Here is a 71007-nt window from a genome sequence, read left to right as displayed (position 1 = left end):
TGTACAAACCGAGCTTCAGGAAAAAGTTACTGCGCTCCCCGGGTCTCTGTTTTACTACTCAATTGTAGTCACAACAAAATCCACTTGAGGTTAGGGGGTGGGAGTGGGGGGGTGGCGGGGAGGGGGGTCTTGGGGGTGATTTTACAGCCCTCTCCACCTCCATGTCCCTCTCTTTCTTGTGGGTTTGGGGTGCCGAGACACCATTTTAACTGTCCTAATTAACACGCAGACATAATGTGCCCTGTTATTTTTCCATGCACGTAATCTGCTGTTACAGTTTCGTTTACAGTTTTTTTGTGTCCTTCAGACAAAGTGTCTGGGGGCAGTTTATGGGCAGATGTTTGAAGTCTCTTAAAACCTTGAAAGCAGCTTTTGGACCACATTGTTTGTGCTTTTTAATAAAATAAATGGTGGGTCCTTGAGAAAGCTTTACCTTACGTCCGATTATAGAAGTGGAAACAACAATAGGCGTCTCTCTGTGAGATGTTAAGATTTGCAGTGAGTTACTCCAGGTCTCGACTGTCCTCACTGCTGGGTCAAACTTTTTTATAGCTTTGTGGACATCCTGTATAAATATCGTGCGCCATCAAATCAAAATTTAGTGGACTACCGACAACATAAATCACTGAGAAGCTGAGAGAGACTCTTGGAAACTGTGAGTCTGATGTAAATTTTTTTAAAGTCTGGGTAGGATGTCTGAGGACAATCCTGGACATTATTCCACTGTGTCAGTGGGCAGAGTGAATCTATTTCTCTGTAGCGCCCACTGGAAGACTCCCACCAGCTTCAACTCTCCTGACTCACTGTTCTTGCAGACGGTAAAAAAAAAAAATAACCTATGGTTTTGGACACCTTTGTCTGTGTTTTCAGTATCCATGTCTCCAAAAAAGTAAAGTCAACTCAAGCCATACGCCAGTAACAGCTGTGCATATTTTCTTTGGATAATCTCGGCCCCTTTTTAACCAAGTATGACTCTTTGAGATCATTGGGAGCTTAATCAAAAAAAAAAAAAAAAAGAAAGAAAATTGCATCATTTTGCATTTCGTCATGTGTATTACTGCCAAGTCAAGCAAGATCTTTGTTGTGTTCTGGTGTTCTGGTGTTCTGGTGTCAAAGCCTTCAAGATAATAACGTGTACAACCAACAATATTGCTTTCCTCAGCTGTTGTTGGATGATGTTTTTTTATTGTTTTTAATTACAACTTGAATCAACACCTGGTGTAAATATGGAGCGCATGTGCCTCCAAGTGTTTGTGAACTAGTGTGTGTGTGTGTGTGTGTGTGTGTGTGTGTGTGTGTGTGTGTGTGTGTGTGTGTGTGTGTGTGTGTGTGTGTGTGTGTGTGTGTGTGTGTGTGTGTCGAGGCATATGCTTTGGCTGACATTAGAAGTCGTCAATTGTTTGAGATTTGCCAGCGCAGCGCAGGCCACTGAGATGAAGTAATGCCTTCATACTTTCCTTCCTCCAGGAAGTCTACAGGGAAAAGTTTGAAGGAAATCAGTATATGTTGGTTTTATAACATGTTAATATCACTTTTAAAGTGCTGTTGCATTCTGCATAACGTCCCAGAAGAAGTATGACTTGATTTGTCACATTGTTCAAAGTACAGATTAATTTGTAAAGAGAAAAGAAATATTCAATGACCAAACAATCTATAACACCTCGCCTCGCTCAGTTGACTGACGATGTGGTCTTTGTTGGTATTTTAAAGAGTGGCAGCCTCTTCCTCAAGTGTCTTAAATATGTGTATAGCATGTACGACAGACTGACTCCCAATAAAATGAAACTAATTGCCAACACTACAATGGATAAACAATCTTCACCACAACACTTTACATTTATACATTGTCCATACATCAATCCATCGGTTTTCTATAAGACTATCTAACTATAACTGCATAAAGATGCCTTTAGACTGTGGGACAACTCTTAAGGAACCTTTGTAAATTCATAAATACACAAGGAGAACATACAAACTCAAAAAAGGACCCAAGCCCAAACTCCCAACTAAGGAACATGGTGTCGAGAATTCTAACCACTATACCACCGCAGCCCCAATACATAAATCCTTCTTGGTATATTTATAGTCGTAGGCTCTATAAAATTGTAGATTTGCCTTCCTTCGCTGAGATAGTCAAGTTCATTCTGACTTTTGACGCTTGAAACAATGACACCATTATTTTTTACGGGCCCAAAAGCCTTTATTTCTGGAGAAAATCAATGGAAAAATGATCAATTAAAAGCCAATTACATGCTGTTCGGAGGAAGAAAAATGCCAGCTTAACGCCAAACTAAATGAAAGGCTAAATTGACTGTTGTTAATGCCTCTCGCCCTAAATGCCCGGTTTAATTACAGTTTACTGGAATCTACTGAATCACTGTTTTTGTTCATGCAGACTGTGACAAGTAAACAAAACGGAGTGCTAAAGAAAGTGGATCTCAGCCCACAACACTTTTATTGCGGAGACCGCTGTAGTAGGCACCAATACTATTAACCATAACAAGATATACAGCACGCGGTGCAGTTTGTACACACACAGTCCATAGTGAAAGCTTGTTTGAGAACTTTCAGGTAAAGCTTGAGGGGGGCTAATTTATTCCAGCCACGTGACCCTCTATAACCTTGAGGGTGGAATTAAGTTTAGAACACCAAACAAATGTCCCTGGGGATTAGAGTGAAATTACCACCTCCTTCCTGTTTCCACTGAAGAAAGTCCTGTATCTATTTCACTGCTTTCTACAAACCTGCACAGCTTTCATGGTTCAAAGTTTTTAGGGTTAAATTATCGTAACACTGAGAAGAATTCTAAGGATGAACCCCAGTGAATACGTCGGGTCAGAGTTTCTGTTGATGGAGCAAAAGCAAAAGTCAATCTGTCCAAAATGATAAAAGTTCTTCGACCGGATTCTCACTGAGATGCAAGTTTGACTTTACAACTCTCGTATTCCAGCCCCGTCACTGTCATCTGGCCTGCACACTTCTCGTAACCACAACTCCTACAGTCATGATTTTATTGAGGAAATTGAAAAAAAAAAGAAAAAAAAAAGAAAAGAAACTACCAGGGAGTAGAGCAATATGGTTTTGTGCCAATCTACTAGTCATAATATTGGGTTCCAGTACTTCTACTACATCCAATCACAGAGAAGATTCATTTGCATACCACTCATCTGTATTCTACAAACATCACATTTTGCCAGTTGCCTTTGTTGGTTCATATATTCACTTCCTTTACACTTCATCCATGATCATCCTTCTCGTGCACTCCCTGAGGGTCAGTTCACACGAGGTCTTCATCGACTGCCATCTTTTATGGACTTCCTCTTAACTATGATCTTCTCCCTGCTGGGCAAGTCGAGAAGTCTTTAAAATACCAGTAAAGGTTATAATTCATCAAATATTATTGGAAAACTTAAGAAGGAATGAATGACTCGAAATGTACACTGACAGGAGATTCCAAAATAAATGTTTCAGGATTAAAAAAAAAAAAGGACATGTTACTTTTATTCATTATTCCTGCTTTTCTAAATCCTGCATTGATTTTTCACTTTGAGTTTTCAAACTTTTGCACAGATGTGAATTGATGTGGGGACGTGCATAACTCTCTCAACGCTCTCCACTTGCCAACTTTGTCCATAGTTTTTTTTATTCTAACCGCTTTTGGAAAGATAATGAATTCTTAAATCTTATCACACGTTATCCTATTAGGTCTTGACAACTGATAAAAGGCGATACATCAGAGGGAAGAAAACAGACACAAGCATGTTTCATCACGTCAGGGGAGATTTAATTATCTACAGTATCGAGATGACCCTTGCTTGAGGGGATTAACCATTTTTATGGAGGACAGCGAAATGCGTTGTTAAAGAAAGAAAGAAAGAAAGAAAGAAAGAAAGAAAGAAAGAAAGAAAGAAAGAAAGGCCCTATTCTGTGTGTCTGTGCAGTTTAACTCCATTTTTCGGAGAGCTGCACACGGTCCTGCTGAGAAGGATGGAAACAATTAACTTCATCTGCTCACCAGATCTGGAGGATAGCCTCTCATTTACATACATGTTGACTCTGTGTGTGTGTGTGTGTGTGTGTGTGTGTGTGTGTGTGTGTGTGTGTGTGTGTGTGTGTGTGTGTGTGTGTGTGTGTGTGTGTGTGTGTGTGTGTGTGTGTGTGTGTGTGTGTGTGTGTGTGTGTGTGTGTGTGTGTGTCTCCTGGGTGGACTCCTCCGGGGCTGTCTGGCTTCCTTCCCTTTCATCCCAGCCACAGTCATCAACGGGCGGCCACATCCTTGCACACGCCGCCCGCGCTGGTCAGGACGGTCAGGACTTTGAATCGTCTTCAAACTTTCTCCATTTTTCAATCTTTCTGTGTTGCTGTTTCTTTTCTTCTGCTTCATTTTCTGTCTTTTTTTTTTTTTTTTTCATGATGACATGATGAACTGTTCTCGTCTGTTTTTCCTCTTTTCACACACAAACACACACAAACACACACAAACACACACACACACCCACACACACACACTGCTATGCTATGCTATCTTTCTAACACTTTCCATTTCACACAATGCTCAACCATCCAGCCTCAACCGAACCGGTGCATAGTGTGTGGACCTGCAGCTTGGGCCCAACAAATGTAGTGTGTGCTTGTTTTTTTAGGCCCACAAAAACAGGAATAAAAGACCACACATAAACACATACACACAGACCGAGACTCACACATACACACACACATGCACATCTGGGAACATCTGTGAAACGAAGTCACTCACTACTTCTAATAAATGACAATAGCAAAGTCTCAGAGGGGAAAATGAATATTTCAGACTCTTCGCGCGACTATATTGAGCTTATACTGAAAGCACATATTGGAAAAGTTCTCTTCAGTGTTATGGAAATACATTCCCGGGTATTCAGCACTGTACCCACACAAAGATATAGCAATACCACTTATTAAATGTAATCACATGAGGTTTTTCAGAAGAGCAGCATTAAGTTTCCTCTTGGGTTTTTATTGGAACAAGAACATGAAGGGCCGAACTTTAGGAATATCAACTTGCAATAACTGGTTTTCAGCTACTTTGATACAATGGAAATAAACTCTAAACAGAACATGATACAATATAGTATGTTGTAAAATTGATGACTATAGTAAATGTGTTTGTAATGATCTTATTTAGGAGATTAAATACGGCAGCAGTGAATACCATGCCAAAAGAAATAGTGATAATGAACTAAAACAATGAAGCCAAAAAAACCCACTCTCATGTATTCTAATGTGCCACACTGACTATTAATGCAGTTTAAGTTAAGGTGTTCAGATCAAGGTTGTACAGATCAAAAGAACTGACATTTTTAAGGTGTTTTCACGTTTCATATTTCTTAAAAATCTCTTTTGTTGGTAGCATTTGGGCGAATTCTGCTGTCTTTTTCAACCAAAACACTCAAAATGGTAAATTCCTCTGTTTTGTTTTTACTCTACTAAATGTACAAACCACAGAGAGAGGCTATAATTTTCCATGGTTCATGGTGCCATCTTGAAAAAGGCAAAGCTCAGTTTTATAGCCCAATATGTTAAATCCACAACTTTTTGTTAGTGTGTGTGTGTGTGTGGGTCTGTGTGGGTCTGTGTCTTTTCTGTCTGTGGTCAGAAACAAACTGGCACCGTTTCTATGTCGTCCTGCGGGTTTTTCTGTTTAGTCCTCAGGGAGTAGCCTGTGCTCTAAACCCCAAATTACAGAGTACAGAGCTCAAACGGTGGAGAAGGGAATAAGATAGAATGATGCAAACGACTGACCTTCAAGCGACAATCAAGCTTCTTAAAAAGCTTAATTTCTTTTCTTTTTTTTTTCTTCGCCAAACAGGCGAACACAAACATCACCGCTCTCCGTTGCATTCAGTTGAAACTTGTAAAGCAAATGGATAAATGACGATTTACTAATTAAAACCAGTGAAATGAGAATTTAAAGAGCCGAAAGAGGCAGTGACTCATTGTATTTCTACCCCCTTGGGTGCCATTGAAACCATTACGCTCTCAAGCTGGAAACCGACCCCCCCCCCCCCCCGACATCAACTCCAGTCATTACGCTTTTCCAGCCCGTCCGTCTTTTGGGCTCCACGGTGTGGAGGGTGGTTCGGTGAGGGCTGAGTCACAACAGAGCGACGCCAGTGGATCAGACGTTCAAGCAGCTCAGCCTCTCAAAAACAAAGCCGAGGGACCCCCGTTTGTTTTTGCGTGTGAGTCGGCAGGCTCACAACCCTCGCTCCTCCAAGGTGAGGAGACGAACAGATGTTGACGTCAGGGTGAAGTTATGCAGCCGCAGGGTCTGCCGGCGACCTTTGAACCCTCGCTCAGGCGGGGCGGGGTGGTCAGTCTGTGAGAATGTCGTGTCTCAGCCGTTCTCAAGGCGCGTATGCAGAAACACCTACATGTGTGTTTGGATTATATTGTAATATATAATATACTGCATAACTTTTTGGAAGTGTGTTTTTCTCCATCTGCCCAGTCTGTCCACCTTTACACTCTTGGCTTTCAAGTGGAAAAAAAAAAAGAAAAAGAATAATAATCTCACGTCTGTAATTTGAGCATCAATTTCTTCATTTTTATTACACAACCATAAATAATAGGATTTTTTTTTTCTACTTTAGCAGGAGTGAGGCACTTTATCGTGCTTAACATAGATCTCGTAGTCCTGAATTCCAGCAGCAATAAAGTTTTATTCTGTGCACATGTGCATCGAATTCTCTGTGTTCACAACATCAATTTAAGGCGGCAAGACTTGGCATTTGATTAAACAACGGAGGTTATGGAGTCAAAGTGAGAAACTCAAGCAATAAGTCATATTCTGAAACTCAGGGATCAGAACTTTGTCACGGTGTCATTCAAAGGATTCTGCTCATTTTGTAGTTCACATTGTGAAATGAAAGATTCCCGTTTGTCGCCTCACAAAAAGACAGAAAAAAACTTGTTAGATATGTGTTGGTTGGGTTTCAAGCATGTTTAGCTTTTTTGATTGTTTCAAGCTTGGTGACACGGCGTTGAGTAACTGCACACAAAGTGAGGCTGAGCTCAGCCCCTTTGTTAGGGTTTGGTTTCCTACTCTTTACATGATTATTCATCCGTATATGCATGGAAACGTTTGTGCTTAAGTATCAGCAAACTGTCTTCTGGGGTCTTTGATTGGCCACAAACATGGAGGAATGTCCTCCGTATGACTGCATGAAGAAATGTGTTTTCTCTCACTCAAATTGAGCTACTCCTGGCTGCACACCACAAACAGCACAAGCATGAACGTCCCGTGGGAATTATGAGTTGCATCACTTTGATAAACTCAAAGACTGAGTTGAAATGACTGAAAATGACCCCAATATGTCAAATGAGCTTAGCTTTTATTGGTGTCATGGAAAAACTAAGGTTCGAATTTGAATTCAGAAAACTAAAACTTAAAATATACATGTTAAAATTAAATAACTGTATTTTTATTTGTCTTTGCCGTGTTCAACAATGTTTAAAACAAATATGCTGTAATATACAAAAACCATTCAGGAAACCTTGAGGTTAAATCTAAATCATTCAAATAAGAATATGTTTGACGACATACAAGGGAGTACATACAAAGTCCGTTGTGAGATATGATATCTTAAAGCAATTTATGGAATATAAAGGATTTATTACCTATATATCACAGAACAACATGAAATATTTGGTTGAATTAATTTATGAGCTCAAGTTTATTCACCTGGGCCCACTGGTGCATGCATTCTCATGTCCAAACTTTTAACCTTTGTTATCATTACCCTAACTTATGATAAAAGCTGTCTTCCTAACAGTATACTGGACGTAACACAAAATAATCTATACGACAAACATATGGAGTCAGACATTCACATACACTCACATTCACACCTACTGTCAATTTTACAGTCACCTACTGTGGAAAGTATCTCCGACACTCAAAAAAAATCAACTAAGCAGTTTTATAGTGTGTTTATCAGGAAATATGTCTGATTAAAATCAGCATATTGAGTTTCTCTTCGTTAAATAGTTGCAACTCCACATCGAATGTATTTTGAAATTCAGTTAAGTCAGATTTCCTCACCTTTTATGCTTTGATTGTGATCTTCAAGCAATGACTGTAACTCTCAGCTCACACTCATCTGTTTGTTGGTTGGACTTCCTGTAGATTCATATTTAAAGCTATCTTAGTTTTATGCTCATATGGAGACAATAAATGACATTTCTTTAGGGGGCTCTAATCTGAAGCTTCAAATTTAAAAGATTGCATAAAGTCTGGAACCAACGCACATTTTAACCTCAAAGTCCTCCATCATAACTTTTTGTTTTAAGAGTTATTCCATTTTTCAATTTTAGTTTTGCCCTATATCTAATGCTTTTCATCAGGCTGTTTCCCCCAACAAATGCAAGAAACCCTACCAACCCCACCCATCTCTTTTTAAAAGCTCTACTGGACAACACTTGTTGTTGCCGTGAGTACACAAAACGCATTATACACCTATAAGAGTCAAAGCAAGGCCGCATGATGTGAGGCCGACGCTTCCTTTGAGCTGACAGCACACAAGCGTGCCATTCGATCCCTCTTCGGCTTGTCAGTGTTGGAAAGCAGATGTTCTGATGAGGAGTTTCCCCGCTCAGTAAATTACCTCCAGTCACACCACGAGCATATTTCAGCACACAAACACATACTCAGGCTGACAGTGCTATAAATCACAAAAGACTTGATGACAGCACCAGGAAGACGATGTAGGGAAGATTTGTTTATCTCACTGTGCAGCTATTTAAAGATAATCGACAATGTGCGTGCAAAGTATACGTCTGAGCCTGTACGAGTTCACTAAACTCCAATAAAATGACAGCCAAGGTGTTCACATCCTCATCTGACATGCCATCCCACCCAGGATTTATAGATTCATTCTGCAATCGACCGCAACGGAGAATTCAATTTTGTGTTGGTCCTGAACCAGATTATATGAAGACCCATCTTTTGATGATCTTTTGATGCTGACTTGTATATAAATGTGAATGAACTAAAATGCAGCTTCAAGTGTGCGCGGTATCTAAAGTTCAGTCACGTTTGTCAGATGTGGAAGGGTTTGAATGAAAACGAGAGTAAATAATCCAGTGGGGAAGTCCGAGGAGGAACGTAGTTTACGTAGTCAACGTGTGTTTAAGAAAACCAGGTGTCTTAGATCCAACTCACACAGGTTTACAGATACTGACACTCACACAGACACAGACACAGACACACACACGGATACACACAGACACACAGACACACACACACACACACACACACACACACACACACACACACACACACACACACACACACACACACACACACACACGGATACACACAGACACACACCTTATGTCTGCATGCCTTCAGAGAACAACTCCGACCACGGCGAGATGAGGAGCAGGCCGGTGAAAGTACAGGCGACCAAGAATTGAAGAAGGACATATACGAATACAATAAGAAAAAGGCTCTTATAAGAGATTAAAGCAGTGGCACAATGTGGAAAGTCCGTGATTCACCCATGTATTCACACTTAGTTATCTCAGCTAATGAATTATGTTGCACAGTCATGTACAATTATTATGGACACAATTATCTTGTCAAATATATCTTCCCTTCTTCTAAGGTCACATTTTGACTCCCCCATGCACATATACAAGTACAGATTGTGAGTAACTCAGTTAAGGCCATATTTCAATAAGATATATCTCAGAGAGCAGTTCGTATTGCTCATATGAAAGCATAACTTCATCCCACTCAAGTGTTTAGTTGATCTTGTTCACCAACACAGCAGACTGGGCTCATTAAATCTTACAGTTTTGCCAAAAGGAGGTCAAACCAGCTTGTACTTGGATGTTTTATTCCTTTTTATGGAATCAACTGAAACTTCCAGTTTGGCTCCATGAAAGCTCCGGCACAGACCGACTACACAGTCCACTCTTCAGTGATCACAAGTACTCTTATATCTTAAAAATAAAGCCGCTCCAATCTGGGATTTACTTCAGTGATGAATGATTTGCAGGGTGTAAAGTCACATAAACAGCCTCCGTTTAAGACTTCTGCACAGATCTTTTGATTCTGACATAGAAACCTGAGACGTGTCCACGTCCCAGGGACCTTGGATAATTACATTCAATGGAACCTATTTCCAGTGATCATATTTTGAATAATTTATTCCAACAGTATTCATTTTAGCGTTTTTAGGCTACTAAAATGACATCCAGTTAAGGATCTTTCATGAAAAGGACGACAGGGCTTTGAAAGTATGCATGCTTTTGTCACTTCTGGGATGTGCACCAGAGTACTATGACACGACACTGCATATTTTCTTTAATAAGGAGGTATTTTTTACCATGGGCCACATACTAACTACTTTGATCCTGAGGGGGGCAAACTAGTAAAGCTTTAGTATAATAATTAAAGGAAATTAAAAGTCAAAATATTTTAGGACAAAGAAATACTAAAACAAAAGTGGGACCAAAAGGTAAGTTCATTTAGAAAGAGTCTACATTTGATTGATCATCTATATATTTAAAATAAAATAAACTTGCACAAAAATGATGACTCTTGCGAAATGCTGCAAAAATGTTCCCCTTCATTTTTGGAATTTTTCTCATTAAAATCCTTCTGCAAATGCAACAAATGAACACCAGTGAATGAATCACTTTTATTCAGAAATGACTGAATTACTGTTACTTAGGAATTAGTTTTGCAGAAAATAAAAATAAAACATGGCTGCCAAACCCAAGCCTAATGGTCATCCTGCAATCTGAGAAGGAGGAATTCATACAGTGATGATACTTTCACTGAAATAACAATATTTTCATCCAAAGGCCTTGGAAAGAAGATTCTCTCAGTCTTTTTGTTTGTTAATCACTTAAGACTCCTCTGGGGGACCACTCGCATGGGTTCACATTTAATTCTTTCTACAATACAGAATTTAGGGCTTTAGCATGTAAGGTAGCTTCAAAAAGTTAAGGTGCCTTCTGGTTGTTCAGTTTTTAATGTGTTCTGACTGAAGTGCGTCACCACTGTTGAATTAAAACTCGTCAAGGCAGCGGACTTAGATTATCGACAGGAGGAAAAACCTTGGCTTTTTTCTCATGTTGGAGAATGAAGCAAAAGAATGTCAGACTTTTTATGGGGGAAATTAAAAAAGGGAAATCAGTTATAATGAGGATCTCGGGTGGATTGTGATGAAACACAACAGGGTTGCACTTTCAGGCTGTAAAAATTTATTTATTTATAATAAAATCCCAGCTGGAATAGGCGAGCAACAATCCTCCTTTACTGAGAAGAGAATACATGGACCAAACGGCAAACTGGGCAAATCTTTCTAATTAGACCAACCAGGAAAAGGCATCTCAAAGAAAATCCAAGGCGTTGCAATTTAAATTAAATCAAAAGAATGGACTATTAACAAATTAATTGGCCTTTGACCTGGTGAAATAGTTCCTGATAATAGGGAAGTCCAGATGCAACTTAAAATAGAAGGACCTACAACTGAACCCTGAGGAATACCAAGACCGACACATCAAAATGACCTTAAACAATATAGTTCCAATCACAGCAAAAAAAATTTTTTTTAACCGTCATCTGCCTCGATCCCTCTACATCTGTCACATCTGGTGACAGGAACTTCTGACTTGACAGACATATGAGCAGCTGCGCTTTGCGCCAACACAAGAGCTGTTTGTAAGAGAGTCAGTCTCCAAAATACTGTTGCCTTGGTAACAAAAGGGAGTTCAAAAGGTCGCAGTCCGGTGAGCTCTTATTTGTTGGGCTGTGTCAGTAGAAACTGATACTCTTCCCGACATACAGCAGAAACCGCAGAGACTTTTGTTTACACTTTACACTCACACAAACAAAGCACAGAAGCCAAGACGTCTTCAAATTGCAGCTCGTCTTCTTCATGGAGGTTGAATAATGACGTTTTAGTCAGTAGCTCGCTTCGGTTTCCCACATTAACTGTCTGTGTTTTCTACCCTTACTACATGAGTCACTATTATACCCCTCTCAGTCATCACACCAGTAAATAGAGACAGTAGTCTGTGGCTTTATGAGTACTCTGGATGTTCTTCACTGCCACCATAAAGTCTTTGTCAGAAATGTGTGTGTCATTCCTCAGCGAGAGAAAATTATCTGAGTGTTCCTCTGGTACCCCCCACGCTCTGTTTAACTTTTGTGTTTTCCCAAAACACAAGTTGTCCATGAAAGGGTTTTTTCTCTAACAACACTGTTGTTTTGGCATTTATAGTAATTAGATGTATTCTTCATCTGAACTTATTGAATAGGCCATTATGTCAGAAGACATTTGGAAACACTGGAACTGGAGTTTTTACGGCAGCATTTACAATGGGCACTCAGATAAAGCAAGTTTACAGTCCTGAAAGTGATTGAAACCATTTCCACTTAAATGGAAGACAGTTAAGAGCCAGAGAGCACATCTGTGTGAGCGGAATGCTGCATTCAATGTACCCAGCAGCTCCTGGGCCCGGTTGGAGACGCCCAAATCCTTAAGAATAAAAATTCTATTGTAAGTTTCTTTCTGTGTTTTAGTTCAGTTTTGCCTTCTTTCTTTTTTTCATGCAGTCACCGGAAGAACACATCACCATTTACTGCAGCAGAACACAGAGGGGGGGTAAATATTCCGTAGCCAGAGTACTTATGCTTGGAACACGCTGCAGAGATGTTATTTTTCTCTCCCGGGGCTGCTGTCATCTGGATTCCCCTTTTCTTACAAGAGTTCACAAATCTTTTTTGTGGCAAAGCCGTAGAAAGAAGCAGATTTCTTGACTTGAAGGGCGTCAAGCGAACTCGGTCAGGCATGCATTAGATTAGTTAGTCAGCTATCGGTGTTGCACAATGATCACTGGCAAACACAAAGATTTTGGAAATTATTTTCTTAAAAGGATGTAATGGTGTTGCACTGAGTTGTCTGAATATTAAAAAAAAAAAGATAAAGAGGAGATTCTTCTTTCTTGGGTGACTGTGGATCTATTGAAATAGCTTCTAATTGCAAGGGCAGGGGTTTGATCCCCATCTTGTCCTGAACACTGGTTGAAGTGTTCATAGGGAAGACAATGAACAAGTCATAAGACATACTGTGTAAGTCCGATATAGCGTCCCATTTAATGAGATTTCATTTTTACAAATTGATTATTTTACACCATGACGATTTGCTCATGATGTGACGATACTCACCAAAACCACTTCGCTTCTCTGAGACAATAATTCTGCTGCAGGATCATTCGTGTTGATGACCTCCTTTCACACTCCCCTCAGGGAAACCAGGTATGCAGCCTCTGTGCTGATGTGAGTTTACTTTGAGCTTTTGTTTCGTCTACATATGCTTTGACCATTTGGTTTAGGGTTAGAGTTTAATCCCGTCTCGAGGTGAGTTCTGAAGGCTAAATTCATTCATTCATTTGAGTACTGCTGCTAAAAAAAAAAGTGGGTCAAAAACTGCACTGTACTGATAAGTGTCTTGCTGTTTATTACATTTATTTATTTTTTCTTATCCCAAGAGTGACCAGAGGGATGGATAAGACTCTACTTGGCTGTATCTTTCACTTTGGGGGAGGATAGCTGGGTCATGATGCTGATAACTCTGAAATATGTCTGTTAAAAGACGACGAAGGAACACGTCAAGTCAACATTAAAAGTTTCCTCAGTACAAATCCAATCTGATAACTATTTATAACCAGTCCTGAAATGGGTGGCTATGGACAGATGCCAAACCTTCCCACAAGACATTCTGCTTCTCGAAGCATTCATGAATCGAATGCTCAGATTGATTTCACACAGTTTGCTACAGACTGCTCAGCCTTTCCTGCTGTCTGTGTCAATCTGTGGAATTTTGCCTGGACTCGGTTATTGATCTTGGCCTGCGTCAAAGGAAGAAACAGCGTTCGGACAGGGTGTGTGTGAACTAATGAGCCAGCACAGCACCAGTGAACAGGCTAATGAGGCCCTATCAAGTGTCTGAGGTGGGAGGCTGCTGCCTGAATGTATTGGTTCTTTGGCCTTTGCAGGACAACACACACACACACACACACACACAGAAACAAACATGTACAGCAATATTGGGTTGTCTTGGTGAAAACAGGGATATCAGTTCCCGCACCAGTATTAGCACTGCTCTGACCTCTGCCATCACTCAGGGAGCAATTATTGGCCAGAAGTTAAACTCTTCAACCCAAAATAAACATCTGAAAGAGACTAGAATAGCTGCAGAGCAAGAGGAAAATGATTTAGTACACAACAAATGAAAACTTTCACTTGCAGAGATAGAAAAACTGCACTGCATAGTATTTGCACCAATTTACCAGAAAAGTAGGTTCATAAACCAAAAACACTTAGCATATTGAAAAGTAAAAAAAAAATAAAAATTGTATAATTCCTCCACAGAAGCGGATACGATATAAAAATATACAACCCATGCGTTTGAAGCAAAACAAATACAACAAATGGAGATTATGTTCAGGACTATTTAGCTATCTATTGACGGCAGAGATAACATGGCCATTTCTTTTAAGAGACAACCCACATACTCAGCTCTGCTGCTCATCCCACAAATGCATTTTCCTTCCAAATAAGGAAACCATGTAAAAGGAATAAATTTGGCTTTCACATTTACTGCCAAGATGTATTGTTACAACAAAGGAATAGTCTACCAAACTCGAATGTGCTTACAGTCTGAGCATAGATTATATAAAAATATTGGACCCACTGAAGACTCATACAGGGTTGAACTTGAGAAGACTTGATGCGTCTGCTTCAAGGATTTAAACCTCCACAGTCATCATAATAAACTGTACTTAGTGACTAACCAGGGTGAAAATTTCCACTGCATTGCAAAAGAGTAACGTGACCCACAGAACGTTATTCATGGCTTCACTTATCTGCCATTGCTCTGTGGATTAAATACTGTGACAGCAGTTGTTGATTAAAGATTATTTCCAATCTCTTCCTCGTCCTCCTGTTAGTTACAGTGAGTGGTTGTTACTATAAACAAAGAAACAGTCAAACTATGTTTTAGCAGAAGCCCAACGCAGATGTGTTATTGTGTGCTTGGACTTATTTTAATGTTTTGTTTTGAATTATCTTCTTTTTTCCATCCAAACTTCATTTGTCTTGTCATGCTGTGACGCTCTAATCCAAAATTGCATCAAAGAAACCTTAAATATGATGGATCTCTTAGATATAATATAGTGTGGCTTGTGTATTTTTTTTTGCATTTTTCCGGGATTAAAACAGCATTGTGTGACACTTAGGGTCACTGATCGCAACAGTGTTATGTTCTCATGCCTGATTGTCCTTGATAACCTCAATTCATTCTTCTGGCAGTGCGAGGCAAAAAGAAAATACGAGACAAAGAGGAATGGAGGAAGCGCTTGGAAAAATAAAGGGAATTATGCAAAAACAAATAAATCAAACGGACAGGAAACAGTGGCGAGAGGACACCGACTCCGCAAGATAGAGCAAGACGCAAATGAGATAATGATAGTGAGAAGAAAAGTTGAGAAAATATAGGCTGAAACGAGACGGCGTGGTTCCCAAAACAGATGTGATCCGTGTCTATTGTTGTACAAGTGAGCGATTACCTGAAGAGTGAGTCGGTGCTGTACACTGATAGCTTAATGGAAGGGTTTCAGAATACACTTCTTTAACTGAAGAGGATTCAAGTCCATTCAAAAAAACGATTCGACATATGGGGCACTGGTTTGTCTAAACGGATTTATGTGTAGTGCCTTTGTCTTTGTGCTCGTGTCGTTTCTGTGCTTTTTAAGTCTTGTTGATTGAAGAAAGAAAAAGGTAAACTAAGGCGTACAATAAAAGAAGATGAAGAGCAAAGGGAGAAAAGCAGATATAAATTTAACTTTAATTAAATTGCAAAATTGATCAAATGAATGAAATGTCTCATCCCTACACAGAGAGGTTCCTTTTGCTCAGTGGTTTGCCGTCAGATTAGAAATGAATTGTCAAGCCTACAGCTCCTGTGTTGCAGTTTCTTTTGGTTTAAACAATGCAAACTGTTTACGGTGATATCTTCTGTTGGCGGAACAAAATCCAATATCAACTCAGCTATTTTGGAAATATCCTAAGATATAAAGGAAAACATTTATCGATTCCTGCAATTAACCAAAATAAAGAAAAAAACATGCAACGCTGACATCTATCCATCTTTGATACACTCTGTTGTAACTTACAGTCCAGGGTTAAAGCAGATCACCCGTTAAGGGTTGGACGAAGGCAGGGTTGTAATTAATATGTTTATGTTGCAGAGTTTAACAAATAAAAACAAAATTAATACATAAATTAGGTGCAACTTTGTCTAAAGCTGTAAAGTAACCCGCTGCTCTGTCATGAAAGAAACTGTACTTTCATGTGTTTGTCTGTGACTCTTTCTAGTGCCAGGCTGAGAAGAGTAGAACGGGCTCTTTAAAGAATGCATTTGAAGCATTTCTTTTTTTTTTACAAGACACCCATCCTTCATCTCCCCGCTGGCCTTGCAGCTGCCTGGCACACAACCAGGCCTGCTCATCTCTGGGTATGAACAAACCCACCCTCAGGCACGCTTCCAGTGTCCAGCGTGCAGGCTTTCGCAGATGCGTGTAAATATGCAGTGGGAGCATGTGTGTTATTACCGTACGTTTACTGACTACTGCTGAAGAATTCTGCGCGGCTGCTGTTTGGGCTTTGCTAATGCCCAGGTCTCCATCCCAGCTCGTCCTACTTACTAAAAACAGTTGTCCTGCTATAAGTGCCCTGCAGCCTCTTGAAGTGTTTGGCAGTAAACAATTCCCCCTTTAAGACGCTGCAGAGTGGTGGTCCTAATATGGAGCTGTTTGACTCGGTGTTGATCCAGAGAAGAGGAGAGAAGAGGAGAGAAGAGGAAAGAGGAGAGAAGAGGAAAGAGAAGAGAAGAGAAGAGGAAAGAGAATAGAAGAGAAGAGAAGAGAAGAGAAGAGAAGAGAAGAGAAGAGAAGAGAAGAGAAGAGAAGAGAAGAGAAGAGAAGATTCATTACATGGGGTTTGCCCTCCTCCAGCACAGTAAAACCACAGCAAATGCTTTGTACTTGGTGATCTAACTATTCATGTTTGTCAATACTTACTGGAAAAAGGGGCCTTAAGTGACCTGATATGATGTGATTACTGGCCAGATGTTATGGCAATATTTCCAGTAGTTATTGAGACAAACAGCCGATGTCCCCTGTCAGTGGTTCTAGGTAAAATAAGAAGGACACATACAATAAATGTATGGTCTCTGCTACTAACCCATTGCTGGGGAGCAGTTCGGGGCTCAAGGATCTTTTTCAGGGATCATCAGTGATCAACTGTCAGCTGTGGGATTGAAATCTGCAAACATCTGATGACAAGCTTGATTATCCATCCTGGGAATCACTGCCCTTCTTGCTTTCTGGATTAGTGTTGAACAAACAATTGCTGTCACTAATTACTTATTACTAACATGGCAAAAGGTCTGAACCATGTTTGGTTCCACCACTCGCACATCTGTAGATTAATGCAATCCAGGATAGTAGTGGTAAAAAATTGAGCAAAACATTATGTTGCTTGCAACATGCACGGTAAGATCTTTCCCAGGCTAATAACAAAAGAAAAGATCCTCCGCTGGAGCAGCGATCAAAGGCAGATGCTGGACGCTATTTTGGAACCAGCCTTGCTAAGATTTACAGTACACCTCCAAAACTCTCCTCTTTGGAAGTAGAATGACAAAACACACACACACACACACACACTCAGGCAGGTGCAAGAGTGTTTGGAGTCATGAGGAAGAGTTTTTCTTCTGTTCCAGGCAGATGCACCGTCTATCTCTTCGTCCGTCCGTCTATTATTGGGTCAGTAAACTGCAGATCGTCCCAGGGTGAGTCCATTGGTTCAACAGAGGGGACACATGCAGGGTTGCTTCCCTCCCACACACGTGTGTGTGTGTGTGTGTGTGTGTGTGTGTGTGTGTGTGTGTGTGTAATGCTAAACCAGATAGCCTCGGTTTTACTTTGCATACAGTCTCCCTCCTTCTCTGTCTCTCTCTTCACACTCAGTGCATCCAGCTGAATGGGTGAGGGAGAGACGGAGGCAGGCTGAGTGAGGTAGAAGTCAATCACTGTGCAGGGAGAGAGAGAGAGAGAGAGAGAGAGAGAGAGAGAGAGAGAGAGAGAGAGAGAGGAGGGAGAAGCAAGCACTCGCTCTCTCCCTCACTGCAGGCTCTAAGTTTACAGGCAGCCAGGCAGATTTTCTTGGCTTGGATGCAGCGCTCATGACAGGATTAGGAGCCTGGGACGCGGGACCAACTGGAGATCTGCAGGTCCTTGTCGAGCCCGAGCCAGATTCTCAGCCTGCACAGGTAGGACCACAGTCTTCATAATGTACCCCCACAAAAAAAAAGAAAAAAAATGCAGCATATCTGCATAATCTCATGCAGCTGAAACAGCAGTAAATCTCTGTTTTTTTCTCACCAAGGTAAGAGCCAGTATGAGCAAAAGAAAAAGAAAGAAAGAAAAAAAAAGTTTGGCCACTCTGATTTCGCACACAAAAGTTCATGGGGATAAAACCTGGTTCCTCTGGAGGCTAAAAAAACAACAAAGTGAATCGAAATGAATCAAAGTGAATTGTTACAGAGTTGTAGAGCATGCTGTGCTAAAACTCACTGTTGTTGTTTTTTGTGTTTTTTTTGCTTCTTTTAAATCTTTTTGAAGGATTTACAAAAGAATTAACATCCCCTCCCTTTGTTCCTCAGACAATGTCATTACAAACATGAAGTGAGAGCCAATGTGAACAAATCAGTGAGGCACTAATGATTTTATGACAAGTAGTTCAATTCGAACAAAGAGCCACAACCACAAACCTTGAACTAATTGTCTTTGTTGCAGCTGAGTTGAACGAGCATGAATACAATGCGAAAGTATGAATGGGCTCAGCAGCGCAACTCACCATGTGCACTTAATTTATGACATGTTGTGCTGTTGCAAAAGTGTATGCGCGGGTGGGCGGGGGAGCAAATAAAGTAACAAAAAGTATTTGGATTTTCATATTAAAGTTAAATCTTCTCTCTCTCCTCCTAACAAGAGGAGCTGCTGAGGTAAGCACTCTTCTTTCTTTCAATGAAGCTCAAATGTGGAGTTCTGAAGCGCTGCCAAGTTTGTGGAGGGTCATTACTCCTTGATGTTCATCTAGACTTCCCCACAAAAGGAAGATAAACTCTGCAGCAGGGAAAAGATCAATGTAGATACGTGGTTAATTCTCCAGTTATGCAACTGGCTGGTGGTCCCACTCACATTGCCATGACAGATAGAGCTAAGCACCACTTCCGCCAAAGTGAGGGGTTAATTTCACTACTTGGAGCCACTTTGTACTGTCAGGAGTAGAAATCTGGACGGCCACACCCACTAAATGACTTCTGGTCAGTGAATAGACAACCAGTTCTTTATCTAGGTTAAAAAAAGAAACAAAGAACCATGAGAACTTATTTGATTGTTCATAGAAAAGCTCCAATACAAGTGAAGAAAATAAAGCTATCCCAAAATGGTCCAGTTAGTGGCACAGCTGTTGCACAACACACTCGCAGGTAGTTTAGATGTCTCTGAGTGTGTGTGTGTGTGTGTGTGTGTGTGTGTGTGTGTGTGTGTGTGTGTGTGTGTGTGTGTGTGTGTGTGTGTGTGTGTGTGTGTGTGTGTGTGTGTGTGTGTGTGTGTGTGTGTGTGTGTGTGTGTGTGTGTGTGTGTCCGTGTGCAGCTTTACATTCAGCTGTTCAGACGGGGCGACATGCCTCCCTGTACGTTGTGGTCAAATTCCAGACTCAGAGGAGGAGCGGAGTGTGGTTTCACCCTGGAATTCTGCCCCCCCCCAAAAAAACACACCGAAAAACTAAAAAAAATTTAATAAAAGGGGAGAAGAGACTTGCTTGACTTGCAAGTTTCCTCTGATTACAAAGTTCTTTGGTCCCTTTCATTCTGCTGCTTCAGCACTTAGATTTCAGAAGAGCGCTTCGTAGTATGAGAATGAGAGCTTGAGAGGGAGATTTCTGTGTGTGTGTGTGTGTGTGTGTGTGTGTGTGTGTGTGTGTGTGTGTGTGTGTGTGTGTGTGTGTGTGTGTGTGTGTGTGTGTGTGTGTGTGTGTGTGTGTGTGTGTGTGTGTGTGTGTGTTTTTGCCTTGCAGATGTGTCTGGCCGCAATCCAGGCTGGTCAACATCGCTGGTCAGTGGGGGGCAACATGTCGTGTTTAGGTGTGTGTGTGTGTATGTGTGTGTGTGTGTGTGTGTGTGTGTGTGTGTGTGTGTACTCTGTTAAACGTCTCTCGACAGCTTTTCAACTCCCTTATTTCTAATGAAGCCGCCTGTAGACACTCAAGAATCTTAAGGGAGCAGAATAGAAGAGACCAGAGACTTTAGGAGCTCCCTTCAGACAAACGTTGTAAAAAAGACGCCCCCACCATCGCCACTTGGATTACTTGCTTTGTTTTTCACACTTCATTGATGCCCATGTTCTCGTAAATGTTAGAGATGCACAGCAATCGAGCCAAGATAACGTCAGACTTCATGAAATAGATGAAAAACGGCATCTTTATTTTCACCTACTGTTTTGAAATATAGATTTCTCTGGATTGTTCCACTTTTACATGACTGAATGTGATCTCCATGGGAAAACTGTTGGAATAGGTCAGTCTTGAAATTGTGCCTCTCCTCTCCTCTCTGGTTTTTTTTTTTGCTCTTTGGATTTACAAACCAGCCACATTTTCCAGGTTGAGAAATAAAACTGTCAATGTTATTTAAAGGAGTTAAGTGTCTCTAGTTTTAGAACATGATTAGAAGCAAATCACAGTGGGACTCTCCACACTGGTGCCTGTATTATATCTATTGTAAGCTACCACAAACACACACTGATGTGCACGATTGGCTTCATTTAATTTGTCTCCTTTGTGTCTGTCCAGAACTTCTGTAACAAGAAAAGAAGCTGGTTTCTCATGCAGCTTTGGCTCAAAGTCTATCTGGAACCTCTCCAGCCCCCAAAACCTGTTCTGATATTTGTTTTTGTGAGCTCAGCACCTTGAACCCTCCCTCTTACAAACCCAAGTGTCATTTTTCTCTCCCCAAACCGTCTCAGTCCTCCTCACCGTGGCTCTGCTGCAGAAATGAACCCGTCTGGTTTCAATTAGGCTCGCAGGGATGTGTGAGGGTTTTCTCTTTCTCTACCCTACTCACACGGTCGTATGTCTTGCTTTGTCACTGCCCCGTCCTCTTGCTTTATTATGATACGATTTGTTATCAGACCTCATCTCCCTGCGTTCCTCGTATCTGCTCCTTTGTTGTTCTTTTGGATTTCTGTCTGCCGGTTGGTTTTTACTCAATAGTCGGTCTGTTACACACTAACCGGCCACAGACCTGTGGGCACAGACAGGAAACAGCCCAAAGGAAACAAAGTAAGGTGAACTTACTGGGAGGCGTGCTGGCAGATGACATGAAAAAAAAAAGAAAAAAAAAAAAGAAGAAGAAAGATGCCAATAAGTTTTCTTGGTGTTCCAGTTAGATCTGGATTTTTCCTTTTTTTTTTTTTTTTTTTTACATTTTTCATTAGCGGCAAAGTAGAAAAAGCTCTTTCTTGTTTACACAGCCTGCCCCTCTTGTTCTCACTTTCTTTACTGTAACAGTGACCCCTGTGTTTCTGAACTATTTCCACTGGATGTCTGAACTGTTTCCCTCCCTGGTGGCCTGCCCACTGCTCCTGGAGCATGAAGACTCCCTGAAGGCAGACAGAGACTCTGCAAGTCTCAAGGCTGCACTGGAGAAGTGCTGTGAAATGGATAAGCACAGATAATGTTCCCCCTTTTGTTGTCGCTGAATCTTGCTTCTTCTTCTTCTCCAGCCTGCCAGTGAATTGTCCAGTGACTTTGACGCGTCTTTCTTTGCAGTTGGATTTGAAGCCGCGTACATACGCAACATCTCCACAGTAATGTCAAAGAAGAATCAGGGAGGGTCGCCGGCAATTTAAGCGTCATGTCTCACCACCTGAATGAATCTCAGACCAATTAAAGCCAAAACTTATTACGTCAAACATGTTGTAAACATCAGGAGTGCTGCACAGGAGTTCCATGTCAATCGAAATCAAACACGTTCGCTCTGCTTGTCCGATGAAATTTCACTTTAGCTGACATCATGTTCCTTTCTGTAACGCTCCTAACTGTAAAGACTTGCCTTCTCCTCCTCACTCTTCTTTTTTTGTTTTTACTACCGCCGTTTTTCCTTTCAGTCTGAAACATTTGTTTGCAAATGGTTTTCAAATATGTGCGGGGTCTCCATCTGGATTTCTCTTAATCGCAGCCGGTGCCTGTCACCCCCTCTTCCAGACGTAGGTGGGATGTGATGATGGAGGAGGCCAACGTGTCTGTTCTCGTCTGGTGAGGCCAAATGACCCATTTGAGCCCACACAGACAACTCAGAAAACATCCACCGACACTTATTCACACACACACAGTCTTGTTCCCCGTCATGTCGTCCTCTATGTCCTTTTGTGAGAATAATAGATGTGCATATTGTGCATTTCCCATTATCAGCTGGGTTCAACTCCAGCAACCCCAGGCTGGATAGAGATATGTTACTGCTAATTTATTCATATATTTTTACTTTTTGATCTCAGTACTTACTGCCAAACAGCCTGCTTAAATTACTTTCCACTTCATTACTCACACTGATAACCCTGCAGTACGTGTGTCGTGCTACTGTCTTGCACGCCCACCGCGGTTAAACTTTAAACTCGTACTTTCAGAACAGCGATACAAAATACGAGGTGTAAGGGTCAGAGGAATAAAAAAAAAAAAAATAGTTTCAGGTCACATATAGAGACTCAAGGTAGATAATATATTCAGCTGTATACTCTCTTTGCCGCGTTTGCTAAAACAAATTCCACAGCGTGAAACACAGCAGACGTAAAGGGTTTATTCAGTGGTTTGTTTTGATTGAGAGCACGTTTGTGTAGAGGACTTGGTGTCCTTTACTCGTCTGTAGGCTGACTGGGTAAACTGTTTTGGTGTGGAGAGCCGTTTAAAAGGATTAATGCAACTGATCTAACAATAACTTTTCCATTTGCCCGGCAGATTTAGCAGCAGTGATGTAGTAAGTGTCTGTTCGGGGCACTTTGGTAGCTGAATCTGTCACAACTCATGACATAATCGTGTTCTCACTCTTGCCTCTAAAAGGCTTACGAGAAGTGTGGATTTACGTGAAAAATCTACTTAATGAGCCAAGAATATGACCAAATATTGAATGACATATCTGATACAAAATCAAGAGATATATTTCCTATCCAGACCAAGCTTTTATTGGGCTTATTCAGGACAGATAATAGTGGCAGCAAAGCGTCCAGCATCCTGAGAACGAGGCTCCTGAGGAAATGCCTGACTAAAAGTGCTTAAAGCTGATGTATACACCCACTTTTTTTTCTTTTTTTTTTAAAGACTGTCCCGGGTTCTTATTGAGTGACCAGTGGGAGCTGGTTTGGAAACTTATACCAGACTGAGAGCAAATTTGAGCTGATGTAACCAATGAGGTGAGCCACAGAGATAGTTTTAGCTCGAGTGGGTTTGTTATGGTCACAGATCGGAGGTGTGTTTGGATACTGCAGAGATGACTCCAGATATAGTTTTCTGGGAAGGGCAGGACTTTTTCTGCTGAGCAGCTGTGATGTGGAAAAGATCTGACCAACTGGACCAACCCCGAGCCAAACTCGTGGTTCGCGAAGCTCGGAGGGAAGTGAAACGAATTGAATTAAAGAAAAATGGTGAAGAAAGCGAGCAGCTCCAGTCGAATCCTGCACTTTTAAATAACACAAAGCCTCAGTAGCGATAGCCTTTACCTACATCAGCATGAAGGGAAGCACTGGGGTAATCAGAAGACTTTGTTAAGAACAACATAATGTTGAAACTACAAATTTCTTCAGGTTTTGTCAAAATATATTCAATTAAATGTGGAATTTTGATTGTATACTCACAATTTTTGTGGCAAAATACATTCAGATTTGTCATTATTTATAGGTTATCATATAATTCCCCTGTTCATGCCCACTCAGCATCAACTTAGGCTCTCTATAGCCCCGGGACTAAAATTGCTTTGACAGTCCTGCTTTAAAGAGAACACATGAATGAGCTCATTCATTCCAGCCCTCTTTGTTTAATTGAAGCCGATACTCATTTAGCTTTGCTCCAAAATTGAAAACCAAAGGAAAAAGCTAACTTTGTTGAGTAATATCTGCCTTCCAACACATCTAAGCTTAATTTTCAAACTATTGCCTCCCCTGGATTCATGTGTTCTTTTATTTATCTTCACACATACAGAGTATGGTTGGACAAGGCTGCTGTTAAACAGAGCTAAACGAAGATAATCTATTTCACGAATCAGGTCAATTTAGAGTCATCAATTCACTGTATTTGGAGGAGAGTAGGTGAAAATTCACACAAGCACACACAAGATAGGTACTTATTACATTGCTTATTAATGGAAATCACATATCCATTCACAATCTATCCTGCCTAGTCCACATGTGGTTGCAGTGGCTTCAATATAAAGCAGTTCTGCCTTGAGTGTGTCCTGGATGATCGAGTGAGGCCCGCCACCCTGTGAAGGAAACTCATTTCAGCCACTCATTCTTTCGGTCATGACCCAAAGTTCATGACCACAGCTGATGATGGAGTTGTAAACAGAGACCTACAGTCTACATATCAGTTCTCGTTGCATCACAATGGCCCCGGTACAGAGATTGCATCATTGTACTGGTCTGAAATGGGGGGCCAATCCTATTATCTTTCTTCCCTTGAATAAAAACCTGAGATACATAAACTCCTACATCTGTGGAGGTTTTCCACCCAACCCTACCTGTGAGAATTATGTTTTTTACAGTGATAAGTTATTTAAGAGAAGATGGTTACAATACTATATGAAATGTATTCGCTATTAAATGTCTACTATTCTAGGAAAAAAAACTAAAATTTTAAATAATTTCAATGCAATGCAAACACGAAGCAAAAAGGCTCATAGATTGCCTCTTTCCAAGCACCGGTCTCAAGACTGTTGGAGAAACTTTAAGCATATGTGGTGTATGAAAAGACTTCCTGGTACAACTAATAAACCTAAAGCTTGTTATGTTAAACTTTTTTGTGGTTTTCAGATACTAGCGTTTGATGATGGCTTGTTTTGTTGTGGTTACATTTGGGTTTATTCATTTTATTAGTAATTTCTTTATACTAAGGAGACAGTGCCAATAACAGTGATCTCTATGGTGCATGGACTAAGTCATACAACTTACTGGATATACAGTACAGTTTTTGCTAAATCTTCACTGTAATACATGAGAACCTGAATGTGCATAATAGTTCAGTATTTAGAGAGAACCTGCCAGAGTCTATTCATTGCTTAATTCTATAGTTTATACCGCAGTCTTGTTTAGTCTGGTGTTTCCGCTGGCATCTTGTGTTGAAACATGTTCCTCATTAGCTTCATAATGGAGAAACGGAGACACCAGGACATGTGCCGAGCATTTGTAGCCAAGAAGGTAACAGTATACAGAGTATAGGCTGCATTTTAAAAGCAGTGAGGTGGATGATTATTAACCTTGGGGGAGACGATGACTGAAGAGACTGATTCATGAAATGTGTGTTGTGACTTGGAGAGACCGCTCATTGGAAGTGTATTGTTGCGTGTGATGGCTTGAATGAAAGCAACTAAACTATCAGCGTTCCTTCATTTGAGGTGATTGATAGTTGGACAGTGGAGGACTACCCAGTGAACTGTAAAGTACGTCCCCAGATGCATTCTCAGCTGTTTCTGTCTGTAGCGAGTCAACATGCCCAGTCTGTTATTCACAATGGAAGGATACCATCTGCATTGACAGGCTTGTTCCACTGTGTGGGACTGGGAGGCGGTGAGAGTGCTGCGGTTTTGTACAGTTGGACTGAGTCAGATTCCGTGTGTGTGTGTGTGTGTGTGTGTGTGCGGTGTGTGTGTGTGTGTGTGTGTGTGTGTGTGTGTGTGTGTGTGTGTGTGTGTGTGTGTGTGTGTGTGTGTGTGTGTGTGTGTGTGTGTGTGTGTGTGTGTGTGTGTGTGTGTGTGTGTGTGTGTGTGTGTCTCCCTCTGATCGTTTAGGGGAACAATGACTCACTTCATTTGCCATAGATCTTGAACATTCATACACATTCATGTAACCTTCAGTTAGCAGGCAAGTCTGCTCAGAAAAACAACATTCCTAATATTATTATATTAACTATAATAATTCTTATTTCCAGGCTTGGAAGAAATGATCTATTGTGGTTGATGATAGTTTCACAGTCTGGAAGAACAAATAATGACAAAGCAAGACTCAGAATAGGAGCACAAAAAGCTACTGTTTCATATTTTGAACAATATAAAAACCACAGTCAGATTTGTTGCTTCTTCACAGAAAGACTAAACAGGGAGAAGCAGATGGCCGAGTCGAAAGTCCTTCCACTTACTAATAGCTCACACCTCTACTTTACTTGATGCAAAAAACTTGAATGTGATCTTATATATAGCACTATGCAGGATTTACTTGGCCAGATGCTGTAAATATTTGGAGTGCCCTTTGTTTTCTCTTGTAATATCAAAATACGTAACCATAAGAGTCATTTCTCTCTAAATTAACCTAAAGAAGTGATCACAACACTCATATCTGTGTCTTCAGGGTCTGTTTTGCATACAGAGTTAAGCACAAGTAAAAACGTGGATTCCCGGTGTATTTTGTAATATTTACAACTCTTAAATCACAAAATCAAGGTTTTGTACCTATGAGTAATCAATGTGAACAGACCGTCTGTGGACGTTAAGCTCAAGTTTAAAACAGTCTTTACAGTAACCACATGTTACACGTTAACATGTAACAAATGTCTTTTTTCCCCATCTTCCAAATCCCCTTTTTCCTGTTTACTCTCTCTCTCCACCCCACTCTCACTCTACCTTTCCACTAATTCATTCAACATGGGCCTTGTTACCAGTTGAGATGTCAACATGTCTCCGTGTGCCACCAGGACAGACTGTTCTTCTCCTATTTACTCCCGAGTGTGAATATAGAGGCTCAGATCCTCTTTGTCTCTGAGCGTTTTTCCTGTCATATCTTTGTGATTAGTTTCATGCCTTTTTCAATTTATTGCATTGACCAGAAAGCATTTGAGAGTTGCTATACTAGCTCGATTGCAGGAGTAAGTGTGTTTTTGTTCAAACAACTTATCTCTCACCCTCCGTTCTGTTTTTTTATACACACAGCTGTGACTGGGATCCTGCCAGCGGTCTTCAAACGCTGACCTGAGTACTAAGAGGCCTAACTTCCTCCCCCCTCCCCTCTCCCGTCATGCGTCTCCTGGCTACCCTCCTTCTCTTGCTGCTCCTTCGGTCAGCTGAGCCCCGGAGAGGTCCTCGGTCAAGGGCCGGCGAGAGGGGCGACGGGGGCCGTGTGCGGGGCAGAGGCAGGGTCGGGGTCATGCGGCGGCAAACCCAAGAGTGTAAGGAGTACATGGAGGCTGGAGAGAAGTACCTGGACTGCCAAGACAGGCAGCTGACCACCGTGATGCAGGAATGGCCCACAGACATTCAGCACCTGCTGCTGGCGAGGAATAAAATTCAGGTATTCACCTCCAGATTTCTGCTCGCCCCGGTGCCAAAGGGGGGCGGGTTCATGGCTGCACCGGTTCAGATTAAAGGCACATTTAAAAACCAATTATTGAGGACATATACGGTGGTTTTGTGAGGCAAATGAAATCCTTTGCATTCATTATCCCAGTGTTAAGCACCTCAGTTTGTCCGACGCTCAGCAGAAACCCGGCGAGCTTGTTGATACCACCAGCATCTGTGCGCCATTTATGTGGGTCTCAGATCAAAGATGCAATATTCCTGTGTGTGTGTGTGTGTGTGTGTGTGTGTGTGTGTGTGTGTGTGTGTGTGTGTGTGTGTGTGTGTGTCCAGGTGCTGCGAGAACCAAAACAAAAAAGTTGTGCCATTATGCCATGAAGCAATAAAGACCCATGAGTGATGATCAAATTAGTGAAAAATGAGCATAATTAGTGAAGGAAAGATTTTTTTTTTTATCTTTGTCTTTACATTTCCATCTGGGATAAACTTAACAGAAAAAGGGGTCTTGAAGTAACTATACAGCATAGATTTAACCAATTGTGTGACGTTAAAAGGTGTTAAACTATGTGATACGTCCTTTTAAAGGGAAAACAGAAAAAAAAAATAAGAACGCAAACTGTAAATATGTTACTGCTCAAACTACTTTGACTTAGTGGGTCAGTTACCAACAGTCGTCAAATCCCAAGGTTGGTGGTTTGATTCCCATTATACCCAAAGTTTCTGGGTTTCTCGAGCAACCACCTCACATGGCGGCCTTTGCCACTTTGCGTACGATCTGTGTGTGATGAATGTTTACCATATAAGAAATGTTAAACCAATGCTTCCGTTGAAGAAAGAAAGAAACTAACTGGTTTTTTTTGTCTCCTTCCAGGTTTTGAGGGACAATATGTTCTCCCAGTTCACCCAGCTGAAGAGTTTGGATCTCCAGCAGAACATTATCTCCAGGGTGGAAGACGGCGCCTTCGACGGGCTTTCTCAGCTCACCACTCTGCTCCTCCAGCACAACAGTCTAAAAACCGCCTCAGAAGAGGTCCTGCTCCCGCTGCCCCGCCTCACCTACCTCCGTATCTACGACAACCCGTGGAGCTGCCTCTGCCCGCTGGACAGCCTGGTCCGGACCCTGCAGGTACCGAGCCACCGGAACCTGGGAAACTACGCCAAGTGTGCCGAGCCCTTTTCCATGGCGGGGAAAAAGCTGAAAATGGTGAATGTGGACTCACTGTGTGCGCCTGATAAGGGACCGGACGGAGGCGACGGAGGGCCACCACCCAAAAAGCCAATAAAAAAGAAACCGCGAGTCCTGTCCATGTGCCACACTTACATGTTTCCCAAACTCCTGCTGGACTGCAGCTCCAAAGGTGAGAGGATGTCTGCGTGTATCTCTTTAAGAGACTGACTACCAAGATTTTACTATTTCTGATACTCATTTGAAAGACACTCAATCAGTATAACCCTAACCCAAACAATCTCATTAAGTATTTCGTCTTCCTGAGACATTGCTCTCTTGCCCGAACTTGTACAAACAGACTAAGTCATCGCTGAAGTTTAGTCACTTCTCTAATGCCAGCCATGTGTAACAACAAATAATCCCACCTGGCAGAAGCGGCCTGACACATGCACAGCCCTGGCAGAGGAGCGTTTCAGAATGAAAAGAAGACCGTCGATCGCTGCTCTCCAGCACAGAGTCACACTTGAGCAAAGTTAAACACCAGAGTTAATTTGGCTCGTGTATTGGTTACAACTCGGGAGCCAGCAGAGAAGTATTTGTTTTATCAGGTGAGACACGCTGCGTGTCTGAACGGTGAAGTGTTTGGTGGAAAAGCTTCAAGTGAAGGTCCGCTTTTAGATGTCACAGTGCTGGGTGAGCTGCTTTGTGAGTTGCCGTTGATATCTGCGCGAATGGGAAAAGGTGAATGGAAATCACGATATAACACACCGAGGTGTAAAAAGTCTGTGACTTTTTGGCTTATTTATGTTCTCATCTTCTTCAGTAGCAGTTAGAAACTCTTGAATGTGCTTTATTGTGATTCAATTGAATTAATGTCCTGCAAAGGACATCCTTTCCATCTAAATCTGTGAACAGTTTCAGTTTTTAATGAGTCATAGCTGCATAAGAAATGAGAACATTCAAGTCTCAATACAAGAGAGATGCTCCTCAAACAGGCAGCGATAAACTGTTTTCTGAAACCGTGCAGATGGATCACACTTAATTACTTTTACGAGAGCTTTTTAAACCTCCCCCGTCTTTCTATTTTGTCGCTTCAAGGAAGCCCGCTGATCTAAATACACACTGGATACTGAAAGATTGCCTTTGCTCAAGATTCAGACCGAGTCAGAAACCCTCTGCGTTTGAATGACCGATTGAATCCATTTATAAATGGGGAGCTTATGCCTCTCAATGAGAGCAATCTTTCACGGCGCTCCGACAAGCCAAGAGCACACAATGCTGCATCTGTGTTGTGCAAATGCTCGAGGAAGCATTTTGCATACTTTCCTAATTATTTTTGATTTTTTTTTTTCTTTCTACAGTCAGACTTCTGAATCAATTCTTTATCTGAACCACTAGAAGGTTTCTCTGTTTCTCTCATAGGCGGTTTATCCCATCCATCTTTCCTTCTCTCTCTAACCCAGTAATAAGTCTTTGTTGCCCCATTTACAAACCGTGCTTCACCTTAAAGACTGTATATGCAGCTGTTTCGTGTGAAATTCAATATGTGCTTTCAGTCATGGCCGATGTGCTCTCAGACGTTACCAAACGACTGGAGGTTTGTCGCCGTCATTTTCTCTGCATCAGATCCCGGCAATGTTGTTTGCATTGGTCCCTGTAGTGTTATCAGCTGAGTGAAATTGAATCACAGATAGATTATGTCATTATATGCTGGTCCCCAATCTGTGAGTTGCCTTTTTCGGCATGATTCTATCTATTAATATGAAGGTAAGGACTCTTAGACTTTGAAAAGCCCTGGCCATAGCTGGATCATTTTTAGCAGAAGTGGGTTTTTCAGAGAGTGTCAATGTGCAGTCTGTGATCCATCAATACAAATCTTTTCCAAACTGCTGGAAAAAATGTTTGCCGCTCCAGACCAACATTTCGGTTTTTTGGTGTCTCCGATGTCACAACCAACCACCTTCAATGCCATTCATATGTGACATGATGCTTCAATTAACTGCCAGTGTTGCTCCAGTGCTGCAGGAACACTTAAAGCTTCCCTGTGGTGATTCATCGTGAAACTAAGATTTTTTTAAATCCCTATAAACGAGCTCCCATTTTCTGTCTTCTGATTTTCTTGCACATTGATGACCTGAACAGTGAATAACTAGAGAAGGTTGATACGATCTGTGGGTATTGTTTTGTCCACTTATTCCTTTATAAAAGAAAGTTAAAAAATGACACACAGTAAAAATAACTGGGGACCCACCTGTGAAAACATTTTTCCCCAATATCACTGGAGCAGAGCAGGACTGTGGCCCAATAGCAGCTTTTTGTCCCTGATCATTTTGTCCCGGGTCATTAAGAAGTTATGAATCAAATGAAAATGAGTGTACAGGATGCATGCAATACAACCACCTGGCTTTCATGATCAAGACTTTATTTTCCCAATGTCTCTTGTTTCTGGGTACCTTTACTAATCAATGGAAGGACTCGACTGACGCACAGCAGTAACAGTAGCCTATTAAATATTATATTCACAGTCAATCTTGTTGTTCCTCTGGAAAATAAATTAGAGGGAAGCATTAAGGCTGCAGAGATAAGAACCCAGATGCAAACACAGATACCTTGCAGAGCAATAAAGCAAACTTAACTGGAGACTATGGTCCAGGCAATGTGTAGTATGAATAATAAAAACAAAAAGCAACCACACAGGGAAAGTTCTTTTAGATTTAAACAAATGGAGCTCACAAGGCAGATACGGGTACAATTACAGATGAACTGGGCAGCAGTGATACCAAGTGTACGATCAGTATTGTAACTACAATAATTTCACCCAGCATGCGATCAATATTCCTAAAAAAGGCAGAATGTGCAGTGTTTTTACCATTTTAGGAATAGTTGTGATCGACATGCTCCAGATGCTCGACAGTTTTGTTTTTTTTGTTTGTTTGTTTGTTTGTTTCCATGAACTCTGAAGGGATCCGTTCCCATTTATTTCAAGCCGATGGTGTTTTGTTGATCGTGGGGTACGAGCGGCGTTCACCCCAGAACAAGAGGCTGGGAGGTGAGCTACACCTCACACAAGAGATGTACAGTCAAGACAGAGAAGATCAGGTCAGGAAGTCGATCAAGAAACAGAAGTAAGGAAGTGCAAAGATGCCGTGGTGAGAGACAAGAGGCAAAGACGACGACTTTGTAGCAATTGCAAAGAAATACGCTTCTTTTTTTTGGTTGTACAATATTTTAGACATACAATAATTTCCCTCAAACTTTGAGAATTTTGATATTTTCAAGTACATATGGCAACGCCGCAAAGCACATTCAGAGAGACAAATATGAGACATAATTGATGAGAAAGGAGCATAAGAGATCACACAGAAAAGAGACAGGGCTGAGCAGAAAAGTACTGCAAAACATAAATCAACAGAAACTTGGTGCAACAAGAATGTAGACTTTAGGACATAAAACCACAACAGTGGAAACAGAGAAACCTTGGAACAATGTGGGAATAAGACACTGGCAAGACCTGAAAACACCATAAAATCACAAAATAAAAGAAATCAAAGAACAATAAACACTCGGGCAGCTTCCTGCAACATGTGACGCTGAACCACTTACAGTTGTATAATTGGCAAACTGGTGAATAAAACTTTGAAAGCCATTTTACTTTCACATTTAAAGTCTATTTTTCAGCTCCAGTCAAACTTAATTTGGTTCAAGATGGTAGAATATTCCCCAGTTAAGAGTGTAGATGGGTTCCTTTATGTGTCTGTGATATGAAGATGGACGGATGTGCAGGCACACATGACAAACATGACTAAAGTCCTATCTTTAAGAAATTAGATTGTGTAAATAAACCGTCACACACCAGTGAAGAAGCCACAACAACTTTGTAGTGAAGTGGACACCAGTTATAGTTCACTACACAACGTTTTTAAGTGGATACATAAACATTTTGTTGTGTTTGGGTATCTGTTTACAAGACAACGGTGCTCTGAATTACTGAAAATGCAAGATTTTTGGAAAATGTCTCCCAAGTTGGAGCTATTTGAAAATGTTGCCTCGGTGTAAACGGGGAGAAAAAGAAAACAAATTTTATGAAACGCTGCTACGGCGCGCATGTGTGTGTGGTGTCATTACAAAAACCACCAACAGCACCCACTAGTGGCCCTACATGAAAACTACATCGGTTTAAGCGTTTCTGCCATTTCCGTGTAAACAGCCATCGTTTTCAAAATATTGCAGAGTAAAAGCGAAACTTTTCTGAAATGAAAATGCAAAAATTATGCAAAATTATTCACTTGAAACCTCAGATGAGTATTTTTTTTTTTTCATTGCAGTTAATTAAGCACAGCCGTTATTCCTAATGTTTGGGCTTGCTGTATTTATGAAAGATGAAGAAGTGCTGCTTGTTAGGATGACTTTAAACACACGATATAACGTTAATGTTTCATTTAGTTTGGCAGTGGTTGACACAAACAATCCTCATTATTATTTGTCCTGGTTTGTAAGTGGCTTCCTATTTTATTTGTGACATTTGTTGACATTGCACAGTTGGGCTCCCACTATTTCACCGACTGATTGTGTACAACGTTAAAAAGCTAAATGAAAACACTGTTGGTACACTAAACTTGCCTCCCCACACTTCAGCTTTTACATGATTTCCTTTTTTCTTCATTTGGTACATGTACGAACTCGACCGGTATTGTCGGGGGAAACTGCGGATAATCGCATTACTTCTGCTGGTAATCCAGAACACAAACGTGTTTGATGAATGTGGTAGAACTCACAGCTATAAACTTTAATTACCTTCAGTCGGACTCTCAAGAGGAAACGGAGTCTGACAGCTATCATCAGGATGAGAAAGGCCAAAAAATACAACAAAAAAAAAAGTCAACCTGATATGAAAGTTAAGTGAGAGCAGGGTTTGTGCAGGGTGAACAAGAGTATCTGGGAATAAAAATCTCAGCGCAGAGTGAAAACATACTTCTGTCATAAAACTATATTTTCCTCGTGTCGCTCTTCTCCCTGTTTTCTCCTGAGTATTCACGTCTCCCTTGTTTGGCCCTGAATGCAGTTTTTTTTTTTTTTTTCTGAGGTGAACCACTGAAGATTTCTGTCTCCATGCACACAATGAAAGCAAAACCGTGAGTTGATGTGGAAATTTCTCAGGCTGGGGTTAATCCGAAATGTGACATTTTTGTCTTTAAATTTACTTCTTATCGGGTTCATTTTATACAATCTGCCCAATCTTGAGCTCCTTATTATTAGGACTGGTGAATATGTGGCTTAATACATGCAATTCAGCAGAAATTGCACAGCAAGTAGCTTTAAATGACCCGAGTATGTTCCAACCGTTAATGGTCAGTAAAATTTACAGAAGCCCTCCTCGTATTAACCTCAGCAATAAAAGAAAAAAAAAAAAAAAAAAAAGTGGCATTAAAGTTTATGAAAACACTGAATGGAGCTCCCCCTTTTCCCTGAATAGTGTAGGAAACCAAACACATGACAGATGTGTTACATTACAGCAAAACCTGCTTTCAGGAAGCTTTCCTCCACAAATCTCATGTTGCTAAGAAACCCGTCTCTACATGATGTCAAATGGTTTGTCGTGAATCCCAGACTTTGCCTGGATTGCACCCCAGAGGGGGATAAATTGCGAGCGAATTTTCAGTGCATCCATGTCTGCCCACGCACATATTATATCATCCTTTCAATGGATGTCCCGGATCGCAGACAGAAGACGGACACTTGGCAGATAGAAAAACATAGAGAAACAGAGACGGAGCCGCACACGACACGTTGCTACGACAGCTTCAATTCAGCAGAGTTGAAATGCCACTCGTTCTTGACTTTCACTTTTCTTTTCTTTCTTTTTTAGATTCACAAATTATATATTTGGGGTAGACAATCATCTATAGCCAAGTGTCTCTCCCCCAGGATTCCCACCTATACATTTCAAGCCTAGGGTCAGGCTGAGCTGCTTTATGTGACCAACACACCAAATCCACTGCCTGAACAAACCTATAAATCAGTCCTTCCTCTTGTCAGGTTTTCAGTCTGAGTCCAAGTTTCAAGAATTCACTAACACTACACACCGCTGACCCCAGAGTAATCATGTCAGTGCTGTAAAATATTAACTGCTTCCCTTTCTGCTGTCTAAACAGCACGGAACACATGGCGAGGCCGGTGGTTTGCACGGATTTCACTATTATAAGCACAAAATATTGCACTGCTGCGTGATATTTTATGGGCTCCATAAGGTGACGAAAAGTCACCAAGTCTAAAGGCTGCGGACTTTTACTTAAGCCCACATGTCGATGCAAATCATCTGCCGCGCTAACACAAAGCCTTTAAAGTGCAATAAGTATATAAATATCCAGATTAACAGCCTGCACCGAGCCCCATTCATTCAAACTGTGTAAATATTGCTGTGTATTTCACGGCAGCGCATTTCTTCAACTAAAGCCGTGGCCTGCTTGTGTTGTAATAAGCCGTCACGTTTTGACAAATAACTGTTGGAAGGAGGAACTGGGAGCTCGAACTTTGGCTTGGAATAGGCGATGCGATTGAACAAGAAATAAGAAATGAGACAATCGCTGTGAAACGTCTCAGGTGAAATTTATTGTGGAGTTTTTACGGGACTCGCGGAAGATACTTGGGAGACATTTTCTCAGGTAATAAACCTAAAGTATGAATAAATAAATAAATAAATAAATAAAAAATCTCCCAGATGTTCGGTGGAGTAATGACTCCAGCAGAAAGCAGGAAGCCCAATCCAAAAGCACTTTTGGGTGGATGAGGTTCATATTTCCTGACATGTTTCTGCCTCTGTGTGTTTCTTCACTTGGTTGTTGAGGCTACAAAAAGTAAAAAAAAAAAGAACAAAAGGACTCTAGATAAAATTATATACTTCCTCAAGAACACATATTTAGCTCCAAGAAGCAGTTCATAGTTTCTCATGATAATAAGTGTGATAATCATCATTAAAAAGAAACGGGACATTGCGGTCACTGACACCACTTACCCATTTTTAAACTACTGTCACAGTTTGATACGCAGTGTAAAAGATGATCCCCTTTCACTTTAAAACGCAGATGTTTCCTCCTTGGACAGAAAGGATTTGTATCTGGCTTTCAAGGTTTCAGTCTGATATCACACGAGGGAGCCTGAGAATTTGGGTCTGATGTTTGGCGTGATTGCCCTTTTTCCAGCTTTTACAAAACTTGCAAACCAGGAAAGCTTAGATCAGATGTTTAGTATTGTGAAAAACAGGGAGCTTGCCGTCTTCCTGTCTCAAAATGCTTGCTGCAGAGTCAAGTCACTATCAAAGAACAGTGATTACATTTCTTAATGGCGCTTCCTATCTGTACAGGCTGATAAAATGAGTGTTTTCCTCAAGTCACTGAGGATTTATGGCACTGTGCCTTCCTGGTTACAAGCTGAAATGTCTGTGGCTGTCAAGTGTCCATAAAGACTGTAGTTAAAAAGTACCTCGAAGCAATTTCCAGGAAATGTAAATAAAAATACAAAACAAGTATCAACACCATGACAACTGCTCTTTTTTTTTTTTTTTTTTAGTTTTCATCGCCAAAACCTTCAAACAGGTTTTATATCATAATAAACTTGGTTTGCTTGTGTATTATCCATCACTCAATTGCCGAAACACTTTTCATCTGCAAAACATTTAATCACTATTTGATGCTGACACAGATGGCACAGGCCACCGACTTTTTATTTATTTTTTTTACATTTTTGCACGTGTTGACAGGTGAAACAAGTGTAAAAAGACAAAAGAAACCACTAAAATGCTTCTTTTTTTTTTTTTTTTGAAGGCCTTGATCCGGCGTGAGCCCTTGTGCAATCAGAGCTCTAACAGAAACCCGATGTGTCCGTCGTTAGCAGACATTAAAGTTTCGGCTTTTTTCTTTGCGGCTTTGTGTTCGACCACGTCACATTTATCTTTCGACTGCCCTGACATTACCAGGATGATATAATGTTTTGAAAATGTTCCCGACTCTGGAACTTCCATTATGAAGTCCAGGGGGGCTCTGCTGGTGAGATTGCAATATGGAGAAATCGCTGTTTCATGCATTAGAGCGTGCGCGTGTGTGTGTGTGTGTGTGTGTGTGTGTGTGTGTGTGTGTGTGTGTGTGTGTGTGTGTGTGTGTGTGTGTGTGTGTGTGTGTGTGTGTTGGGACGAGAAGCCCTCCTACTTGGCCACATAGGAGAGATTTTGTTACACACGCTGTTGCATTTGAATCCATCTTTAAGATGTAAAACATCTTGAAAACATAAAGATCCAAACACATTGTGTTTCTATCTGCGATGCTTTTGAGGGGTTTGTGTTCTTTGTTTACATTAATTGGATTTTCTCCGTCAGATCTATATATTCAAGAGGTACACTGTTTTGTTTTTTATATCCGAGCAAAGCTTGACCATTATTTTCTCCATTTTCCTCTCGCTGCTTCTACATCATTTCAATTCTTCTCTCTCTCTCCCTCTGCAGATTTGAACAACATCCCAGCCGACCTGCCGTCTGACATAGTGAAAATGGACATGTCTCATAACGGCATCCAACATCTCAGGCCCAAACAATTCCTGCTGTCCAAAGATCTCAAGATGCTCAACCTCAGCGGCAACAACCTCCACAAGATAGACACAGGTGACAGCCATGCAATAACTTCACTCAAACGTATGGTTGATGTGCAGGCAGGTGAATACATGAAACATATTCATATGGAAGGTAAATAAGACAATAAGCATGTCATGAAGCCCTGATTGCTGCTGAAAGAGGTCCAGAAAAGGAAGTATTGAGTAACTTAAGTTGCATGTATTGGTTTAAAAAAGACGCCACTTAAGGAAAAGTGAGGCTGTTTGGAAATGGTTTGACAAACAGAATTTCCATTGAATGTGTTGAAAGTCTTTTATGTAGTCTAAGCCACATATTTACACCCATATGATTGGATTTCATTCACTTTTCATGGCCTCATAATCTACAAACATCAGCAAAAAGTCTCAAACTACCAAAAGACATATAGATGGAGCTTTGTGACCTTAACTGTGGCCGCCAGATAAAGTTACAACTATTTTACACATTAAGTCAAAAACAGTCATATTTTTCATTAAATAAGTGTTTTATAGTATACTTATATCGTTACGACCCAACTCTGCTAAGAGGAGGATGTAGGAGTAGGAAGTAACAATAACCAGGTGAGTTTGGGTGAAGCGATGGTTTTATTGGAAGTTCTCAGGTTCTCAGAACCCCAAAGACAATAATATAACAGGTATTTCCCAATAACTATACGAAGGTTGAGTCACTATAACAAAAAGGCAGCTTCTTCGCTAGAAGGCCGTGAACTAAGGTTTCAACCAAGACAAATTCATAAACAAAAGAGCGGCAAAAAGGGAAACAGCACAAAACACCCAATTAACAAAAAAAGGAAACAGCTGGTGCCATCACTAAGGGTTCAGTTAAAACAAAGATTAATGCAATTCACACCCTCAAAGATCGGAGTGGAGCAGAGTTCAAAAGATCCCAGCGCTCAAAACACACGCCGAGGTTCTCGGGGCTGACTGAACAGACACTTCCTGCATCAGCCGCCATGAGAGGCCTCCTGGAGCTTCTTAAATGGCCTCAGCTGGTGGGCGGAGCTGAGCCAATCAGCAGTTATCCTCCAATCAGAGTCCTCTTATTGGACTATATTTTTTTGTCATATACAGTGTCACAGAAAAAATCCCCCAAAAAGCCATTCAGTTATCAAATTTTTAATATCTTGAATGATAATACCCATTAGTGCCACTCACCTCATACCATGCCTTCTATTAAGAGTAATGAGTGATAGAAAGTCCTTCTTTTATTGTAAATATAGTTAGTGCAGCAGATTCTGAATGTGGGATGAAATATTTTGGATTATTGAACTGCACGTTGATTTTCAACATCCATCTGCAGTATGAGGGCAAACACAGGCAATGTGCACCTTCATAAATGAATATAAAGTGGGAAAGAAACTAGAAATCAGAAATATGTAGTCATCGATAAAGACAATAAAGTAGGAAGAGACAATGTTCCTGGAAACTACAACATTTTAGTGGTTTTAAAATCAATTTAATTGATGCAAATTTTGTGTTTGTGAACTTCTGCAGCAGCGTAGTTAATTACCAGAAAGTGCAGATTCCTCTTTTTTACAAGGCCGATAATGTCTGGGCCAACGTCTTCCTGTTCAGGAGGGAAATCCTTTACAACAGCATCTAGATTTAATCATCCCAACAGAAACACATGCAAACAATCGACTGTTGCTCTCCCCAGTGTGTCTAAAACTATTTGGAAACTCCAAAAGAAATTTTGTGCAAGTCTGAGGGCTTGTGATAGCCAGTGACATCTGGTCTCAATGAAGAAACCTCCTTCTAATCATGAGTAAAACTCAAAGAGGTTGTTTGCATGGCCTTGTTTTCATGTGGGGGATGACCAGGGAAAAACTGAAAAACAAACAAAACAGAAAAACAAATGAATGAAAATGCAATTTTGACTGCTCTAGCAAAATACTTCCATGTTTTCCATAGTTTTCAGTGCTGACTTGGACGGTTGCTAAGCCAAATGACTGAGGGTTTTCCACGTGAAGCCAACTTAAAATAGAAGAAATGATATATATATATATATATTTATTTTTTTTACATTAAATTTCCTCTCACCCCTCTGAAACATAACGTGATATTTTAGAAATTGTCGGTGTCCCGTTCAGGTCAAGCTTTCAGAGTTCAAACTCGTGTTTTTGTTGTTTTAACTGTCGAATTTGTTATTTAACAACAAGAAAAAATCCGATTTCCTTCAGGCAAAACTAAAATTGAAAACCAGACCACACCCAGGTATGAGAAGTGTGTTTGCCAGAGAGTTAAATTCGAAGCGATCAATTGATAAATTAAGTTTCTCCAAAAGGCAAATGAACAGTAGCAGGTTTAGGAGAGTAGAAAGATTACAGGACGTCCTTTCCTCCCGTTTCACTCCTGTCGGCTAAATTGACTCCAAAATGACCCACATTTTCCATAAATTGATAACTGTCTTTCTCTAATACAAGTGACATATTTATTCCCACCACATTTATCTTCCCCCTCTCTGGTCCTTCCTCCTCCCATCGTCCTCCTCCCACCATCCTCCCTTCCTCTCTTCCGCTCTGGTCAGATCAAAGATGTGCCAAAGGCTAGTGGACAGCATGAAACAGTCTCCCCTGTGCCATAACTCCCTCTCACATGTGCACGCATGGGAAGAGGAAGAAAAACAACAAATTGGACTAATAGTGTCTGGAACCTTTCAGGCATGACAAGCAGTCGCCTTTCAACTCACTAATTATGAAGCCCAGCTGTTGATTTGCTCATCCGTTCACCTCCTGCATTTCTTTGATTCGCCAGAAATTGATTGAGAAGGTGCGGCCGCCTTGGAAAGAGAGTGTTGTTTTCAACGGCTTACTGGATTCATAGCTGCTTGATTACTTTGAATCAAGTAAAGAAGCTTAATCTATACTTTTTGGGGGGGGGCTGTGAGTACTTTTTTGGAATCTCTGCCAGTTAGAAAGCAGTGTTGATAAAACGAAGGGAAAATGAAAGAATGAGGTAAAAAAATAAATAAATAAATAAATAAAAAGGCTCCCTGGATAATTGTAAAACTGCTTCAGAGTGATGAGGATCTTTGGCATCTTTACATCAAATGACCATAGACTTTATAAATAATCTGCAACTGATGCTACTTTTGTACTGAAGTACCAAGTTTTGATGAAATATTATCTCCACATAAGTCACACCTGCAGAATAAAACTCCACAAAGCAGAACAGCAGACATTGATGTCTTGGAAAAATCTGATGTCTGTTAATTTGTTCTTGGACTTATTTTCTTTTTTTCTCCCTCTCCCTCCCTCTCCCTCTCTCTCTCTCTCCGTCCAGCTGCTTTCGCTGGCCTGCTGTATCTCCGCGAGCTCGATCTGTCCAACAACAGCCTCCATCACTTCCAGTACGGCGTACTCGAAGACCTCTACTTCCTACGGAAGCTCTCACTGGACAACAACCCGTGGATCTGCGATTACAACATCCACTACCTGATCTACTGGCTCAAACACCACCCGGGCGTCTACTACACTGGCCTGACCTGCTCTGAGCCGCCGGAGTTCAGGGGCTGGCGGGTCGAGGACTACGTCAAGACCTACAACGGGGAGTGTCCCAAGGACAGACAGACAGAAGGGATGGACACGGGACAGGGAGGGCAAGGGGGGTCCGAGAACGAGGCGCAAGAGGCGGTGGGGGAGACGGGGGAGGCGCACGGCGACCGTCTACCGCAGCACCTGAGAAAGAAGCCCAACAAATTCGAGATCATCAGGTTGAGTTAGGATGGAGGCGCGTGAACGGACTGACTCGGATACAATAGGAGGAAATTGAAGAGTCGAATTGTCGATTATTAAATGTAGACTCAGTAATTTGATGACAAGAAAGAAAAAAAAAATCACAATGGGGAAAGAAAACCCTTTAGACCTCATTAGATCGATCAATCTTTCCCTTCTTCATTAGGATTGCCATTTTAATAGCTGCACTGTCAAATTACTGAGTGTATCCCTTTAAGTAAATACCTTGGGGTTTTTTTGTTGCTTTTCTTTTACCTTTTTTGATTTTTTTTCTTAAAGAAAATTACCAAACATTCCCAGTACAGTCCGTTTCAGACCTTTGAGTTCACCATCAAATAAATGTATTCTTACAATTTCTTACAGCTGACCTGCAGGAGCTTTCTGGATTGTATGAGAGGAAATAGATAAATAAATAAATAATCGGGATGTAATATTTTGCCACACAAAAAGGAGTTTCTGTTCTTGTTTGCTGTATTGTACCATCCTGTCTACCTGTTCTCTGGAAATAAAATTGGGTTTATTTTTTCTGAAATGTTGTTTTTCTAAGTGATGGTCGCACAGAGCAGACATTGTGCGTACACTTAATTATGAGCGATGACAGGAAGCATGTACTGCATCAAACAGAGGCTTTCTGGTTCAGAGGGGTCGTGGAGTTTCCAGACTCTCTGCCGGGAATCTGCCAACTTTGCCGCAAAGGACCAATTAATTATGTGCAAAACAGTACAAATATCCAACTATCAAACTTTAATTAACAATAACTGTGATTTGAGCATTTAATTTTTACAAATCCTTTGTCATTTTGCACGCTAATTATCTGACAGGTGACACAAGGGACAGAAGAAGAATGTGCTTTCTAAATAAAGTAGTACCCAGAAGAGGTGGTGTACGAGATGGATGGTCCCATCCCTTGAAGCAGGAGGTGGTAACTGTTAGCCCAGCCCATAGCAACAAGCGCTATTATAATACAAATAAATCTTTTGGAACCCTGTCGTGTCATTTTGCCCCTGAGTCACCATGGTCACATTTCTTCAGAGAAAACAAAGCACCACCTTCACCAAGGAAGCTCTCCGTCTGCTGGCGCATTGAGTTAAGCCGTGACCTTAAGTTTGAATCCCAATAGAAGCAAAAAAGACAAACTCTGTGGTGCAAGGTGCAATTACTTGCACCACAAGTCTGAAAATTTCAATCTGTATTAATTGAATCAATTTTGTTAGTGCATCCTGTGATGTTTTAATTCTGTTTGGTTCAATAATGTTCCTAGTCAATGGACCTCCAAAACAGCCGCTCCAGATTATTTGTGATAGCACAGCACCACCAAGTGACTGAAGGGTAGTAGCAGAGGAAGCTTCAGGTAATGTTTTGCTTCTGATTCTTGCAGTCCAACCAGGCTAAAGAAAGTTTTCATTAAAGGTAAAAATTTAAAAATTTAAATAAAATCTTGATGAATGAGTGGAGCTATCGGAGGTTCTTGATTGAAGTACTACATGGAGACATACACTCATACATATTCACAATACAATCCAGGGACACAAAGACATTCTGCACATTACTACATGGGGGACACACAATCATTCCAGTTTAATATGCATGTTGAGCCATTTACTCATTCTGGCCCAAGATGCTGTGTGGGGACAGTCACTCATTGTGGTTTAAACACCGTGTGATGTTTTGTCATGTTGGGACACTGATCCTGGTTTAGCATGCCATATGGATACACATGTGGTTCAACATATCATAGGCAGATGGGAATGGAACCAGCAACCTACCGATTGGGAAAAGTCTGCTCTTTGTCTTCTCTCCTGTCTATTTTGATCTTACTGTCCCCCAACGTCAACCGACGTTGATTTTTTTTCATTGTTCCATGAGATGGCCTTGCTGTTTTTGGTACTATGAATAGAACTGAATTGGATCACAGTGGTTCAGTCTGACGTTTGGCGACACACACGTATTCCGGTTTAGCATGTCATATAGGGATACACTGCACATGTATTCTGGTTGAACATGCTGTGTGGTGTTCACTCATTCTGATTTTGAATGCTACGTGGGGCTATGAATGCATTCTGGTTTGACATGGAGTGCGGGGTCATCTGCTCATTCGGGTTCAAGATACAAAGTTGGGACACCTGCTAAAACTACGTCACGTGAAAACGTGGAGGCATACAGTGCATTTTACTAAAATGGTACAATTTTCAATATCAATAAATCAGCAATTGTGACACTGAGAGTGTTTTGAATCAATCTCTTGTGTTACAAGTATGATAATAAATCTCTCATTGATAATTGAAGGTAAACATGTTTTTTTTTTTGAAAATAATAAAGTTGCATTATACTGGATGTAATCCTGCAGAGAACATCTTCTCCGTTGTCTGTCACACTAATGTGAACTGCAGTGACATAAACACCCCACATAGATGCAACAAGGTCATCAAAGCAGAGGCTAAGATTACTGTTGAGGTAATCTGAGCACGAACTATGTCATGTGTCAAACATTTATAGTTCTGTTAACAGCAAAAGTATATCTGTCGAACAAATGGAAGAAGAATAAAGCAGTAGTGAGTCGTTTCATAGATGTGACTGAAAATATATGCATAGTGTAGGTACTCTATATTCTACCTGTGCATGCATGGGTTTTCTAAAAACATGCAATTGCACTTATTTAATGTTAGTATGATGTCTGTGTGTTAGTATTTGGCCTTGTGATAGAGTGCACATAACAAGACAAACACATTCCCTTCCTCATTGCAGAAACCGGTTAGAAACAGAAAGAAACATATAGAATCCATCCTCGCAACCATTTATAATAAAGTAAGACAATATTTCACATGTCACTGACACAAGAAGAAAATTCAAGCGATCATGTTAAATTCACAGTGTTTTGGCTTTCAGCAGGTTTTGGGAGATATTTTCATCCAGAACTCGTCACAGTAGCACCACAAGCGGTCACTTGAGTGAAATACTCAGAGTCGTCTCTTAGCTTTTTTTTTCTTTTCTTTTTTAAGAAAATGTCAGAAGAATAAAGAATGATGACAGAATTTTTGACTAAATATGCTGCAGTGAAGAAGAATTACTGCGTGAAACACCAAACAAAATGAAGCAAAATCTATGATAAGACAAACATGTTCAGTTGCTTTGTAATTATTGTGGCAAGAAATAGCATCTTATTTCACTCTGGATGAGTTTTGTTTGTGCAAACTTGAAAAAACAGAAAGACTGACTTTGCCACGTCGTTAAATGTCAACGAGATGATAAAAACAGTCCAGCCACAGTTGATATATATTAAAAAAAACAAAAAAACAACAACAACATGATACTGATAATACCCATCAAAATTCATCACTTCTTTTACTCTCATAGTTGTAAACATGCTTGGTCAACTACTGCTGTAGGTCAGGTAAGTCATATAAAACTACACTGAATTAATAATTCAATACTTTTCAACAATTTCAACTTCTTCTTTCCTCTTGAAGCCATGCTGGTCCTCATCCACATTCATACATTTTCTTTAAATAATCCATTATTTCTCTTCAAAGTTTCATGAATAAAAGCGTCCATCACTGTCGTTCTTGTCCGCTGTTATCCGCCATCAAGCTTCTCTCTCCGATGGGCACGTAGTTCAGCAGCAGGACTTCTTTTCTGGCGCTGTGTCGGAAGGAATGGGCCCATTAACCGGTCGGGAGTTGGATCGGAGGAGCATTCGAGGCGTGGTGTAGTTCTCAAAGCCTCCATAGTGGACGTTGTGGCCATTGCGAAGGAGCAACTCTTTGGCCATCATCACGAAAGCTTCTTCCACATTCTGACTCTCCTACAAATAACGAAAGGTTTGGTTGACAACGTATAACACAACTCACTTCAAATTGTTGGCTGTGTTTTGTATGAATGACTACGCCCGCTACCTTTGCAGATGTTTCTAGAGCAGCGAGAATGCCTTTCTCCTTTGCCAGGTTGCAGGCTGTCTCAAACTGAACCTGGCGTTCATCCTCCAGGTCACATTTGTTGCCTGAATAGAGAGAGATAGATAGATTTAAATCAAGAAGTTTAAATTTGTTTAAAATTTACTTTCAGCTGTTTGTTATTTTTAAGAGCAAATTATCTTTTTCCAGTTTTTGAAAACAATTTAAAAAGAAAAAATAGACAAAAACAAAAACATAACCCTGGTTGGGATAGCGGGTGTCACAAGCTAAAAGCTACAAGCAGATTTTTCATAATAAAGTCAGAGTTTTTGCAGACATGTTGGGTTCTAACATGCAAATTTGGTGGCTTTGGCTGAGGTGATAAAATGTGCCATATAAGTGGGTGGTGGGGGGGGGGGACTGTTAATATTGCAGCAAAAATGAAACAAGCTATGCCGACCATCATCCACACTCACCTATGAGAACCAGAACTACATTGGCCGCACCATACAGCTCCACCTCTTTGATCCAATGGGTGACCGAGTCGAAGGTCGAGCTTCGCGTGATGTCATACGCGATCACGGCGCCGTGAGCACTGCGATAATAACTCTGGGTGATGGTTCGAAACCTCTCCTGACCAGCCGTGTCCCAAACCTGCATCTGCGGCACACAGACAGACATGCGGAAAAAAAATGTATAAATTAAGTCAGCTTTTCAATACACAAATTACCACAAGGAAAGAACATTTCCACCAAACTGACACCAAATTTACCAGGTTAAGATACCGTGTGAGGTTTGAACCTTGATGAGGTTTTACAACACATAAGGCCGAAAGATATAAATAACGTTTTAGTAAACAAAACAAATGGACAGATCCCAGTGTCTCTCAGCAGAAAAGTCCCTGAGGACCAAACAGATGAATCTCAGGTAGTAACAGCTGTCATAGCAACCTTTCAGATCCAAACAACCAAACTCATCTGTGATCATTTCTTATGGCGACTGTTCTAACCCTGTCAAGTAATGGTAAAACAAAATATATACATCTTTCCCAATTCCTGTAATGAAAAAGACACTTGCACCATTAATTTTATGAATATTTATATACTAGTAAATCATAATCCAGTCTGCAGATGGATAAGAATTAAAAGAATAATAACAGATGTTGGGATTGCTTTCTTTCATATAAGAAAACAATTCTACAACAAAAAAATAATAATAATATAGTATTAAGTTAATAAGCTTTTTTGTGTGGTGGTTCATAATGTGCTATCCATTGATGCATGTTCAAGTTTCATCAGTGAGTTTCTAACGTTGCTATTAAAAATCTACAAATGCTCCCAGATAATCAAAATTCAAACACAAAAGATTTCAAGAAGGGCAAATAACCCCAAAATCCAAAGGAAATGCCACTGTGCTCAGGGCAGTACATGAAAAAGCTCGAGCTTGTGATGGCTTAAGAACTCCATAAATGGAAAATAAAATAAATGTACCGATTACCCGGAGCCACAAATATCTAGCCCCAGGCTTGACACAAAACTCTGTGTTGAAACAGTGAAACTTGAGCCATCGTTAAATAACTCAAAATCTCCTTTGTTTACGACCTTTAAGTCATTTCATTCAATGCATCGTCATTTTTTGTGATGTGAAACAAGAAAGTGAACGCTTCCAAATGATTCTACCTGTCAATGCTGTGGATAATATTTCATAACAGCTGGATTTCTGCTAAATAAAACCAAAATGTGCCTTTGATATCAAGCTCCATCCACCTTCAATAGGAACATATTTAAATTGTAAAATGGTTGGAAGATGTTCAGTTAAGTAAATGCATGTTTGATAAACCAGGAGCGTACAATTTATTCTGGACTCAAAACAATAAAGGAACTGTTGGTGCGTTTGTGTATGGTGACCAAGTTACAGATTACAAACTCATCCCCAGTGACCATTAGACACAAAGCTTTTGGAAATACCAATAGATCAAGCGACAAAAGTGGTGTTTTTTTTGGCTGCTCTCCCTTTGACCTCGGTGTATCTATCAACACTGACAGTCAAACATCATATCAATGCTCATCTACAACCACTCTGACCAAAACGTCTTTCTTTTCTTGCTTGATGATTGCAAAGAATTCATTCCAAGTGTATTTTTTTGCTCGCGGCCGGTGCAGAAAAACCTGAACGACGAGTTCTTCGTATGAGCAGCTGGTCCGACTTGTTTTGGACTCACTGAGTGACACTGTAACCCAAGGACACCTCACCTTGGAGTCATGCGCTCCCAAACTGAACTGAAGCGAATCACACCGTCCTGCCTTAAAAAGGAACGTGGCGTGTGTTCAAGTCACGTTATTAATGTTATTATTGATATTTTTGTTGTTATCCTTCATTCATATAGTAAGGCATAAGATCGCTTTATCAAGAGACGCCAGTTTTAGGCAATAAAACAACCGTTTCTGTACAAATCCAAAAATCTAATATTTTTTAAAGATTAAAATAAACCAGTGGAATCATACGGGCTCGTTTTGCCAAACTAAGACAACAATGAAGGTGTCAGGTATGTAATAGAGATGAGGAAGCACAGACTGTAAATGAACTAACTACTTGTAGGAGAAGCATGAGGGCGGCAATCAATGATTGATTCAGAGATAAAAAAAAAAAAAAAGATTTTAAAAGTGCATAATGATGACCAGTTAGCAGAAGCATTCATAAAAATAATGTCACTGTAATTAATGGCCGGCAAGAAAGTTGCAACTGCAAGCCATTCCCTGGCAATGAAGGGGAGACATTTGTTCCTGAACCAGTACTCATATTTTAGTTTGAACTTCTTTATACGATTTTCAAGATGTAACATAAAATGCAGATTTACAACGGTTAAAAAGATCAGTGTGTGATGTTTCCTTCTTCCCATTCATTTGATTGATGATTTCACCAGAAGGGCCTCCAACCATGCAGTCTGTTACTAAAGACGACTTCCTGTCGTGCATTATAAGAGAATAGTTAGGATATATTCAGGGTTTTGGAATAAACTTTTTTTAAACCTATTGGTTTATTGTTATCATCCAACCCAGATACTTAGAAAAAGTCCAGAATGATTCGTTGACTGAAGTTCATTCCAGGTTGTGCCATGTCATTCCAATAGCTGCATGCATAGAGGTGTCTCTGTTTAGATTTCGGCTTGATAAATCACTAAAGACACGCCTTATAAATCTCTACAGCAATGTTCATTTTATTCTCTGTAATCCTTTTTTTTTCCATCGACTGAGTCTGATTCACACACACACACACACACACACACACACACACACACACACACACACACACACACACACACACACACACACACACACACACACACACACACACACACACACACACACACACACACACACACACACACACACACACTCAGACAGAACACACACTCAGAACCAACCTTCACTTTCTTCCCCTCGATGTCCACAGTCCTCACAGTGAAGTCCACTCCAATGGTGTTCTGTTGTTTCTCTGAGAAAATCCCAGACTTGAAATTCTGAACCACGCAGGTCTTTCCAACGTTGGAGTCTCCAATGAGGATGATTTTAAAAAGGAAATCAAAGCACTCATCAAGTTCGGGCCCCGATGTCTGCATGGTGGATGTACAGTACGAGTAGAGTGCGAGTCTGTTTCTGACAATGTGTCCACGTGACCCTTACTGTACTGGAGCTCGCCAGGAATGCCGGGTACTTCAGGTACAAAAATCCCTAAACTCATCCAAAACAACTGAAAAAAAAAGAATTGCCCCTGTTTCTTCTCCCAGTGCAAGGGTTAGCTGATCAGCTGGAAATGTTTGCAACAGCAGAGTGTAGTTAGTTAAATCAACCCACGTGTAGCCGGCAGAACCAGTTTGGAGTTGTAGGAAAATATGCAAACTCATCAAATGGAGCTCCTGAAATGCTTGAAAGTTTCATTCAGTCCTTCAGTTTGAATGTGAATCTTTGGGAAAGCAACCCATCTATAAGGACACAGGCCAGAAGAACCAGACTGTTCTATTTTTCCTTCTTGACCTCTTTCATCAGAACAAAACTGCCTCCTCAGGTGATGACTCACTCAAAGCACCACAGCAAAATCCAGCATGAATACAAATGTCATCCTTCTTGTCCCAGCGCACACGCTCTGCTTTGCAAAGTGAAAGGGTTCTCTCCTCATGCGAGATGAACAAGATCCTTGTCCAAAATCCAGGTTGCTGTCTGATCCACCTGCTGCTCTTTCACACGCGTGTGAGCATGTTTTCCCCCGTCCGACCCTTTCAATCCTGATGTGTCCTTCTCTTCTCAGCTTTTATTTTTCTTCTGTTCCTGCTGCCTCTCGCTCTCTCTTCACGGCACCTGTGGTGACAATAGAAACCTGCCCTACCTGTTCCAGGCAGGTAGCCCAGCCCCATCACCACTGATGGATCCTGGGAAATGCAGGCGGTTTGCCCCACTGTAAACAGAAAGAAGAACAATCTTCTCCTGTTGGAATGTAGTCACTTAAGGTGGTTTACGTACAAAGAGATTCCTTAAATGTTGATTAATACATTTGGTTTGTAAAGATTTAATAAACCAAACGATTCAATTTGTTCAGGTTTACCTGTATCACTGGAATGAGAAAGAACCAAATAAAGCTATAATGGAAGTACTAAATAATTGACACTGATAAATGCAGTCGAAAAAGGTCAAAGTAAAATTGTACTTTGATTGTGGGTAAAAAAAAAAAAAAGACAAAAATTGCCCTTTTGGTGGGAAAAGTTGCAGAACAGAGTGTTCATCCCTGAATGATTTCAAAAAGGTTAAGTTTGATTATCACTGGGTTGCATGGTGGAGTGGTGATTAGCACTCCTTCTCACAGTGACAATGTTGTGGGTTCAAATACCGGCCTGACCTTTCTGTGTGGAGATTACATGTTCTCCTCGTGCGTGTTCGTCTGGTTTCTCTCTGTGTTGGGCTACTTGTCCAGGGTGTATCCTGCCCTGGCATCAATGTCCCTTAACCGTGCATAGGGTCAAGTTATAGAAGATGGATGGATGGATGGATGGATGGATTAACCTACATAACCTTTTTCTACAAATGTTTTGACTCCTTGTAACACCCAATAATGTGATCATGTCCTATCACATAATACATGCCAGAAATGTAATAATTATGGCTTTTTTCCCAATAGAATAAAGCTTATAATGTAATAACATACCATGTTTAATAGGATTCTTAATCCATTATAGTAATAATGTAATATAGACAAATAGGGCTGCATTTCTTAAAATAGAAGCTTTTTGCCAGGTTTTGCTTGTTCTAAATAAATCGTATCATATAAGACATAGATGACAACACTCTCCCTCAAGTCATCAACATTACTGCGGGAAGTTATTGCGTCACTGGCTTCGCTGTGTTATTATTACCCTCTTGATACTCTCTTCTTTCTTTACGTGCGTCCCGATGTCCATATTTCCGGACGCGCCTGAACGCGGCGCAGCCTCCTCCTGTGACGCTCGGTGCGGATGCGGCGCGTGCACGGCGCACACTGCGCCCTGCTCGCACGTACGCACGCACCCACGCGCGCGCGCGCAGATGCCCTTACAGCCGCCAGCAGCAGCGATCCTCAGCCCGAACAGCTTCTCCATGTAAAAAGGGCGTCTGGCAGCCTGGGAGAGCGGCAGCAGCGGCAGCATGCAGCGGAGCGCAGTGGTCGTGGTGGCGGACAAAACCAGCCTGAAGAGGCCCTTCATCTTCGCAAACGCCGTTCATATGGTAGGCGCATTTCAGACGCTTTTCTTTTTTTCTTTTTTTAAACCGAACTCCACCTCAAACAGAGGCCTCCCTTCTCGTTGGCTTTCAAAACGATATTGTTGTGGGATTGATGATTGATCAGCTGCTGTGATTTTCGAAAAAAACAAAAAACATCTGTCAAGCCTCAAACCACAACAAGCCCCGTGCCCTAGATTATAATCTGTCTTGCAGCGGCGCATTAAAAATCATGCACAATGTTGCAGTGCCTGCAGTGCTTTTACCCCCAATATTTGTCAAAGCAGTAAACAAAGAAGTGACGGGGATTGATGACCATATACGTCACAGTGATGTACTTATTTGCATTTATTAAAAACACTTTATTTGTTTTTATGCTTTTAATAATACTTTTAAGCGATTATTTCGTCTATAGTGTTTGTGAGGCCTTGTTTTTTTTTTGTTTTTTTTCTTGATTGAGGTATTTGTGTCCGGTTCGGTGATGCTGCTCCATCCTTGTATTGGCATCTCATGATCTACTGCTCCTTTAAGACGTGACAGCTCCGATCCTACAGATTCAAAAACAGCTCAGATGATACATTCCTATGCAGTTATCTAGACTTTCCACTACTGCCAACTCATTCAAGAACTATTTCACTGATTATCGATTGTATTAAATGTGTCATCCCCTTTGAAGATGGTGACTGATGATTGTTTTCTTTTTTATTATCTTCCAAAAGGCGCTGTGCTTCTTCATGCTGACAATGACAGTGGCGTGGCACAGGGACCTCATGGCGACCGGCAAAGTAAGACTTGACTGATGCTTTTCTGATAGTTTCAGAGGCAAATATTTATCGGACACAGAAATAACCTCGGCTTCCACAGGACAGGCAACTGGGGAATTATTAATGCATGGCGCTGCTTGGTTTTCTATCAATACTGCCTGAACGTGCTACAGTAGCACTTTTTTTTTTTTTTTTTTTATATTGTCTTTTTCTCTGGATGAGCCGCATTGAAGACCTCAGGTGTTCGGGAGCGTGTCACTAGTGGTTGAAGTGTCCTTGGGCAAGACAGTGAATTATCTTCACAGGCTTGGCGTATTGTTCTGATCCGGCCCTGACCTTTAATCTCTTTTCGAGACATGCTGTAATGGCAACACATCCTTGAAAACACACTAGAAAACTCATTTTAAAGTGTGAATGAATACACCGAGTTGGGTGGATAAGCGCTAACTGTCGATATGTTGCGATTTAAAAGAGGATATATCCGCTCGTCTGTTTGTGAATGCATCATTTTAACGTCCACGCTGTTTTGTCAAATGATCCTAGAAACAAAGTGTGAGTGAGTATCTCAGGTTGAATGCATAAGATCCGGTGTGCGGCTCACCTCATCTTCATTACTGACAACGTATAGAGTAATGACAGAATTAAATGGGGATATCAATACACACCTGGAACAAACACTGAATGCATCATTTTAACATTCATACTATCTTGGCTTAATAGTCTTAGACAATATTTGGTATCTTATATGCCATGCAAGTGACTGTCGTTTATAAACATACAGTACATTAAGTCGCTTTATATTGCATGACTCAGTGATGTGCAGTCAATCTTTTACATAAACCCAGTGACGCATTGATCCTATTTAAAGATTTATTTATTTTTTCTCAGCTATAAATGGAGAAACATGTGATTTTGGTGAATTTCAACATTTAGAATAGATTTTGTAGACAAGTAAAGAATTCTTAACGAGGCTTGAAATTCCCTTTTTTTGGGGTGTGAAATGTCTTACAGTTCTTTATCAATGTACAAATGAATGTATTTTTCCCTTTCAGATGGTGTCCAGTATGTCTGTGGTGATCATGTACATTATAGAAATCGGCTGCCTGCTGCTCTCGGTGCTCGGTGTGTTCGGGGCCGTGAAAGGGAAGAGATGGTGTTTGATTCTGGTAAAAAAAAACAAAAAAAACCCAGCATTTTAACACTTTCTCTTCCTACACATGACGTTTTCAGACTTCATCTGTGTGTGTGTGTGTGTGTGTGTGTGTGTGTGTGTGTGTGTGTGTGTGTGTGTGTGTGTGTGTGTGTGTGTTTGCAGTATGCAGCTGGGATGGCGGCCGCCAGTCAAACAATAATCGTTAGAACGGCACTAAGTTACCAAGACGTGTACGAGGTACAGTATTTCAGTTCATATTTTGTGCGATCCCTCGCAGCCTGTGTAAACTCAACCTGATTAACATCCTCCTTAGAAACGGGTTGCCAGGGAGGAGTCCAAACTTCTCGCCATGATGCCGCTGAGCGCAACGAACAAAGCAAACCGAACACTGCTGTATAGTATTCAAGAAGAAGTAAGCAGCTCATATTTGGGTTTTTTGGTCAAGATATTGTAATATTTTGCATCATTGCATCATGAACCAGGGCTTGAACACTATAAACATCTGGATTATATGCAACGCACCGGTTGTAGAAGATGTTGATGGTTGATATACAGATGTTCTGCAAATCTCACAATGAATATTCATAATTTATCATTAAAAAAAAGCAGGATTTTACACTTCAAGGTGCTTCACATTAATACAGGAAACAATATAAAAGACTTGAGAGAAGAGAAAAAGAAAAACTTGAAGAAAGCAACCCCCCAATCAAAATTAAATTATAGGTATACCTTATACCAGAATGTTTTTTTTTATTTGCTTTTAAATTTTTGACTTGAAGAAATGGAGAGATTAATAGAATAAAGAGTAATGAAAACAACAAAAAAAGCTTTGCCACAAGTCTTTACTTGTAACAGTTGCAACCATTGCAGTTTATATAAAAAGACTTGCTGTATATTTTATATTGAAAACATATATCATCTAACATCTTGTTCAACTTGTTCATATTGTTCATGAGCATGCGTCATAGTGTTCTACCGGCTACAGTTATGGTTATACTGAGGCATGTATTGGCCACTTGAGGCAGAAATACGATTGTTCACATAGAAAACTACAAAATATCTGCAATACAGCAACAATATCTACATATTGTCTGTATTCCAAAAGGTAAGGAATCATTAGTTGGGTTTACTCTCATTCATTGCGTGTGTGTGTGTGTGTGTGTGTGTGTGTGTGTGTGTGTGTGTGTGTGTGTGTGTGTGTGTGTGTGTGTGTGTGTGTGTGTGTGTGTGCGTGCGTGCGTGCGTGCGTGCGTGTGTGTCGCCTCCAGTTCGAATGCTGTGGCCTCGTTGAAGGCTACAAAGATTGGGGAGCCTCCATTCCTCCATCCTGTAACTGTCAATACCCTGGCAAATGTGTGAGTATCTGTACTTGTGCAAAACTGAAAACGAGCAGTAAATGTCAGGATTGCTGGTTTTCTCCCCACACACTCGTGTAAAATCCTACATTTTAATGATTTGAACGCGTTTGTCATGTCAAGCAATGCGACGTTGTTCTCCTCACCAGATTCGACTACGAGGCAGCGCCACACTGGGAGCCCCAAAGAACCAGTACGTTTATCAAGAGGTAAACCAAAGAAATCTCAACTCTGCTTCGAAATACAAGCAAGTTACCTGATCTAGTGAACCCCATATATTGAGTTTTATTTCTTATGATATTATAAAACAGTGTTTTGTATTTTTAAACTAGGTAAGACGAGATGAGAAAGTCATTTTGCTTTTTTTAACTAACAGCCAGTTTGAGTTTTATGTCACTGCCCGACCTGAAATATTTAAACCAGGGTTGGTCCGTGATCACGATTCCGACGGGAATATAAACATCTGATTATTACAACTCTGATTACACCCAGTTATCAGTCTTATATATAAAACAGGCCAAATAACCAAATATGTTATTCTATTTCTACTCTTTTTATTTTTTACTCCGCAGCCCTGCTTACCGATGTACGTGTCTGAACTGAAGCTTGCGTTTTCATTGGGGATGGCCATTCAGTTTGGGAGTGCGGTGTTCTGGGTACGTGTGTGATGCTTAATGACACTTATCTCATCGTGCATCTTCAGTATAACATCCCAACCCAGGTTGATCTCACCTCTGCTTCTGTTCCAGATCGTTTTGCTCGTCATGAGCATCAAGCTGATGGGCCAGATCAAGAGGAAACAGGAGTTCATGGCTCTTCTCCAATCCAACAGATACGTCCCCGGTGCTTTCTAGTCCCCCTTGTATGTTTTAATACACACTCCAAAACTACTATCAAGCATACCTTGTTTGAATTTGCACAATATGCTAAATACCATAACCAAGCTATTTTGCGCTATAGCATTATATCGTATGATTTCCTACATGTTAATGCATGTAACTGAGGGTTAAAAGTAGTCTACATGCATAGATCCAAGTTCAAAAGACTATTTTCGCCTTACTGCTGAAAAAAAAAGGAGAAAAAAAAAAGAAACAATTTAATGAACTTAACTCATTTTTAATAATTATAAAACTTTCACAAGTTTTTGTCCCATCAAGTTTTTTGGCTGTTTTTTTTTTTTTTTTTTTTTTTAACAGAAGGAGCCTATCGGCTGTTTTAGTTCTATTTTCATCACATCTGCAGATATTCAGTCTGATTACATTAGTGCAGGTGGATCTAAATCATCTCAAATGTCTGAATTTTACAAACACACATACACTGAGATAGGCACAAGAGGTTTTCTCGCCACAAAAACACCGCGAAAGCCATCACCTGGACGAAATATACACACTTAAATATTAGCACACGTTTGAAATACAAACATGTATGAAACCAATAATCTTTCAAATAATGGAAAAAAAAAAAAAAGGAGTAATAGTAACAGCTTTTCATGTAGCACCTTTCCGAAACAGTGTTTACAAAACGCTTTGACTGTCTTTTTATTTCAATGATTTAAAATAACCAGGTAAGACAAAGGAATGAGTCAAGCCTCTCATTTGAACACCAGATTGTCTTCATGCCTTGTTATGTACATTATATATTTGAAACATCATCACTGCATTTTTTTCTTCAAAGCACAGCAAACGATCGGGTTTCTCTCAGAGGGCTGTTTCTCTTTTTTTTTCTTGCACATTCAGCAGACACGCAGTCAAATTCTCGCTCGTTCCCATTTTGAGGGGTTTTTTTTTTGGGGGGGGGGGAGCTCAGCAGAGCTGCTGCAGGGAGGTGGGGAGAATCCCGTGTGGGAAAACTGTGTCATCGATCGATTAAGCCACCCTCACCGAAGAAGCCTTCGTGCCGCATCCCTTCGAAGGCGACCTGCTGCGTGAGCCGCCTGCGGCCGAAACGTCTCCTCGGGTCAAATCTAGTCAAATGAGTTTCATGTGAAACAGCAGATCCAGTGTCTACCTGTGCACTTTAACCATTAATGCCTAATACACAGTATGTTACTGCAAACTGGTGGTTTTTAATTTCTCTCATACACGTTTTTGTTTTTTTTGTTTTTGTTTTTGTTTGGGGTTTTTTTAATTTATGGGATGAACTCGTGTAATATTTTGTAAATAGAAATAATAAAAATGTGATTCTTGTTTCTTGTCTTTGTTTAGGTTGTTAAGATGTGTGCGGTGCCGTCTTGTATCACCAATAAGGCAGCGTAAAAAAAAAAAGCTATTTTAATGGAGGAACTGTTCGGCATTGTAGGAGAGGCGCAAATAACTGAATACATTTTTTATTTTTTTTTTTTAAATACTTTACTAAACTTTTCACTTTTGCCCCATTGATTTGTGTTAACGCAGACCGAGACACTAGAGAACTTTCCACACAGACAAACCAACAACCAGAGCACACAGAAGACACCCGACATAAACCCCAGCCGCCAGGTGCAGACAATCACACAATCAGGCGCAGGTGAAACACATCAGGGCAGGGAGCAGCAATCAGTCACAGGGAGGGGAAGTCAAAGAGGATGAAACCAGAGACAGAGTCAGAATCTCATAAAGAGCAACAGGAACCATGACGCATTTGAACACAAATATTTGTACTTTCAACTCTTGTAAGCTTCCTAAACCTGCGCCGTCGCTCATTTCTTATACATTATGTCAAGACTTATTGCATGTTAGTATGACAAAACCCACAAAAATGTTACTCTTTAACTTTCCTTTTCTTATTTTATTATATTTTAACCAAAGAAAATCATCCAGTATGTGACTGGATTATCACAGGCGAGAATCAGTCAAAGGTTTTCGCAAAGATTATGTTTTCAGGAAGTTACAAATATTTGAAATCCGGCAGATATTGATCATTGTGAATATGAAATAAAGTTAACTGGATTGTGAAAAATAGAAAAAAAGAACTATATTTCAGATAAGTGGTAGCTCATAAACTGATTTCACTATTTGTTTGTTATATTTCAAAAGAGATGTTGCCCTTTTACTTTTGTTGGCTTATTTAGCTTAAGTATTATTTATTCCTCTCAATATATCTTTCTCTGATATCCTTATTTTGAAATATAAATCTAATAAAGTTTAGATTTGAACAGCAGAATTAAGACAGTATGTCGTTGATCCTCACTTAGATTACAATGCAGGTCTATGTTCAGTGTGTTTGTGTATTTAAAACAAAACTCCTAAAACAAAAAGAAATGATTGCAACCATTTTAATAAACAAAATAATGAGTGCTATAGTTTCACAATTTATTTCATCCTCCCACACTTTAAAAAAAATAAAAAATGCTTGCGCAAGAGGAGTGAGATCAAACCGACAAACAACACTTCCGGAGTAGAAGAGGCAGATTTCAATCACTTGACACGAAGCGCTTTTATCAGCTGGAAACAAACTCAACAGGCTTGATCTTGAACACCAACACAACCAATTAAAAAAACAAAAAGTAAAATCAAAGCAATAAGAATTAAAACATGTAATTGTTTAGATGAAAATGTATTAAAAACCTACCTAAAATTTGACAATATAAAAAAATGAGAGCTACAAAAACTACAAAATACAGAGATTAAAACTATCAGGCGTCCACAATCATCGTCAGTGCTTTCATTTTTTTTTTTTTTTTTGGGGAAACCTCATAACTGTTTGAATAATTCACACTATTTGCATACTGCACTGCACTTCAGGTACATCTTGGCAACGCTGGATTTATTTCGTTTTTTTTCTCAGGGAAGACAAAAAATAACTAAATACTGACAGGTTTAGAAATACAAACGGTACATTTTTTTAACTCATCAATCGCTTGTGGACGGTGTACTGAAAACATTTACTTCAGTAAAATGACTCAAATCACACAGTGTAATTACTAAGACCAGCAGAAGCCTGGTACTCAAACTCTTACTTGAGTGGTGTCGAAATCCACTTGAATTATTAGGCAGTTTATCTTTGATTTCATTAAGCTGTGCACAAATGTAAAGACAGTTTTAGTGGCATAGATTATTATTAGAGATGACGGGTAGTAGAAGTGAGTTTGAGGGTTGAGCCACTCACGCTCAGCAGCTCATCCCACAAACGTCTGTCCTGCGACAGTACGCCATTTCATGGCGAGAAGCAATGTTACAACGCAGAAATAATCTAGCAAGCACAAATTCTCTCACGTTCATTCAATATGATGTTGATTAGTAGGATTTAGAGTGATCGTATCCCATATGATAATCTCACGTTTGGTGTCCCGCTGTCCTGTAAACATGTGTCTTTAGAAGACGTTTTTTCCAATTCATCACAAAGCGTCTATTTATTTATTTCAGCTTGGACATTTTCTCAAATCATGAAGTGACATTTTATTCATCAACTCATCGCAACAAAAAAATGTAATTTATAACCTGCCGACTCTCGGCATTCGCTTTCAGTGGACAGAGATCGTATTGGAAATCTTGAAAATAGGTAGTCATCAGAGTCGATGTAGAGCAAAATTATGAAAGCTCAAGAAACAATTGGTACTCGAGGCTACATTCCACGACTTGACATCTCAAGCGTCATAAATATACTTTGTATCTTTGTGCCGGCCTCATTCTTTCCACAATTTCCAAGCTTCACCACGACTAACCAGCAATGTCCTCGGTGGTCTCTGTTAGAGTGGTGTAGTTGCCTGCTTTTGCCTCCGAGCTGTAGACCACAGGGGGCGTGTCCACCTTCCGATCCAGTCGACACAGGAGGATAATTCCCAACACGACCGATAGCACCTACAGAAAGGCGGGGGAGAGATGGGCAGACATGGTTCTTATTTGCTTCATATTGATCCAAGTGTCTTTTCATGAGGCTGCAATTTTCGGTCTCAACAGAAGAGGGCAGCAAAGACAAAAATGAGAGAAGAAGAGAGAAGTAAAAATCTGTACTGATTCTTCACTCTTGATTCAGAAGGTAATGGCTTAATTTCTTCTTCTTTTATTTTTAAATATGATTATTTTGTTGTTACACATTTGTAAATACAGTTTGATGGGGGCTTCAAAGTGAAATGCATTGTATTTAAAGTAAAAAAAAAAGGCAAACATACACAAAGACTGAAGATCTTTAGTGTTTTTAAATATTGTCCAGTTGAGTAGGACACTGAAAGGTAAGTTAAACACTTTATACATACCAGTAATAGTGTGGCTCCCATCATTATGGCTACTGCTGCTTTTATGAAGCCCATAACACTCTCGATGATGTATGGAAGGCATGACTGCAAGAAGAATAAACAGGTATTAGCATCTTCAAAATATCTTTACGCTCAAAGAAATGACAACATGAAAAACTCTTTATTTCAGGAACTGCTCTTGCCAGTAATATACGGTTTGAAGAGCTATACTTTTCGTAATTCTTACACATAAATCTGAAAATAACCACAGGGACGAGAATGACGGCATTACCTCACGATAGATCATGATGGGCTCATCATCCACTCTTCCCTCGAACAAGCGGCTGCTCCTGGGCGCTGCCACCTTAAAGGCACACACACGCGTACAAATCACACACATGCACTGCAAAAGGTAGTAATGTTTAATATTTTTCATGCCATTAAACTCATGGTAAGTTAATTCCTTATCAATTGTATATGAAGGTGACCTTTTGTGGCAGTTAAATCATTACTTTTTCAAAGATTTTCATAGATTTCATAGAGCTGAAAAATTGGGGTATAATATTTTATCAGAATGTAAATTGAAAAACAAAAATAAACAACTGAAATTATGAAAATAATGAGACAAAACAGCAGCCATGACAGTTTTTGTGTGTACCAGCTATTTGTCCACTTTTAGTCATGCAATATGAGTTTACACCACAAGAGGGTGTATTGATGTTACTCTAAGAAGAACGCAGCGAGCTGGTAAACCGAACTGGCTGGAGGTCTCAGGCTAAAACACAGCAGTGCAGGAGAAGCAAATTTACACCATCGAGCCACGAAAATACTGCAACTACAGAAGAAAAAAAAAAAGGACCAGACGGGTGTTACAGTGACTCAACACTGCCACCCAAAGTGCAACAGTGGCATGACCAAAATTTTACACACGGACCCTTTAAAACTTCTTATGAGAACCATAAAAATCTGGACAAAATGTGGTAAACCTGTGCAAAAGTTGCTGACATAATAATCACTTCACCATTGTGTGATTATATGTTGGGGTCTAAAAATAACAAGAAGCTTGAATTTGTGCTATTTGCATTATGTTCACAAAGGTACTCGGTTTATCTTTTGAATTCTATATAACAGAATACTGAATAGGTGGTGAAGAAACATAACGTAACTTTCACACTCACGCATGGATTAATGGACCTTTCGGCACACAGACAGGAGTCTGGGATGTTGTCGTCCCAGTCCAGGTATCCTTCTTCCAACCCACAACACTGCAACTGAGAAGGAAGTCAGAGGAGAAAGATAAAGAGAATTTGTGACGACAAGTCACACTGACCTCGCCCTCGAATCTCTCCCAGTTCTACTTCTTTGCTACTCTACATTTACTTTTGTCTTTCGTGCGGGGAAGATGCCCTTTATCCAAAACCCCGCTCATAGCAACACTTGCTTTTGCTATCAGCTGATTAGATTACTGCAGAACAATAGGATTAGAATTAACAATAACATTAGGCCACTCATTCTACACTTTAAAGTGAACACGTTACTTACTTCACTCTGTACCTCCCCGAGGCCGTCGACAATGATCTCACTCGCATTAGACAGCGGCAGCATGTGCAGGTATTGCATTTTCAGTTCTCTTCCCATCTAGAAAATAAGGTAATGGGCAACTTTAGGGATTTAGGATTTGCAAAATGCGCAGAAAGATTATACTGTGCTTGTTGTGTTGATACCTGTGGTTGCAATGCCAGCGTTAGAGTTTCAATCCCAAACAGAAACAGGGAACTCAGGATCATCCCAACCACAAACTGAAACACAGAGAAGAATTTACTATCAATTTCTGTAGCTCAATACTCTTTTAAATTTAAATAAATATCTACATCTTTTCTTCTACACACCACTATCAGAGCCCACTTCTTCTCTTTGAAGACACCAAATCCACCGATGACGGCCAACACCACACAAACAACAGCGATGGCATACATCAAATGTAGGCCAAAGATCGTGTCATCAATCTGTGGAGAAAAAGACCATAATCAAGTCTGCAAGATCAGATGTGCTAGACTTCACTCTAATAATGTGAATAATGTAGTGAAGGCCGAAATGCGCCTACTGTTATGTGTGTGTTAAGCTTTGTTTTGAATGCAAACAGTTAATGCTGGCTGACTGAGACGGTTAAAGCACACTTGGGAGGATGTGTAACAAACAGAAGTCCGGCCACTGCAAAGAGTCCTTCAGATTACAGTAAATGCATCGTGTGTTACCTCTTCATCTTTGTGGAAGTGTCCATGGCTAAACAGGGTGAGTCCCAGCAGCAGGAGACCAATGATCTGCAACAGCAGCAGCAGCACAGTATTTACAAAGATGGAAACAGCAGGTTTTATTTGGTCTCAAAGAGTGAAATGAACTGTTTAAAAAAAAAAAAAAAAGAGGTGAGGGGTGGGGGGGGGGGGGGTGTTATTATCCTGTACCTAGATAAAACCCAGATAGGGACATGGAGGGAAAAAATGCAATCAAAAAAAGCCCAGAAGTCAACAATTGCATTCTTGTTGTGAGGCTAAGCACTACACCAGCGGACTACCAGTCTCACACAACAATGCCTCTTGTTTTTGTAACTCTGTCGTGCCAGTCTCCATCTGCCCACCAGACGTTTTCACACGTTCCTCTCTCCCAGTCACCTGTCCCTCCACCCCCACCTGCTCACCTGTGTCTCACTCCGTCTATCACCGGGGGCTCACATGTTTTCTCATGGATCTTTTTCCAGGGCATGCGGGGCTGACATGTCACAACGGGCGTATAACTAATGAAGTCTCATTTAACGGAGTTTCTGCTCCTGTGTGCATGGTGTCGCCATTGAGGTACTGAGACATCTTTACTTGTGTCAGTGCTTTCTGCCTCAGTGAAGATTCAAAACTTCTGGTAAACAGCCCAATTCCCACACCTGTGAGTGTGCTCCCACTATATCGTAACCGTATTTTGCTCCTGCTACCTGCACCTGCTTGCCTGTAAGTTCCTTTAAATCAAACCACAGAACTGGATTTGCCTGTTTGCTGCTGTTGGGTTGTCCTGCTTGCTGCTTCACACGCATTATGGCACAAAGAGAAACGGGAGCATTCCCAAGCCGGGTACAATGAGCGTTGCAGAAACTGGCGATGTCCGACGAAATACCGGGCATCTTCCATTTATGATTGATAATAATGTTCATTTCAACAAAACGATAAAATATGCATGAACATTACAATGAAAACCATCGGTCGGATAGGAAACATTAATCGAACTGCATGGGAGACGTCTGTGAGAAACTGCTTGACAGTGCGGAGCAATGCTCGGTCTTATCACAAAAATGACTGGCTTCACTGTTTGTAACATTCTCAGCAAAAAAAAAAAGCCATTCAATCAGTCAAATTCCTTGTAATCTATTTTGTTCTGGCTACATACTAGATCTGACCTTTCACATCAGCTGACACAGACCTGCTACAGTAACAGTGGTATCACAAAACGTTCTGCTTCTCTCTTTTGTAAGTGCTCCAGGCCAAATCATGAGGACGAGCAGACTGGTAACACTGAATAACCGGGAGGCATCCATCCGACTTGCAGGAAAAGTGACAGTTAAGAAATGTCTGGAGGGACAAACTGCCTGAGCGCACACAGCCCAGACGTTGTGTAATCTGGTTCCCATCGTTGACAAAATTATAGAGAAAGAGGAAAAAGGAGACATGGAGGATTTTTAAAAAAAATTTAAAGAAAGGTGGAACTGGAACTGCTGATGCTTAATCTGGTGACGATTTTTGTTCAGGCCTCAATAAAACCACACACATGAAGTGTACCCTTTATTGTCGATCAGATCCACTTGAGGAAATGAGGCAACGGTGGTACTGCAAATTTGTGGTGAAGTACAACTGCTGTTAACCAACTTAAGATTGTCCAAACATCTTCTGAACTGCTTTACCCAACTTAATGTTGGATAATGTGGCCGGTTACATCCTGGAAACGTAACACAGAGAGAGACACGTTCACATTCACAGCTCGGGTCAATTTACAGCCGCCGAGTCAATACAAACTCATGTTTTTGGATTTGTGGGACAAAAAAAAAAAACACATTAAGAGTGATCATGCAAACTCAACACTGGACTGAGGACTTTCTAGCTGTGAGACAAGAGTGATGGACTACACCACTATAATGCTGTAGGTCAATAGTGTCAATCACATTTCAATTCAACTGCTACCAAAAATCTCAACAATATCAACATAAATTCAGTTTTAATCGTCCCTTCTGGTGCAAAATATAATGAATGGTCAAAAAAAAACAACTTTAAACTTTAAATCGTTGGGCCTTATGTTTGACACCCCTGCTTTACGTTACATTCAATTGTATGAAGCCCTGTTAAGTCCTTGAGTCCTGTTAAAAAAAAAAAAACTAAGAAAAAAAGCAACTTTTAAATAGGCAATTAAGTCAGCTGTATAAAATACCTAATATAAGGAATAGTAGTCAAGAAATTTAAAAAAACAAACATTATGGCCATTTTTTATTTTACAAATATACAGCAATAATATCGCTATAAAAAAAAGTGTATCACTTCAAATATTCATTCAAATTAATGGAGTACTCTTTTACTCCATATGATTGTTTTTAACGTAGTGGATTACGTTGTGTACTTTAACCATGAGCGTTCAAAATACACCACTTCCAAACAGTAGAATGAGCGCTTGTTACTTTTCCTGTAATTATACATCACAAATTACACAAGAATGTCGCCGTTACATCCTGTAATACAATAAGATGTTACTGTTTCGAATTCTTTAGAATAACTGGGTTTATTCTTTACACCTTATTTCCCACATGTCAGTTTCCAATAAGCCTCCTCCTATGGCAGTGCCAACACAAACAAAACGCACGCAGATCAGGGAATTCCACTTTTTTTTTTATTATTATTATTATTTAATCTTACTTGAACTGTAATGAACATCAGGTGGCAACAGTTTGTGTGTTTGAGGAAAACAAACACGACCGATCGCAACATCTGCAGTTTGCACAACGTCTGAGAGCCTCGTCTCTCAGCAGCAGCGGTGGAAAAAAGAAAACACACACACACACACACACTTACCGCGATCAAACTTATCACGACGATGAAAATGCGCCTCAGCCACAAGTTCACCTTCCCCATGCTGCTGTTCTCCGAGATCCGCGTCTCCGCAAGACAACACAACAACAACAACAACAACAACAACAACTCCTGCAGACGGAACGTGATGATCCGACTTCTCATAAACTGCAACTTTACTTGCGGTTGCGCTCTCGATGGGTGGAGAGACAGAGGAAGCCCCCGTAGTGAAAGGCCCTCCCCATCTGGAGGGGGAGAGAGAGGGAGAGAGAGAGAGAGAGAGAGAGAGAGAGAGAGAGAGAGAGAGAGAGAGAGAGAGAGAGAGAGAGAGAGAGAGAGAGAGAGAGAGAGAGAGAGAGAGACTGGGGAGGGTTGGGGGAACAATAGCCATGACGTCTCAGGAAACGCTATCTGCACAAGCTTTTCTGAACTCGGTCCTTACATGTGGGAATCTGCTTGTCTGGGGGGGATTAAATAATCAGCTGCTCGTGAGATTACACCTCAGCTTTTTTTTTTTTTTTTTTAAATCTGATACAGGCTGGCATTCTTCTACAAGGTGGACACGCTTCATAACTTGGCCTCTTTAACAGCGGTGGGAGTGTGATGCACAGGCAAAGTGCCATGAAGACAAAAGTGACCAGTCAGTTTTGTGGGAACAGCCTTTAAAGACGATGTGATCCTAGTTAGTAATAAAATAAACAAAAAAAATGATCTATCGGGGCTCTTCTGTGTGGAGATTGCATGGTTCTTCTTTGTGTGTGAGTCTGTGATGATTGGTTGAACCTAAAATTCTCTCTTTATTTGTCCTGGTGGCCCGTTCTAAAGTTTACCTGCAAAATGCACGGGCCTCCCTGAGATGGTCGTGTTGATAACTAGGATGGACGGATGGACAGTGCCAAAATCGATCATGCAATTTGTGGATATAAGCTTTATACTTGTCACCACGATGCCCATTTTGAAGCTTATAACACCGAGCATCATTTAGTTTGAAGTCATCCAGTCATGGTGTGATTGGAGCCGGCAGGAGTTTTTATTTTTTTTTTTAAAGTCAAATGTAAAATCAATGCATGTAAATAAATAAATAAATCAAAACTCAACCAGAATCAGAGAGAGTCCTTGATGGTTTGTACGAGGGTGGAGGTGAGGAGGAGGATGAGTGCATTCCTCCAACATAGCGTCAAGCTGCCATACTCTCTAATACTACAAATATTTAATGATGCATTTATATATATATATATATATATATATTATTAGCATGTTTCTTCAGCTTTCCCTGACATATTTATAGAGGCCCTGCTGAGTCCGTGAACTTGTAGAATAGAGACAAAAACAATACGATCCTGGTAATGAAATCAAGCTGAAAAGGAGAACGAGAGAAAGAAACATCAGTCTGAGAAAATGATGAAAAATCTTGAAAGAGCGGCGTCTCTTTGTTACGGTAACTCAGTCTCCCGTGTCCATATTTCACCACATAACCACATAAAACACGATAATCTGTGTCTTCATTCATGCGGCTCTTACTCATATAACACAGTTCCAGGAGCTCCTCCCAAAAAAAAAAAAAAAAAAAAAAAGGCCTGATTGTCCAACTGGACCCAGAGTGGGACGGATCCTGCTGCAGAGCAGAAACATCTGGAGGGTTAATGCAGACGTCCAGATACTATAGACGCGAGCACGCCACTTCTCCGAGCTTTCAAACGCCCCGAGTCCACTGCGGCAGCGTGCGGAGATGAAGTCTGCTGCTCGGGCGCACACATCTGTTCGCCATGAGGACACAGAGGCTTTCTGTGGCGCAACAGAGGATGTTGGGTGGGTGGAATGACGCGAAAGGTCAAAAATCCCAAAGACTTTTCTGTCAGGGGTTTTGTTGTTCTCCCCGAATGACTATTAAAAACAATCATGAGCGCATCTGCTTGCTTGGACTGACAAAATATTGAATATATTTCTTACTGTGTTTCTTTTTTTTTTCCTTATTTTGACCGGCTTGTTGGTGCTCGGAGTCCTATCTTTAGTTTTAAGGGTTCTTGTGTTTTGTCCTTTACATATCTGAGGACGACACAGGGAATAAAAAAAAAGAGAAGAATTTTCACCCTCGATGTCAGCTCCCATTGTTTTTGAATTCTTCGTCTCCTGTGGAGGTCTGACACTCCAGCTCACTCTCACATCGTATGAGTCTTCAGCAGTCACATGTATTCCTACAAAAAATACTCTTACGTCGATACCGCTAAGCGAAGAGCTTTCAAAGCTCGTAAAGGTATCCTCTCCTTCGAGCATTAAAACTCCCACCAGATGTAAGTCCTTCCCGACTGCCGGGGAAATGCGTTCAGGGGCATTGTGCCAGCGCGGCTGAACGCGGCAGCAGCACATGTATTGGAAACACATCACTCTAACTATGATCATTGAGAAAATGTAAAGTGCTTCCAAGATTTATAGGAAGTTATGCAACTAATCTGGATCTGCAACCTTGAAAGTAAAGCCCGGATTTCTACTGTTTGCAAAAGGAATTTCACTCTGGAGAATGTGCGCCCATTGTTTTTCATTCCAACAAAAACTTCATCTGCAGGGTGGGGGTGGGGGGGTCTTTTGTTTGTTTTTCTTTGGTAAATGCTTTGGTAAACTTGTTAGCAGTTCTCAGGGCTGTTTTAAAACACTCTTGAGGAAGAGAAACTTAACAAACAAACTCCGGAGCAAATGTGGTTTAGTTATTGTGCGTGACCTAGATTTATTAAAAAACGTGACTCCAAAATAGATTGAGTATTGTAGCAATCCATTAATAGACATGCTCCATTCCATTTGTGTTGCAAAGGTTTGACGTTTGAAAACGGGAATATAGTCGTTACAGGTCAACAGTCCATCACGGGGCCAAAACAAACAGCCACAGTTAAATAATTCCTCCAGCTGGAGCAACTGAGCCACTCTTGAGTTTCAGCGTCCGCACTCACCTCAGGCCCTGCACTGGGGGGAGATGTGTTCAATCATAACTGACAGCTGCTTCTGACTAATATTGTATCTTATCCGTCAAGACGTATTTTTCGCCCAAACATTGCTGGAGCCAGACAACTTGGTGCCAACTCAGGCCACGTTCTTGTGATGCCACACCAAAACAATCGTGTGTGGATAAGTGTGAAGGACGGCACAATCATAGACAAGTCTAGTGGGATTACATATAGGATTTTCAAGTACCCGAGCTGATGCCCAATGGACAGGGTCCAAAATACAGAGAGGCAAACAATCAAACCCACATCTCAACAGGAGTGTGCTCTTTTTATTTTTTTTGGTCTTTTCCACTTTCTATATATCTTGCTTGTATTTATTACATTTCGTTTCCCTGAACTGCAGTGTACCAACGTTGTCATTGGGAGTTACATGGTGAAAATAAATCATAATAAAAAGCCAAAGCAATGGGCAATGGGCCATAATTGTTCTGTTTGTTCACGGTCCCATCCTACCCCAGATTATAGCAGGACTAACAACATCAGTTTCCATTTCATTGGATAAAGTGGGCGATTACGTGTATCATTAGAAGTGACAATGAGATGATAATTTAGTTTCCGATTACTAACTGTATCGTAATCTAATTTTACGAATTGATAACCACTTTAGATACTGACATTTTTTTTCGAAAATTGTTTAGGCTCCTTGTAATAACCAACAATGTACTAAGGTCCAATGATGTAATACCAATAATGTAACAAATTGCTTTGTCAATGGAATAAAGCCCATCACATAATTACTTGTGAGTAGAGTAATACGATATTTGATCCCTTATGGTAATATAATGTTACTTATTAAAATTATATATACTGTATGTATAGATATAAATAGGGCTACATTGTACAGGTGTTGTGCAATTTGGTTAAGATGGATAGATGGATGGATGGATGGATGGATGGATGGATGGATGGATGAATAGGGTTGCATGGTGGAGTAGTGGCGAGCACTCTCAGTGTTTGACAGATGGATTAGATAAATATTCCTGCCTGGATTACTTGTTGAGGTCCACTGGGATCCTCTCCGCGGTAGTTGTACTGCCCCTTTAAGAAAAGTCACGTGACGGTCACATGACACGGAAGTTGACAGAATCGCTGCAGCGTGGTTGTGTTTACAAGCGTGTCGTTTACATGCCGCAGGAAGACTTGTTGTGTACCAAAACAACAAAGTTTTCATCTTGAATCCATCCACCATTCGTACCCCCGTTTCCAGGACAGCAGTGTACTTTGGTTTCTTCGCTACAGCGGGCGGAGCTCCCTGCCTCCAATGTGAAGGTAGGTCTTTGTGCGGGGTTTAGATGTTGTTTTGATTAAACTGGCTGTTTCGCACGCACGACCCATGTTTTAGCACATATTTGGATGCTGTTTGCTTTTTCAAATAACTGACAATGTTAGTGAGGTGTGTGGCATGTACGACAGACTTGACTCGTGAGCTCACGAGCGTGTAAGCCTTTTATAGCCTTTTATATATTGAATCCTGTGATGTTTGGGGAAATGCTACAACGTCTATTTTAGCAATGAGTTTTCCTTTTTATTTTCCATTTGACACCTTAAGTTTGCCCTCAGCACTATGTGTTTATATCCCATGATTAACATTACATTCAGTGCATCATTTTTACATTCATAACTTGTTTTCTATTCTCTCTTAGGAACAAGTAAAGACTCAGCCATTATTTAGAAAAGTGACCATGAAGCAGGACATCGAGGCAGTGAACGTCCCTGCGTGCTTCATATCTGACCATGAGGGTTTCCTTGGAAGCATCAAAAACTTTATCGAAGACTTTGTGGTGACAGAGATAGACATATCTGGACAGCAGGTCCAAGCAGCGGCGGCTGCAGCCACAGAAGCGCCGGGCTGCACCTCCTCCTGTGGGAACAGCAAAGCCTCTGCAGACTGCAAGGACTACAGCGACTCTTCAGCATCACAGGATGCTGATGTCTCCTGGGAGTCGGGGGCAGACGTTCCTCTGCCAAGTCTGGAGAGCTTTGATTTGGGTGTGATCTTGGGTCAGTCGGTGAGCGAGGAGCTCGAGCAGTTTGTGCTGACTCTCAGAGATAAAAAGCCCACTGGTCTCGAGCTGTCCCTGGGATCTTTTACCGACAAATACCAACGGGCCAACGTCCACCGGGCTGTGAGACACCGCTTCCCCTTCCTCATGACGGTCACCATCCAACCAGAGATCAGAGTGAGGGAAGACCCCGACTACAGGGAGCTCTCCCAGCTGGTTAAAGACGACGAGGCTGAGGACTTCTTTAGGTTTATAGACGCTAAAGTCCGAGGCTCGTCGTACACGTTTGGACCCGATGACAATAAGGAGCACAGGACTGCTGTCCACCACTTCCTGAACCGAAAGTTTGGGAAATTAGTTGAGACGAAAAGCTTCATCGATCAGGGGAGGACGTCGATCTCTGTTCGGTTGAGAGAGCGAGGGAGGCCGAAGAAGAGGAGCGCGGAGGAACGCAAGGAAGAAGACATCTACACGGGTATGATGAGTGAACGCAGCATTTTGTAATTGTGCTCTTAAATGAGATAGAAAATCCCACAAATAACATGAAATTCACCAAATCTGAAAGAAACAAAATAAACAACTTTTAAAAACATGTTTCCTTCCAAACCAACTGAAATCTATTCACAGATGAAGAATAACATTTTTTATTCGTAATGCATAATAAAGTGAAAATGTAATCAGTCATGGTTTATTCATTTCAACGTGAGCAGAGGGTATGATTAACCCTTTGAATTTCACTCTCACAGCGAGACTAAATATCCAGGTGTGTTTTGCAGCTTTCACTCTGTGTAAGGAGAACCTGGAGACTCTGGAAGCCATCAGCTACATGGCGGCCGCCCTCGGGGTTCTGCCGTCAGATTTCACCTACGCTGGGATCAAAGACAAGAGAGCCATCACGTACCAGTCCATGGTGGTGAAGAAGGTCTCGCCTCAGCGGTAGTGTTTCGATATCTTCGTGGATTCGATTTGTTGGGGGGGGGGTGTATTTCATCCATAAACAATGCTCGCTCCAATGCCAATTTTCGAATGTGATTTATAGGTTGAGAGAGAAGACGCTGGAGTTCGAGAGGAGGGGCATGCGTCTGTCTCGGGTGCGCTCGGTCAGCGAGCCTCTCCGGCTCGGCCGGCTGACGGGGAATCACTTTGACCTGGTGGTCCGCAACCTGAGACCGCACAGAGCCAGCGACACACACTCCTCCGGGGCAGACGTACACACTCGCCTGGCGGCCCTGGTGGAGGAAGCAGTGGAGAACGTCAAGGTAGGATTCATTTGTGTTTTCATAATTCATAATTCTTAGAAGCGGGTGGTGGAAACCGTGCGACTGTAGGATGGATGACGAGAGGGGGAAAAGGAAAGTCGAGGTGAGAATGGAAGACATTTGTACAGTGACTCATCGTCTATACTTCAAAACTGTTGAATATAGAACAGATGCTGTCAGTGAGCGATGGCTGATATAATGGAGAGGAGGAAGGTGTAGGAAAGTAAGTGCCATCAGCTCCAGGTACAAGCTGTTCTACCAAAAAGCAGACAGAAATGGGCTTGGGACTGTTGTCGGCACATTTTCATTTCGTGTTTTTTTTTACATTGTCTACTCTTTCACAAAAATTCAATGTTTATAATTTCTTTACATTGCAAAAATGTACGG

General features: G+C 40.8%; 5 protein-coding genes across 5 annotated transcripts in view; 3 read left to right on the top strand and 2 right to left on the bottom strand.

The window, feature by feature from the left end:
• Positions 1 to 17988: 17988 nt before the first annotated feature.
• Positions 17989 to 41737, top strand: lrrc17 (leucine rich repeat containing 17). Its single transcript, XM_080492505.1, has 5 exons — positions 17989 to 18389; positions 27307 to 27664; positions 28541 to 29027; positions 37332 to 37487; positions 40757 to 41737. The coding sequence occupies exons 2-5, from the start codon at positions 27392 to 27394 to the stop codon at positions 41194 to 41196; spliced, it is 1356 nt and encodes a 451-aa protein (XP_080348631.1). The 5' UTR covers positions 17989 to 18389; positions 27307 to 27391; the 3' UTR covers positions 41197 to 41737.
• A 2245-nt stretch (positions 41738 to 43982) lies between these two features.
• On the bottom strand, positions 43983 to 49460 carry LOC308126990 (ras-related protein Rab-19-like). Its single transcript, XM_080491719.1, has 4 exons — positions 48523 to 49460; positions 45575 to 45758; positions 45102 to 45205; positions 43983 to 45010 (listed from the first exon to the last, which is right to left on the bottom strand). Exons 1-4 carry the CDS (start codon positions 48715 to 48717, stop codon positions 44822 to 44824), a joined length of 672 nt encoding a protein of 223 aa, XP_080347845.1. The 5' UTR covers positions 48718 to 49460; the 3' UTR covers positions 43983 to 44821.
• Positions 49461 to 50594: 1134 nt separating this feature from the next.
• On the top strand, positions 50595 to 56303 carry LOC308127131 (tetraspanin-8-like). The gene is made up of 9 exons (XM_080491938.1): positions 50595 to 50851; positions 51565 to 51630; positions 52662 to 52775; positions 52925 to 52999; positions 53076 to 53174; positions 54031 to 54117; positions 54267 to 54326; positions 54690 to 54773; positions 54867 to 56303. The coding sequence occupies exons 1-9, from the start codon at positions 50771 to 50773 to the stop codon at positions 54969 to 54971; spliced, it is 771 nt and encodes a 256-aa protein (XP_080348064.1). The 5' UTR covers positions 50595 to 50770; the 3' UTR covers positions 54972 to 56303.
• Positions 56304 to 57733: 1430 nt separating this feature from the next.
• LOC308127130 (tetraspanin-8-like) lies at positions 57734 to 64714 on the bottom strand. Its single transcript, XM_080491937.1, has 9 exons — positions 64366 to 64714; positions 61525 to 61590; positions 61159 to 61275; positions 60994 to 61068; positions 60812 to 60907; positions 60448 to 60540; positions 59562 to 59633; positions 59291 to 59374; positions 57734 to 58895 (listed from the first exon to the last, which is right to left on the bottom strand). Exons 1-9 carry the CDS (start codon positions 64525 to 64527, stop codon positions 58755 to 58757), a joined length of 906 nt encoding a protein of 301 aa, XP_080348063.1. The 5' UTR covers positions 64528 to 64714; the 3' UTR covers positions 57734 to 58754.
• A 3711-nt stretch (positions 64715 to 68425) lies between these two features.
• pus7l (pseudouridine synthase 7 like) overlaps positions 68426 to 71007 on the top strand; it is a 5433-nt gene continuing 2851 nt past the window's right edge. The window contains exons 1-4 of the mRNA XM_080491615.1: positions 68426 to 68627; positions 69002 to 69836; positions 70138 to 70297; positions 70401 to 70620. Of these exons, the coding sequence (XP_080347741.1) occupies positions 69041 to 69836; positions 70138 to 70297; positions 70401 to 70620 (1176 nt within the window). The 5' untranslated portion in view covers positions 68426 to 68627; positions 69002 to 69040. The remainder of the gene's footprint in view (positions 68628 to 69001; positions 69837 to 70137; positions 70298 to 70400; positions 70621 to 71007) is intronic.

This window comes from Lipophrys pholis (genome assembly GCF_963383615.2).
Source record: "Lipophrys pholis genome assembly, chromosome: 22".
NCBI lineage: Eukaryota > Metazoa > Chordata > Actinopteri > Blenniiformes > Blenniidae > Lipophrys > Lipophrys pholis.
Note: the sequence above shows the minus strand (reverse complement) of the source record. Positions and strands in the feature narration are given on the sequence as shown.

What these genes read in the sequence shown, in the direction of transcription:
- lrrc17 (XM_080492505.1), top strand. Translation starts at nt 27,392, where the DNA reads ATGCGTCTCCTGGCTACCCTCCTTCTCTTGCTGCTCCTTCGGTCAGCT. An exon ending in TGGCGAGGAATAAAATTCAG is followed by an intron (nt 27,665 to 28,540) that starts GTATTCACCTCC and finishes GTCTCCTTCCAG; the next exon opens with GTTTTGAGGGACAATATGTT. An exon ending in GCTGGACTGCAGCTCCAAAG is followed by an intron (nt 29,028 to 37,331) that starts GTGAGAGGATGT and finishes CTCCCTCTGCAG; the next exon opens with ATTTGAACAACATCCCAGCC.
- LOC308126990 (XM_080491719.1), bottom strand. Translation starts at nt 48,717, where the DNA reads ATGCAGACATCGGGGCCCGAACTTGATGAGTGCTTTGATTTCCTTTTT. An exon ending in TGTAGTTCTGGTTCTCATAG is followed by an intron (nt 45,206 to 45,574) that starts GTGAGTGTGGAT and finishes CTCTCTATTCAG; the next exon opens with GCAACAAATGTGACCTGGAG. An exon ending in CTCTAGAAACATCTGCAAAG is followed by an intron (nt 45,011 to 45,101) that starts GTAGCGGGCGTA and finishes CGTTATTTGTAG; the next exon opens with GAGAGTCAGAATGTGGAAGA.
- LOC308127131 (XM_080491938.1), top strand. Translation starts at nt 50,771, where the DNA reads ATGCAGCGGAGCGCAGTGGTCGTGGTGGCGGACAAAACCAGCCTGAAG. An exon ending in ACCTCATGGCGACCGGCAAA is followed by an intron (nt 51,631 to 52,661) that starts GTAAGACTTGAC and finishes TTTCCCTTTCAG; the next exon opens with ATGGTGTCCAGTATGTCTGT. An exon ending in TGTATAGTATTCAAGAAGAA is followed by an intron (nt 53,175 to 54,030) that starts GTAAGCAGCTCA and finishes TGTCGCCTCCAG; the next exon opens with TTCGAATGCTGTGGCCTCGT.
- LOC308127130 (XM_080491937.1), bottom strand. Translation starts at nt 64,527, where the DNA reads ATGAGAAGTCGGATCATCACGTTCCGTCTGCAGGAGTTGTTGTTGTTG. An exon ending in CGCTGGCATTGCAACCACAG is followed by an intron (nt 60,908 to 60,993) that starts GTATCAACACAA and finishes CTTATTTTCTAG; the next exon opens with ATGGGAAGAGAACTGAAAAT. An exon ending in CCATCATGATCTATCGTGAG is followed by an intron (nt 59,375 to 59,561) that starts GTAATGCCGTCA and finishes TTCTTCTTGCAG; the next exon opens with TCATGCCTTCCATACATCAT.